Below are 71,445 nucleotides of genomic sequence, written 5' to 3' on the forward strand. Positions count from 1 at the left end.
GATTGCTTAATTAGAAAATAATCAGTTCTTTCTGACAAGAATTGTAAGCTTTTTCCATTCCTGTTGCGCAATAGAAATTCACTGAGATATTTACTGAACAAACTTAACGTAAACGTGAAGCCATACTATCTCAAGCAATAGGCGAAAGCAGTTTATTAATTGAACTCGTCATTTCGAAAAGGACACAAGTCCGTTTATTAAAACTTTTCAGGATCAACAAAAAATATGTTTCTTATCAAAAAAAGTCTACGGTGCTTATAAAACTAAATATAGGAGTAGATAAATAAAAAACATATAGAGTTTTTGTGAACTTTATTTATTAAAAAAAATAAAAAAATAAATAAAATGGCTCAAAAAAGTGAAATTCGAAAAAAGTGTGATTTGTGCCCTTTTCGAAATGACGGGTTCAATTGTGCGCTTAATCATAATCATGAACGATGAAAATTTGAAGGATTTTGAATTAGATTTTAGTATAGGAATTATTACATTTCTCTTAAATCTAATAAAATAGAAAAAAAAGTCAAATGACCCTGATTTTTTTCTTTCATAATTGCTAATGTTGCCCCTTTGTAATTGAAGATTAAAGTTTCTCTCTGATGAGGTTTTGTAGGAACTGGTATATACTCTTAAGAGATAGAGTTTAAAAAACCTTTCGATTAATAAAGGTTGTACAAAACCTAACGGTTTATATATAGAACGGGCCGTTTGTAAAGACTGTACCTTATGTTTTTAATCTAAATTGAATTTTGCATTATTTAACGTATATGAGCTAGTTATCAAAATTCACGAATATTGCTAAGAAAGTATTACAACTTTTTATAAAAGGTTGTTTGGAAATACTTTCAAATATATTTTGACAGTTTCGAATAGATTTTACCAATGATTTCTCATACCACAATTTTTTCAATAGTTGTGAGATAAAAAAGTCAGTGCGCATGTCATGTCTTTTACGCTAAGGTTTCCCTAGAAAAAACGCATTCTATTTTAATAAAAAATATTTACAGAAATTCTTAATCCTGAATATTCTAGTTTGTTTACTTTTTCATGTCGAGCTTTATGGCAGTTATGCATCATCAACTTGAATGTGTCATAACTCAGCTTGAGATGGCGAGGACTCAGATGCCATTCTAATAAATTTAGGAAGAAATTATCCTCGACCAAACAACTTCTGTGTAGCTGAGTTGACACTAAACGGAACATAAATTTAAAAAAATATACTCATTACTTGTCATACCTAAGCCACCTGTCAAAGGCAATAATGATATCCAAAGAGCTAAGTCGAGTGTCCAAGTAAGGAGGCCGCAGTCAGGAAGAAGTGGTAAATCTGATGACCAAAATCGACAATATTCTTTATTTATGAGATCAGAATTTTTTTTTTATACATCAAAAGATTTACATACACGCAAGATAATTTGAAAAAGAAAAAAAAAAAAAGCATTAAACAATAAGGTTTGGGCAACTTAATACTTGTACTAGTTTGCCCAATCGCTCAAAAAAATTTATTATTATCCCTAACCTTAAAAATCATAATTAAAGTGGTGGATCTGGTTATTCAGCTGTGAGAATACAGGCGTGGTATGACAAGAATAAGAATTAACAAAAAAAAAAAACTTTTACCAGATTTAGTAGTAAAAATCGACTAAAATGTAAATGTTGAAATAGATAAGAAGTACAGGTGATTTTAAATATTTATTGTCTTGTGAGTGTAACTAAAATATTTTACATAAATATTGTCCGTAAGTGATTTATAATAAGGCACCGATGCTTAATCTAACTCTAGTTTCCTCTTACATCGAGGAGTACAGTTTGATTTCAAGTTAATTTATCACACTGGTAATCGAATATATTATAGACATATTAAAACGATGAATCGATGTCAGGGCTTCAATTATATCATGTGTTGCATGCGGAATTTCTTCAATAATGCCTCGCACACGTTCAAAATTTTCAGCTGTTTACGTGGTTTGAGGGTGCCCTGAGCGAGGATCATCTTCGAGACTCTCTCTACCATCTTTAAATAAAGTAGCCCACTTGGCAACTGTACTATATTTTGGAGCTTGGTCACTATGAACTAAAACCAACTCATCGGTTATGGCTTTTGCTGAAACTCCAAGTAGAGCACGGGTTTTAATATATGCTCGATATTCAAATTTTTCCATTTTTAAATTTTTTCTTTTAAACGTATATAATAAAATTTAAATAACTTTTTTTAATAAACATTCAAAATATTTCAATAAGTAAGGTAAGTATGGGTATTAAGGCCCACCTTTGTCGAATGCGCGGTAAAGAAATGCTGATTTTTTTTTGCTGCCAGTGATAAAACCAGATAACTCTAATATTTTAATGTCGAAAAAAAGTTTCACAATTTATTTTTTCCCTAACTTTGGATTAGTGGGCCTTATTACCCGCCGGGCCTTAATACCCATACTTACCTTACTTAAAATGTTCATAGTTAAACACAGTTTAAAATGATATATAAATATCTAATTATTTCCTGTCTCATTGTACCTTTATAAATGAAGTTCTATGAACTTTCCTAACGACCTAAGTACATTGCTTTATTATGCATTAAAATATTTTGTTTGACATTTACTTTATTTTGTTGTGTTGGAATTTGTTATGAACTGATTAGTAGACTTTTTTTTGCATAGCCCTATATAAATATATAGTCTAATTGTTTAAAAAATTACATAACCGTTTGTATTACATATCTAACTAGAATTTATGATATCGTGTTATTTGAGAAGGTAATGGTATAATGGAATTTATCTTTTTTTAAGTCGCCATCTTGCCCCGTATGCGGGGCAAGATGATGATATGCGGTAACTTTGGTTAATGAGTTTTTTCCAGGCTATTTTTAATTTTTACATGGGTTTTTTTTATACATACGTGATGCATAATAATTTGTTTTCCACTTTTTGATAATGTTTTACTTATTGAAACAGTAATTAAATAAGATATAAGTGCTTTTCAAAACGTTCGTCATCTTGCCCTATGTTCCCCTATATTCCTTTTTATATTTTCTTCACAAAGATAACAAAACCGGCTTTCACTATGAAGAGATGTATTTGCATGCTTTAACTTTTTTACACCATTTCTGCCCTGTTCTATCTTTTTAGTTGATATTGGTAAAACTGAACTAGAGAATGCATAAATCACATTTAAATTCGTCTTCATCAGCCCCTGCACATTCTGTGTGGGCCCATTATCTGCAAGTTTGGTACATGACCTCTCCTTGGCCGTCTTCCGAGAATAAACCAGTACAGTATATGCATGGAGTCATTGTTGCGCCTGTTTGTTTTGACTTTTTATTTTCGGCTGAAAAAAGTTTTTTTTTCAATTTTTATTTTCCTTTTGTCTTTTCATTTTTTTCAGGCTTCTCACTAAGCGATTGTTTGTAAAGGGAACTTGTCAGCACGGCAGTAAATCCCTTACGCCTTCTGGTTCTGTTCACCCTTTCTTTGGCTACGGGGTAAGGACTTATGTCACTAGCCAACATGGGTGTATCACTAGAGGTGCTGGCCACTGGCAGATGTTGCGATTGAATTGTTATCTCACTTTCAGGGGCAGGCATTTCTATTGTTTCGGCCGCTTTAAACTCCTACTCCTCAAATACATTCCTATTCACTGGCCAAATTCCAGTCTTTTCATATCCATTAACTGCTGTTGCGAGGCTGGCAGTGCGCAGATATAGAAGGCCTTCGCAAATATAGAAGTTATTTGAAATTCTGTGACGATTCTCCCAGGATGTGAGCGGAGCCACATCTGAATCTCGGAGTCATAATAAGTAGTTGACGGCTTCATTAATGCAACATCAAGAGGTTGCATTCTATGAGTGCAGTGCGGTGGGAGACAGATAGCTGTTATAAAACCTTGTCTAGCCAAATTGATGGCCTCCAAATTCTTGGTATGTGAGGCATGACCATCTAATATCAGTAAAGCAGGGCTTTCCTGACTCGGCTTTATGCATTCAATGAAATGTCTGAGCCATTGGGTAAACAATTCAAGTTGAATCCAGCCAATCAAGTCTTATGACAGGCATAAGTAGATCCTGCTGGTGCGCCGTCCATTAACTGCATTTTCATGCGCTGCCGAGGAAAAATAAACATAGGTAGGATATATATCCCAGATGCACTCATGCAAAGTATTGTAGTAACCAACCTTCCTCTTTCAGCTAAAGAAAGGATGCCAACTTGTTTTTTCCCTTTCAGTGCTATTATTTTTGCATTATTGGACTGGATAGTGGTAATGCCCTTTTCATCCACATTAACAATTTGATGAGGTTTAAATTTCTTCTCATCGATTTCCCTTTCACATTTACTTTGTTAAATACTGTAGCTCTTGCAATGGAAGTGGATTCTGGGGTTCTTATAGATAAGTCGTCTTAAAAACGATGCTAGCCAGTATTTTCCAGCCTTTCGTTTGCAGCGTTAAAACGGTTGGGAATACCGTTAATTTTTGCAAGCTGAAAGGCCAGTCTACGGACATCTAAGCTGGTAAGACCAAAAAACCTGGGTTCCATTTCTACTATGTAATCAGCCAGATCTGATTCAAATTTGGAAGAGAAAATGGGTTTTCGTCCAAGTGGGAGACTGGTCAATTCTTGTACTGGATGATCGTTGCATTTTACCTTGAGTTCCAGAGTTGACCGAGGGACATTGAAGACTTTGCTAGCTTTTAGATAGCCCATTTCTTTTTTTCTAACGGCATTAATAGCTGCTGTCATAGCTTCTACTGACCACTGTTGCCTCACTTTTTTTTTTTTCAAATGTTCTCGGCATCTAAAAAAATGACCAAAAAAAAAAGAGTGAGAACTTTTATACGTTTTATTTTCTAGAATTTTAAACCTCTTAAGGGTTTGTAAAATAAAAACATAAAAATGTAGTTTTTAAAAAAGAGTTGAACACATAAGAGTCTATTTTCAATGTGCTATTCCTGAATGCGACCCCAATCAAAGATATATGAAAGAAAAAATATTTAAAAATGATAAAGCTTTTTTAGCGTAAAAAGAAATTTTAAAAATTAACGCATTTATCATTTTGACTAATAATATGACTTGAGGAAGTTGTTATTGTCTATTTAATTAATTTCATTAATTTAATTATTTAATTAATTCACTTTAAAGTTCTGAACATTTTTACAGAACTGTTGGATCTTAAGGTTGTTTATACTAATGAAAAACTGTTGTTGGGTTTTTAGCTTTTTTTTATCATGAATAACAAAATTGGTTATAAATTGTTTATTTTTTAATCTCAAGTTAATACTTAACACACCCAGACTAATAATTAATGTTAATGAAACTCCTGGCTAGCTCAATTCTGACAATACAATAAAAGCAGAATTAGCATTGAAAAATATAATGAGATGAAAAGAAAATAATGGAATAGCGTGGGTTATATGGGATGGTATCCCATATTACCCCCATTTAGGTATCTCATATTACCCCACTATATAGCACACATCTAATTTTGTTTTTTTTATGAACCACGTGGAATGGACAACCCTTAAAAGGTATTTTTGATAATTGGTCGGTTACTAATTAAATTCTGAATATAGTAAGATAGTTTACCTCTTTAGACTATTTTGGCCTCCTGTAACGAAGTCGATGTTATGTAAGGTTCACTGGTGAAAACTTGCAAGACTTTTTTCAGACGCAAATAATTCGAAAGAGAACAACTTATACTTGCGGAAGTAACCTCCTGACATTAGCCTCGTTTCCAATTCAACAAATATTTTATAGCACTGACCTATAAGTAGATAATAGGGGTATCCCATATTACCCACTATCCCATATTACCCGACTTTCCCCTACGCTTAGCCATAAATCCCTAAAAAAAGAAATCTCCAATAACAAACCAACAAGAGCTTACTCTGGGCTTAATGCAGTCGGATGACAAAAAAAAAAACAGTAGACTACTTAATTTCATTCAGCAAAGATAAAAAATTGATTAAAAAATTTGTTGTGGGTTGTAAAAATAACGAGTTATGTTAAAAGTACAATATAGCCATCGGTATAATATTAGCAACCTTACCCTAATAGAAATAAAGCAGTTAAATAGATTAGTTGAAACAATTAACTTCAAAGATGAGAAGTTAAGTAAAAAATATCAGTCTCTACATTTTTGAGTATAAAAGAACTCATCGCTAAGCGTATATTTTTGGTTAGCATGCAAAACACACCCAGCTTTAACATTTTAATTTTATGAGGACGCTTAGAACCATGTTTGCAGAAATTTGTTTGATTACCTTTGTCACCATTGAAGCCAATTTCGTCAAAATTTCAGACATTGGCGCAGAGTATTCATTTAAGCTTGCTTCAAGATATTGAGTCTTGTATGTATTGAAACATTTATTTATATTGTCTTCAGTACAAGAAGTTGCTCTGAGTGTTGCAACTTTACCTGCAGTTCTTTCGCTTAATTTATGTTTTTAATACTTGATGAAAGATAGTATCATGCTTTGCCTAGTTTACCGCTCGTAAATAAATAAGTTGGTTTCATATGTTGTAAGTAACTAGCAACAAGTTCAAGTACTAATTTGTGGGTTCTATCAAAACTCCCATCGGCTTAATAAGCATTTCAACTAATGTTAATTCAGTAAAAGTACTTAAAATGGTGACTGTGCTATTACTAAAAAAGCTTGCAGGGTTCTTTATCCTGAACGATAAAGTTGCCTTTGGAATTCCATACATAAATGATGCTTTACAAAATGATAAGTCGCAAAATTTAATTTGTGCAATTGCAGTATTGAGTTGCTCGTCAGTGTAATTCTTTCTTTTTGTTTGTTATTATGTGCATCTTTCTTTATTGACCGAAGTGGAGTAACTAATTATTTATAAAAACCAAATAGTTTTGTACAGTATAATAAAGTGAAAAATTCTATACAATAATCTAAAAAAAAAAACAATTTTCAAATGTTTTTCCCTTTAAAAGATAAAAATGCAAAAGTTGTTCAATTTTACATGCCGTTTAATTAAAGCCGCTTTTATTCTATAAATTATTGTAATTTTAGTCGTTAAAACTTGATCAAAATATTGCAGTTTGGGTGGAGGAATCCAAATTTTGAATTAAAAAAAAAAAAACTTTTGCGGAGCAAATGACCCTGAATGGGCATTTTCGTGTCATTAAAATGGGCGTGACAGTTTAACTAAAAAAAATTTGAATTCTTTACACAAAAAGCATTTATTTTGATGTGTAATTGACATAAAAACACATTTTAATGTTTAATTTTTTTTTTCTTCTATTATTTAATCTGGTGGTTAATAAATTCTGTCGTTATTTTTTTTTAATCGTTTTGATGCTGTGCGTGTCGGAGTGGTAGGAGAAGGAGAGCGGTTCATACTTTTAAGTCCGGGTGCTTATGCTTCACATCACACTCCAGATAAATAGAAAATCAGTTCAAATTAACTTTGTGCGTTTTCCTAGAAAAAATCTTTTCTAGGAAAGATTTACATAACTGAAAGTTGTCACAAAAGCATTATTTACAGTGTTTAAAATAAGCATGATTTGACCGCATAGCATGGTACGAAAGCTTAAAGATGTGGTCATGAAAATTGTCAGAGTGATAAAATTTTTTTTTTCGTTTAATTCTGCTTCCATCAAAGTTCTTATAATTTAAGAAATAAACTTTATAATCGCTTTTGACGTTGGTGTTTTTAAGTGTAATAGTTTTGTAAATAATAACAGACATGTATAACTGATAGCTATAAATAGATATATTATATTTATTAACATACTTGTTGATATATCCATTAGTCGGGTCGTTCAGTAGTATATTTTGATAAACCGGTAATTGATTCTGTACAAAGGTTTGAGTTGTGATTATTGTAGAAGATATATTTGGCATCGTATATGCAAAAATCTAGAGTAATCAACCTTGGGCAACCCGTTGAAAAGTGCATTTAGAGTCACTGAACGATAATATGCCATTTGCATATTGCGCATTCTTGTTAATGTTAATGTTTATGATTAAACTGTTGCTTATAGACTGGTTTTAGAATTATGAATACCTATTCGATTGTTTATTGGTTTAAAATATGACTTTTATTTGAGAGTTTGTTACAATAAATCGTTGTATTACAGGCTGTATGTATTGCTTTGCGTATTTCAGGAGTTACATTTTGCGGCATTCATTCTTCAGATTAATTGCGTGTTTAATTGTCTGGTGGTACATTTTTATCTGTGTGGAATAGCTTTTTGGTGAGTATGTTTGTTTGTTTCTCGGTATTTCGTTTGCATTTTTTATTGTTGTATATGATGCATATGATGAATATGATAAAAGTAGTTGTTTACAGATAAATTGATGTTTTGAACTGCTTGATGTTTGCGTGTAGAATTGTTCAATTAAGTTTACTGTCATCTGTGATCCTGGCAAGTGTTTATCGAGCTTCTGGTTACTTTGCTACCAACAAATATTTGCTGCTTGTGTGCATCCCATTAAGAATTGTGCTTCACCAAATGTCTGCCATTTTCAGCGAATCTGTTTGTGTCATATGTCGATCACAATTTGATATTCAATATGAAGAAAAGATTGTTTGTGTGGGCAAAAAAGGCTTGGAATCATTGATGACATGTTGCCTGTCATATAATGATTATGAATTGAACAATTATTTGTTATCTGGCCCACCAGTAGTCAAAGTACATGCTGACTGTCGCAAGAAGTACATAAACAGTCATAGCATTAGTCGAGCATCAAAAAGAATGATTGCCAAAAAAAATGGAACTAACACTCTTGCATGTAAAATACTAAGGTCATCTTCAACGCCATTTGAATGGAAGTCTCATTGTTTTTTGTGCACACAACTATGCATACAGGGTATCAAACATCCTGATAGATGTGATTATAGGCGTGTTCGGACACTTGAACTTAGAGATATGGTTCTAGAAACTTGTGCGAAGCGTTTATTAATGGCAGGACAAACTGATACACAGGCTATTGAAGTGCAAGTTCGTCTGAACTCATGTTATTGTCTAGTTGCAGAAGAGGCAGTTCCAGTTGATAGTAACAAAGATGCGTCCAGTTGATAGTAACAAAGATGCGGCACTTGAAAAACTATGTGCGTGGTTAGAGATGTCTTACAATGAATTGTTCACATTAGCTGAGTTAACTGAAAAAGCTAGATCACTTGCAGGTAGCAACCAAGTTTATTCTCAAGCCTGGCTTAAAGTTAAATTAATTGATCGATTGCTTGTTATCATGAGCAGAAGTACAGACATTTCTAAATATTTCAATTATGAGTTAACCAGTATGCCTGCGTCGTTGTTCAAAAATCAGTTTATGAGAAAACCTGTAAAAGCACAACTGAAGACTGAGCTTGTTAAGTCAATAGATGCTACCTTCAAGCCGTTGTCAGAGTCAGTTTTCATATTGGATGGTGGTTCTCTCCTACATAGAGTTAAGTGGGTGAAAGGTTTACTTTTCAATGACATTGGAAAGCAGTATGTTCGCTATGTTGAGACAAATTACAACAGTAGCACTATCATAGTTTTTGATGGATATTGTAATGGTCCTAACATTAAGGATCATGAGCATCAACGACGTGCAGGCAAGTGTTCACCAGACATTCTGCTCGATGGCAACAGATCTCCTAATGTAAATCAGACATCATTTCTGTCTAATGAAAGAAATAAAAAGAAGTTTGTTGAATTCTTAGTAGCGTTTCTAACGAAAGCACAGTTTACTGTAAAACAGGCTGTAGATGATGCTGATACACTTATTGTCAGAACAGCTGTTGATGTAGCCAAGAACAGTAAAAAGGTAACAGTGGTTGCCAATGATACAGACATTCTAGTGCTGCTATTATATCACTGTAATTTGGAATTAGGCCATCAGTTCTATGAAGTGTTCATGGAATATGAGGTTCCGCAAAAAAAAACTAATCAAAAGCAATTGATTTCTATATGTGAGATATGTCAAAATCTAGGACGAAATACGTTGATGGCACTACCAACCATTCACGCAATTAGTGGTTGTGATTCAACGTCCGCATTGTATGGGCATGGTAAAACAGGTGTGTTTAAAACACTAACTAGGTCGGCTGAATTACTAGCTACCTCATGTATTCTGGGGTCAAGCAATAAAACTCCACAACAGGTGTTGTCAGCTGGCATGAAACTTCTTCTTGCCATATATGGCGCCAAACAAGGTGACAGTTTGAATAGTTTGAGGTATGCTAGGTACTGCCATCTTACGTCAACCAGCACACATACTGTAATGCCTGAAGATCTTCCACCTACTGACAACGCAGCTAAATTTCACACTTACCGTACACATCTGCAAGTTTTTTAATGGAAGACGTTCATGACATCCAGAGAAAAACCTGAAGATTGGGGATGGAACTTGGTTGATGGACACTATGTCCCAGTTACAACTGACATAGTCATTGCACCTAATGATATACTTAATGTTGTCAGATGTCAGTGCCGTAATTCATCTACTCGCCATTGTGCAGCATATTCTCAATCCTCATGTAGAAGACATGGTTTAGAATATGTGGCTGCCTGTAAGCATTGTCGTGGAATGTCTTGTGAGAATGCTGCGACTGTCAACTCAGAAAACCTGCTTATGACTGACAATAATGAGTTGCCAAGTGAAGGCGTAGATGAGAACCTCGAGTATTTCATCCCATGGGTTAATGAGGAAACTATACATGCATAGGTGTGTTAGTATGAAATTTATTATTGTTTAATAATACAAGTTACCTGGTTACTAACATTTTGTTGTTTTGTTATTTGTTTCTTTCCGATGTAACTTACAAATTGCGTTGCGTTGCTGACAATTCATAAGCATCTGTTAACATTTCATAAATTTTTTTATAATATTTTTCCAAATTTTAAATTTTTATTTTCCAATTCCCCTTTATGAAAATTTCCAGTGAACTTATATTTGTTTTATATTGTTGATTTTGTTGTCTTTACATTCAGTTACAACTCACGTTTACTCGTTCATTAACCCGTGTATCACTTTTCTCAATCAAATGATGGTTGAAAGATCGGACTACTTATACCTTTTTCACATGTGTCACTATTTGAATATTTCCCTTTAAGTTTTTTGCATGTTTTGACCTCATTTTTCAGCATATCGTAACTTTTTTTCCCCAAGCTTGATTTTTCTAGATTTTGTAGGATTCACTGTTTTTATGATGAAGTTGTAAAATATGCTTTGATTTAAATCATATTATGTTAATATTAAATACTTAGTTATTCTTGCGGTTTGTCATAAATTGGCTTTGCTAAATTCTTTAAAACTGTGACAATTTTTTTCTTTATTGTATTTACATTCATTTTATGTATAAGTTATTTATCCTTAACTTTATATATTTCTGTTGTTAAACACAAAAATAGAAAATTCTTTAATATTCATAAACTGGAAGTCTACAGCAATATAATAGACGGAGTAGTTCCCTGGACATGAAACCATTGTGCTCTAGGTAGCTACAAAGCTAGTTGATATTTTATAAATGTACTAAAGTAGCTAAGTAAGTGATCTCAATTTCTATATCATATTCAGCGTTATTTCTTAAAATATTAAGAATGTCTATCTATATAAAATTAAGCTTAAAGCTTGGTTCTATTGCTGTTATCTTTATCTAATGTATAAATCTTATCTTAACTAAAAGGAAGCTGATGTGAATGGTTAGGCGAGACCAAAAATTTTCGACGAATCCGACAGACCTTAATATAATTTAATTTCTATTGTTTAGAACAAAAAGTAACAATTAAAATTAAACAATTTGTAACAATGCGCAACAAGCATGGTTCACAAAAAAAAAAAAAAGTAACGTTGTATCTCCATCTCTTTATATTCAAATGGTTAGGACTGACCATTCCCATCATCTTTTGCAAAAAAACAAAACATAATCTTAAATCAGATATATCAGGCTACAAAAATAACCCTTATGGTATTTTTGAAATATTTGTAAGGGACCCTCCCCCCACCATATGTACAAAAATTAGAATTTTTTGTATTTTCAGACTGCTGGGACCAACCATAGGAGTACCTATAAAAAAAAGGTTATATATTTTGACTGGAGGCACCATCAAAACCTCTTTTAACGTAAAGTATACTTTCTCTCGGCGAACTCTCAGTTGATATTCTCAAAGAGTCTTGACATTCAATAAAAGTTAGTACCCTTGTCAGAGTATGATTAAACATGCCCTGTAGAGGAGTTGAAGCAGATGTCACTGTCATAACTACACACTCAAGATAACATTTCTGTCTTTCATTTTAAATTTTATGAAGTGAAGGATAAATATCCATATTCTATATCAATTTGTATTCTATATGAGTTTATGATAACTTGATACTGTTTAACATAAAAAGATCACACTAAATTTTTAAACTCAAGGCATCTTCAATTTTCATTTTTATCGGAAAACTAACCTCCATGTTTTTTTATTTGCCAGGATTTGTAGCATTTTTCATGACAGCAACAAAACCTTCCTTGGTAGGATCTCAAGAGGTTTTTCTTATTGAAGCTATTGCTAATGCTACAACAAATGTTCAGCCAATTCGGCAGCCTTAAACAAAATAATATTTAAGTAAGTAAACTGCTTTTTGAATTGGTTTGAATTCAATTGATTTATTACTACCTTAGATTTTTTGCTTCTCACAACTTCTATTAAAATTTATTTCCTTATTCAACCAGGTTCGCTCATAATCCAGAAGTCTTGAGAAGTTTCTTGAATGTTTCAGCAATTTAGATTTGAATTTACATTTAAGTGTTGATAGAGTTTTCTTGAGATTTATCATTTAAGGTTCATATTCTACTAAATCTACTAAACTCAAGTTGAAGGGCGTCAAATAAATTATCATATATACCTATCACTTGAAAAAATTTTAAAACTACCATGGAATCTTGTGGAGTCTCGTAATTTATCAACCGAACTCAGGGTTAAACAAGATCTTAGTAATGACTGAAATCTAAAATCAAAATGCAATGTCAAAATATTGTTTATAGTTACCAAATATCTTAAGCATATGCCTTCAAATTGAATTTAGAACTGTTTTTATCCATAATAACCTTAAAAGAGTGACTCTAAAAGCATTTTGTGCGCGAGTTTCACAATAAAAAAATTAAAATAGATAATAACTCTCAGGAAAAGTTGCAAAAGTTGGTGAATCCCTAAAATTTAACCAAAAAGCAATTAATTCAAGTCTTCTGGGTTATTAGTCACATTACCACTCATATATTTGTAGGGGTTTTTTGCTAGTTTTTTAGATTTTGACTCACTGTGCGCAAAACGCGTTGTTAAAAAACATTTTTCTAAAAATAGAAAAATAAGCATAAAAAGTATCTCCATGGCAATTGTTAAAACGTTGCTTTTTAAATTTTTATTTCTAAAGGTGAGTTTCCACTCATCCGTTTTAGCTACGAGAAAGGGAAAGGGATGGGAAAATTAATCACGTTACCATGCGTAATGATTCATTTTTTTAAATTAAATTACAAACTGCGCATGCTCACGTGATTAATTTTCTCATCCCTTTCCCTTTCCCGTAGCTAAAACAGATGAGTGGAAACTCGCCTTAATAGAGAAGAGACTTTGAGATTAACCGAAGTAGCGTCAGTTTAATCGCGAACGTGGAAAATTTTGATATTCCGAAAATCGATTAAATTAATTGTATTTTTCGTAATAAACGTCATTACTTGATTCGTAACTTACGTTCACATTTTAATTTTTATCTTACGTCAGTTACGAAACTTCCGTTAAAAATTTGCGTTAAAGTTCGTAAATATCGATATGGGTTTTTTTATAAATGGTGTTTTTTATGTAATTTTATTTGTTTACAAAATTGTGCTCCACACACTAGATCAGTTTTCATTTTAAAAAAAGAGTTTTTAAAATCTTATTTTTGCTGGTAATTTTACTTGTATCGTTAGGTTTACTGAATTTATTGAGATATTAATAATGAAATTCATTTTTTGTTATTTGTATTTTAATGGTTATTTACGATTCGTAAACGTAATATTCGCCAGTTACGAAATTTACCTACATATTTTTCAACTAAATTTCTACAGTCATGGTGTCATTAACATGTCAAATATCACCTTATGGCGATGGTTTGGTAAGGTCAGCGAAGGTGGTCAGGTTCCAACTGATGATTCCTAAGAGAAAGAAAACACTGAGGTCTTGGATTCAGAGGAAGAGATAGATGATCAAAGTATAAATGGAACAATTGCAACTCAAAATACCTTTCAGCCTCAGTACTCAGCAACAAAGGAGCATGTCAGAACACCAGCCAGGAAAAAAAAAGAGAAGATACGATTTACCCAAGGCAGTCAAATTACAAGTTGTGATTGTTATTAGAAGATATATGTGTAAACAAGTTTAACATTTTTTGCATAGTTTAAAATTCTAAATATTCTTATGACAACTTCAATAAAAGTGAAACTGTTCTAATGTATGTGTATAACATTCTTTAATAGTACTTTAGTAACGAATGAGTTTGTAGAAAAATCTTCGATTGTTGTAAGAATATTCAGTTTCGAAATTTTATGACAATTTAACGGGAAAGGATCGTAATAAACTAAATGATGGCTCTCATAGCTTTTAACGGAAATTTCGAGCAATATAATTGATTTACGTAAGTTATGACGAACCTTTCGAGCAAATTACTTGTAGTTGCGAATTAATTAAATCAGTTACTCGTCGGAATTTCAATATTACAATTTCATTTTATACCTTTAATCGTTGCGTTCGGTTAATTTTACGAACGCACGTAATTTTATTCTTTAATCGTTACGCTCGGAAAAACTTCGTAAGTCTTTCCTCTAATTTCTAAAATAATCTTTCAAAGTTAAACATCCGGTTGATTGCTCTACCGTCATATTTAGTTTATTATTTTCGCTTTTAATAGAACTGTACTTTTTTGTTGTTGGTAAACATTGGTTTCAGCTACAACTGTCTTTATTCGTCTACTAGTATTCTCAACAAATACTTGACATAAACGTTGCTTGTCTTGATTGGTTTGTAAGTTTTACTTTAGAATACCTGGTAGAATACCCCTAAAATAACACTTTCAAATAAACTCGTTTACTACCCGTGCTCTGCTCTTATTAAGCGCTTGCTCCTGAAATGGAAATCAAAAGTAAGCATCAAAAATTTTTATTATTTATAATTAACTGACCTTCTAATATTTTCTCAAAAAATTTTAAAAAAAGAAAATCTTCTGAAAAAGTTGTTTTATACAAAATAGCTTCACATGTGTCTTAAAAGACCCATTAATTTCGTTTAGCGCAAAAATTTTCCTAAAATTTCTAAAGAAGAGTGGCAAACGGAAAACTGCATCAATGACTAGCTTCCAGAGGCTTACCAGAGAAACTTGCCCGAGCCTTACTGATCCTCTCAAAAAGCCTGGTTCAGTCTATGAACAAAGCAATGAGACAAGTTTTACAGAGCATTCAATTTTTGATTTCTATACCAGGTAATAACTATTGCAATACTTTTGGTTTGTTTAAATCTATGTACAAGTGCCACATTGAGGTTGTTGAACGTACAGAAGCTACAGCTATGCTTGGCTAAGATTACTTTGAATTTGGTTTAAAATTATTCATTGAGTTTGGATAAAAGTACTGATAAATTAATACAGTTTCCTCTCACTACTTGGGTTTCAGCGTTAGTGCCACCAAAGTTACACAAGGAGGAAGATGTTCAATTAATGAAGTTTAGAATAAATTCATTTGAGTTCATCAATTTAAAAGGTATTTGTCAACCTATACCTTGGCTACCAAAGCGCTCAAAAAGGATTCTAAAATGTCAACATCCGAAAACTAATCCTAAGTATAGGAAGAGTAGGAGGTTGATTCCAGAATCACATAAAAATTACATAAAACAAAGAGAAACGAAATATACCGTAATAAAAGAAAAAAAACAACTTACTTTTAGCAAATACGTTTTAAAAACAATACACTTTATATGTTGAAATAATATACTACTCAATTTTTTTTCTCATGACTAAAAACTAAAAAAAATGTTGTTTTATTCGTCAGTAAGGTAACCCATAAATGTGCGTTACTTGTCCATATAAGCGAAAAGGAACAAATCGAGGAAGCTTTAACGTGTACTTTTAGCCTTAACAAAAGGGACAGCTTTAAAGTTTTACATTTGAGCAATGAGGGAACAAAAATTTTTTATGCTTAAATTCTAAACTTAAAATGCAAGTATTATACTTCTTTATTTAGGTAAATCAATCATTTCTTAAAATTTCCTAAGTGTGCGGTCATTCACTTGATAAGCACACTTTGCTGAAACTTTAGAAAGATTGATATTTCCAGGACCACACTCCTCAGGAAAAAAAGTTTAGGTTTGAAAAAAAAACCACAAAATATATTATTGGAAATCTCTTGACTATTTCGAAAATCCAGAATAAAGAGTAAGTTTAGGGCTTCTTCTGATGTATCTTCACTATAGAATCATAGATCTTAATCAGAAAAGAAGAACATCTCAGCATAATTAAAAATGATTTTAATTACAAGATTTTTGCACGTAGTTATGAATTAAAGACATCTTATTTAAATCTTTTATTTCGATTGATAAGAATTAATGACATCTTATTTAAAATTTCGATTGATAAGAATTAATGACGTCTTTAGATCTTTTACAATATTAACTAAAAAAAAAAAAGAAACCCTTAAAAAACACTGTGAACTTTTATTAGAGATCTGTTTGTCTGTTTTTGTATGCCTTTACTTAAAATTGGAAGCATAAAGAAAATCCCTTCAGGTTGACAGTATCAGCTGTTTTTATCAACAATAACAAATTAATACCAAAGAATTTAGTGAAAAATGAAAAATGACAATTTCATAATTGCTATTATATAAAGTTGCTTATAAATTGATATAACTCAGTTATATATTTTTTACAATAAAGCATTTGTAAATGGGCAAAAAAGTAGATACCAATGTTTTTGTTAGAGGAAAAATGGTATGGAATAGAAGATACTCTCAAGTACAATTTGCTTTAGTCTCAAAATATCCAGAAGTGCTGTTCTGCGATATCTTTTGCCAAATGACGTGGCTTGACACAGCAAGTATGGAGCAATTTGGAAACAACTTGTCGATAAGATTGTGTCTTTGCTTGTATTGCATGACGCTAGAAATCAACCCATTGACTATAGAACTGTATGACGACGTTTATTGAGCTACTTTAACCTTCTTGCGCAACGTTGGGTTAAAAACTATTCATAACAAAAAAAACTGATTACCACGCATCAAGAACTGCAGTGAAATAATGAAAAGACCAGCCAATCGGGTTTATTTCTTCAATAACTTCCAGCCCCGTTGAGAGGGGTGGGGGCTGGGGATGGGGTTGATAAGCAGCAAAAATTTTGTTCTCTAAAAGTAGATATTTTAATAATAATAATAATAATAATAATAATAATAATAATAATAATAATAATAATAATAATAATAATAATAATAATAATAATAATAATAATAATAATAATAATAATAATAATAATGATAATAGTAATAATAATTTCTTCATCATAATCTATTTATTACAATTATAAATTTTGGAAAACTTGCAGAAGACCATTGAGTTTGTCATCAAGAACCTCTGTATATAAAACTATTGACCTATTATTTAATATTATCAATATCTCGCTCCCAGTTCAATAGGGAAATTAAAGATACGACTTTATGTAAACTTTCTATTTTTTGTACTTATGTTTCTATTGAACTGGAGTGCGATATGTTTTTATTAAATTCACACTTAGAGTTAAACAAGATTTCTTAATTAAATAGAGATAAAAAATAGATGCAAGTGTATATATTAAAAGATAGTCAAGATAAAATTTATTTGATATCATTTTTTCAGATTTTTTTCCAGATGCGAAGCCTGCGATAAGTAATTTCAAGTCCGCGATAAGCAATTTAAAATTTTTTAATTTAGTTTTACATGAAGATTCACTTTAAGGAGCCATTTTTACTCACAATATATTTACAATTAGGCTGTAGTTTACAGAGACCTTGGAAAATAGAATGACTTTGACGAGTTTTGTATAATAAATACGTGCAACTTGCACAATTTAAATATACTTGTGCTTTGGAAAAGAAATTTAGCATGCTCTTTTTGGCCCTTTCTTACTTTTAAAGTTTATCATCCAGCTTTCTCTTCGCGATAGAAAACTTTCAGCTTGCTTTTAATAGTGCTTTTCTACGCGATATTTCCGTAATATTCTACCCAATAGTTCTATAACTTAAAATAATCTTTCATCTTCAAATAATCCATTTTTTGATGCACTGAGCGAATAGCTTTTCCAGGTATTTTTCTCCTTCCTATTCTTTAAAGTATTCCTCGACAACAACTTTCTGAGTTTTTATTTTCTTGTCAGAAGACTTTTGAAGAAGTTTGAGTTTATTATTTAGATTATTATTATTTACAAGCTAAATGCCCTTAAAAGCAAAATATCTTTTAGAAATTGTTAAATAAGTTGCATTAAAAATAAAAGAATCTGCAATTGGTTAATATAATCGGTTTAATATTGTCTTTAAACAAATACAAGTTGTAGGTGATTACATAGTTTACATAAAGAAGTTTTACATTAAAAACAAAATATCTTTATTAATGCATATATTTATAGATTATAATCTTATAAATGTAAACATACGTGTTTGTGTTTAAATTTATAATTTTAAAATTCGAAGAAATATTTGTCATCTTATTTTGGGTTGCGTGTGACCCTAAATTTAGATTGTCATTAATTCTGGTACGTCAAAGCAAATTCTCGTGGCAGCCAAAGCTTTAAAAAATATTGTTAAAAGATACGCAATATACGAAGTTCGTTATAGTTCAAAACGTTAATCAAACATTGTCGACCAACTGGTGACGTCCACTAACGAATGTTGACTTTAGACAGAGAATTTGAAAACAATGAAAAAAAAAAAATTTTATGAATGGACTGGTTTTACAAGTAATGTATAAACTGAAATTGCATATTAAAAGATGCATTTTTATATCTGACTTCCATTGATGTCAGTTATTTGAAAAGATGGGAAAAAAACTTATTTGCAGTATTGAAAAAATTAAGACAGATATTATCACTCATTAAACTATTTTTACAATTGTAATAATTATTATAATAAATATTATTATTATTTTTGATGTTTAAAAAATTACTTAATACTAAACAATAAACACAAAAATAATTTTACTCGCTGAACCTGCTTTTTATGGTGCCTTGAGATATGCAATATAAAAAATACTTTATTTAATCGCAGCAGGCAAACGCAGTTTCGAACAACACTACTGGATATATAAACACAATTTTCAATGTATTGAGACAAAAAGTTCAAACATCGTTAGCTTCTTGAGCTTAAGTAAGAAATGGTTTCAATTTTTTTCGAAGTCATTGAAGCTGTAGGTCATTAAGCGTAATTGTAAAAAATAGAGCCAAACTCTCAAAAAATATGCCATCATGTCAGTTTCTTTGTAAACTACAAATTTGTTTTCTTTTACATGGATTTATACTAGCAGATGTCGTCGTTATTAACAATATTGCGCTTTATAAATCTACGGAATCAGTCTTTATTGATGAAGGAATAATAAATGTAAAACCAAAAGAGAAGTTCAAAATTTTGCTTTTTGGATTGAACATGAATTCAACATTGATATCTTTTACAAGTGCTAAAAAAGCAAGGGGAGAAAACTGTGACGATGACCGGTTTACAAACCCTGTCCGTATATATTCAGACGACGGTAAACTTGCTGTGTTGTCTCAATATTTTGATGTAAGTATCTGTTATCAGCTGTAAGTGTATACGTGTGCTTGTCTCTATGGCGACGGATGATACACTCTCAGTTTTATTTTTTTGTTAGAACGTAATTCAATGAAAAAAATGGCGATAAAAAATTAGTACGCCATGATTGTTCGTTGCGCTGAACGGAGCGCAGAATAAAAAAGAATCAAAAATTATTTATATTATTTTGATTGAATAAATAAATTCATTTTTGAATAAAAATAATATCAATAAAAAAAAAAAAAAAAAAAAAAAAAGAAATTTATAAGATTAACAAAAACATTTTTTAATTTTGATGTAAAAACATTTTTAAAATGTGAATTGTGTTGTCGATTCTTTTGATTAAAATCTACAAATAGTACAGGTAAAGTGCACAATATCAATTTAGGGCATTAACTTGAAGAAATGTATCCATATTAATTAAGTAATAAATTTATGTTAATTTAATATCATATAAGATCTGATTAAGCTGGAGCATATATGCTTAGTTTCACACCCATGAAATCTTTGGTTTTCAAAAACGTCAAACAAGTCAGACTTCCTGGTTCCTAGTTAAAATTTTGGTTAACAATGAAAATTTACTTTAAGCTTTTCCTAAAATGTTAAATTCAATATGTTATTAATGTAATATGCTCCCAAGCGAATTACAATAAGCGAAGCGAATATGTACAATTGATTGATAATCTTTCCATAATTTTCAACAATCAATAATTGAACCTTCTATTATTGATCGCTGTTAAGTATCTGGTCATTTGGAACTTTTACTTAAGAGTTTTTTTTTCTAAGCGATCTGGATTCCGATAAATAGAAAGACATTTTTTATATAATGAACAGCTACCTGGTTTTTTCTTGCACTAACTTATGTTTTAAAACTTTTAAATGCATAAAACCATTTCTTGAATCCAGACTGTTTTCAATATTAATTTCTAAAACTCATTATTTGAAATGTGTTGTTTTGATTAGATGGCTTCTGAAACTACCTTGTACATATGCTTAAAACCCTTCGATACAAAACCGCAGAACAGTTCTGAAGGTGGTTATCAAGTTCGTTGGGTTCATCAGGGTGACGATGACTTTCTGAAAATCAAAGTGTTAAAACCCTCATTAGAGCTACCTTTATGGCTGAAAGCTATTTTACTAACTGTACTCATGTCACTTTCTGCAATGTTCTCAGGGTTAAACTTAGGATTGATGTCATTTGATTTAAATGAGCTGAAGATTATAAGTACAAGCAGTTCAACACAAAATCAAAAGTATGCTAAAAAAATTATACCTGTGCGACGTCATGGAAACTTCTTACTTTGCACGCTACTGCTTGGAAACACCTTAGTTAACTCCACATTTACTATAATATTGGACAGTCTTACAAGTGGTATTGTGGCTGTCGTTGGGTCTACATTAGGTATCGTTCTTTTGGGGGAAATTATCCCACAAAGTATATGTTCTCGATTTGGGCTTGCTGTTGGTGCTTACACTGTCTATTTGACAAAGCTGTTCATGATAATTACATTTCCTGTTTCATTCCCAGTAAGCAAAATTCTTGACTGCATTCTAGGCAAGGAGCTTGGTAATGTATACAACAAGCAGCAATTGCTAGAGATGTTGAAGCTGCAACACGAATACGACGATTTAGAACAAGACGAAGTGGGTATTATTTCTGGTGCTCTAAAATACAGAGAGAAGAAGGTCTGTCAAGTGATGACAGCTTTGGAGGACTGTTTCATGCTGGATGAAGAAGCTGTTTTAGATTTTAAAACAATGTCATCTATAATTCGGTCTGGATACAGTCGCATTCCCATCTTTTCTACTCAGAGATCAAATATTGTAGCTGTTTTGCTTGTAAAGGACCTGGCGTTTGTAGATCCAGATGACTGCATCCCTTTACTGAGTGTTATTAAATTTTATAACCACCCAGTGCACAAAGTGTTTGATGATACAACACTGGACAAAATTCTTGAAGAATTTAAACAAGGAACAACGCATATTTCAATTGTCATGAAAATCAAGGACGATGGAGAACGTGACCCGTATTACGAATGTATAGGAATTGTCACCTTGGAGGATATTATAGAAGAAATTATACAAGATGAAATTGTAGACGAAACTGATATTTACAGTAAGAATCCTTGGTTTATTGTTGCTTTGCTTTACTCTTTTGCAACCTGTGTTACACTTTCTATTATTATTATGCGTTTTAGTTGATAATGTATCTGGGAAAAAAGTGCAACGCAAAAAACACCAGTTAAACCATGATTTCTCCTTGTTTTTGTCTAACCCAAAAGAAACCAAGACTACGATCAGTCCTCAGCTCTCTTTTGCTGTTTACCAATTCTTAAGCACTTGTTTGTTTTTTTGTTTGTTTTTGTTTTGATATTTCTGTTTTTTAAATCGAATAAATTTTATTGTTGTTTTCTTATTTTTTTTTGGTTTAAATATATTTTATGATAGAAAAACTTTTTTTAAAAAAATTTTAGCTGTCGGCGGATTTGGTGAAGACTTAATCTCAAAAAATGTTCTCAAAAAAATAATTCAGTTTCCGGGGGTCATTGAAGACAAAGAAGTTAATTATGAGAACGAGAAACTCTTAGTACACTTGTATGAGAAAGGAAAGCCGTGTGATTACTTTACACTAATACTTCAAGGCCGTGTCGAGGTGACCATTGGCAATGAAAACATTACATTTGAGTCCGGTCCGTTCGCAGTGTTTGGTCAAGCTGCTCTTATATTAGATGAGAATAACGAAAGTTTCGTTCCTGATTATTCGGTTAGAGTTATAAATAGTGTTCAATTTTTTAAAGTAAGTCGTTCTTTATACTTCTCGTGCGTTAAAGCTACTACAATAGAACGAGAAAACAAGCTTAAAGATAGCCTACCAGATTACAATGAGATATTTAGTGCGTCTGTAATCAAATCGCAAACTGAACGAAATATCGATGGCGGCAAAGGTCACATACAAGGAAGTTATACAAACTCAAATGTAACTACTGATGAGTTGGCGGAATCAGAAATGTAGTATGATTAATCAATTTTTAAAGGCTGCAGGAGACTAAACTTTATGGATTGTTATCCTGGAAAATTATTTAAATGGTGATAAATTAACACGATAGCTTTACTAAATTATTGTTAAAAGAATTTTATTTTTAAAACATTTTAACCAGGAGAGAAGTAGCTCAGGTTTTAACTTAAATCATTTTATTGTGTCTGTGCTCAGTGTCTTACAAGATCAACGTTAAAGTGTTCACACCACGCGAGGTTTTTGCAAACGCCATTTGACAAAAATTGAGAAATTGAAAAATAAGATACTGTGTGTCAACAACGATTTTAACTTTTTTCATAAAAAAGTTTTATTATAAACAGTTAAACTTGTTATAAATAAAAAAAAAAATCTTTTAAATAAAAATTAAGAGATAATAACTGTTTTCTGCTCGGCGCAACTCTCGCCACTAAAAAGGAGAATAATATATGGAAACCAGTTTGTAAGGAGAGCACTTCCGTGACGCTAAGTTAACTTTTTCATGACTCTGAACTACAAACTTTATTCGAATATAGAAACCTAAAAGACCTAATTTATTTTCGAGAAATGTCATTGTCTTAAACTAAGTTATCTCACCTAAATAAAGTTATCAAACTTAAGTTATGTAACCTAATAAAAAATGTTATAATTAAAAACTGAAAAAAGGAAAAAAAAAAACTTGGTTTGGTATATTTAATGGATGAATAGTTAGCATTACTATTCAGCCGGTTTGTTAAAGAAAATTACATTTAGAAAAGGTTCGGCGAAACATTTGATTTTTACAAAAAAAAAAAAAAAAAGATAAAAAAATTACACACGTTGAGATGAATAAAGACACCTCAAAATATGGAAGCGACAAAATGATTTCAGCAATCATAAACAAAACTAAAAAAAAAAGAAGCAAAACAACTAATAATGGCAGGTCATTACCAGAAATTCTTTAAAAAAAAAAATTCATTATTGGTACCTGAAGCCCTCGAGCACTTTACAACTTAAAATCTTGAATGAAATTAATACTATCAGTCTTTCAATACGGTCTGGGAAAACAGTTGGCACATTACCAAAAAAATATTCATGGATCGCATCTTCTTCTTAAAACATTTCATATTGGGTGTAAACATTTTATATTGAGTATAAATTTACTACTAAGGTTACTTTTAGTAAATAAATTAATTACAAAATTTTGTTAACCTCCCTGATATAGCAACGTAACTTTATTTAAATAATTAAACTTATGAACTCTTTGAAATCTTGAATGTACACACGTTCTACAGCATACAACCTTTTTCATTTGTACTTCAATTTCTTCGATTATATTTACCTCGGGTTGGCTTTGTCTAACTAAACTATATACTCTATAGTACAGTATACAGTATAAGAGCGCTGGAACTAATGAAAGAAAACCAAGTAACTTGATTATAACCTTACAAAGTTTATTGATATAAAATGTTTGTTTTGATGCTTTTTCAAATTAGAGAAAACATGAAAAGCAGATTAATGATGAAATAATTTTTCAGTATCAATTATTTAATTAATGAAGTCCTACGACATTTTCAGTATTTAATATTTCTGATGTTTTAAATTTGTATCATCAGCCAACTCTTCAAGGCCAGACATAAATTGTTTCAAAGTTTTTAAAACAGAACGAATTTGTGTAATTTTGGTTTATTTAATTCAATTTTAATTTAGATTAGTGTGAACATAAAGTGTAATTTTTGTTTGCTTTTCTTTTACTTTCTATGTGCAAAATTCGTTAGCAGCACCTAATATATCAAAAGCACCTAAAAACAGACTTGAACTTTTAGCAAAAGTTTCAGAACTAAAGATGATAGAGATATATCTGTAGTACTCTCTGAAGCTCTATGGCACTACTTATGATACCTTTAAGACGAGTTGTCGGAATTAGTCCTTATATAAAACAATAAATAATAAAGCTGTTAAGAAGCTACGTCTTACAAGTACGTCTTACAAGTACGTCTTACATGTTTATCTAAATGGTCATAAAATGGAATTCAACTTGATTTCCAGAGGTCTGTGTTTTACACCAAATTACATACATAATTGACAGTCATATGTCCGTAAATTTCTACTTCTGTGTTACAAAACTCAAAAAACGGACAAAATATTTGTAGCTTGGAAAAACTTTTGTAACATGGACAAACATTCGTAACGGCAATTGTGTAAACAATTAAAGTATTCGTAACACGAATATTTCTCTATCATACAAACATTTGTCCGTGCAGCAAGAATTCTATTGTAAAAAAATTCGTAATTACGAATATACCATCGTAGCTACGGAGAAATCTTCGTACATAGTCGCAATTTTATCATTTTTCCTCTAAACTAAACAAAAGACAGAAAGATACTTAACTTTTATAGCCAAATCTCCGTAAGTAAGGAGTGCATATTTCTTTTTAGGTTAATTTTTCAGTCTTTGAAACTATTTTTATAAACTTGTAATAGACTAGAGTTGTTAACCGGAATATTCCGTACAATTTCGGAAAAATAAAATTCTTGCGGAAGGATATTGAGAATCACGAATTTTTTTTTTTCGTACCGAATTTTACGAAACAAAAAACTGTCGATGTTCATTTCGCAAATGCCACTTACGCAAGTTACGCAAATGCCACTTATGCAAATGTCGCCTTTCGCAAGTTGAATTGCGAAATAAAACTATTTCGCAATATATTTAATTATGGAATATAACGGGGCCTAACGCAACTAAAATTTAAAAATTTTAGCTGCGTTAGGCCCCCTTATATTCTGTTTCAGCACCCCCACCCCGTCCTAACTTTCTTAATCTTTCTAGGTCACTGTATATATATATATATATATTTTTTTTAATTTTTTTTTATTTTTTTTTTCAGTTTTACATTTAATTTGTCGTAATATAATAAAGTCTGTGATATATGCTCTCGTAATACAACAAAATCCATGACATATGTTCTCGTAATACATTAAAATCCGAGAACTATTATTTCGTGATGCAATTAAATCCGTGATATATAGACTAATTTAAATAAAAACTTGGTATCTGATAGAAGATCTAATGATCTTGTCGCCAGAACCATAAAAAGTTATAATAGAATATAACTTAAGCCATTAATAGATATAGACAAATAAAAATGACAAAATACAAAAAACAAAAGAGCGTGTTTATACAAATTTCTTAATTTTAAAAGTATTTCAACATATTGTCATTAAAGAGAATGAATTTTTTAAATTTCTTTTTAAAGACTGGGAAGGTAATTGATAAATCAAAATTAGGTAAAACAATTTTGTTCCAGAAATTGGGTGCACGATAAGCTATACAGAACTGATTGAATTTTGTTCGACAAAAGGGTTCAAAGAGTAAGTTATCATTTCGTAGTGTATACTTATTTTTTGTTTTTAAGGTAATAAAATCTTTAAAAACGTGTAAGGACGGATTGATTTTACATTGAAACATAAAGCATAATATTTTATATACATTCACTTCATAAATGTTAAGTACTTTTATATTTTTGAATAAAAACTTTGAATGCGTAAGTCGATTTTCAAAACAAACTAAGCGTATTGCGTGTTTCTGACGACGGTAAAGAGTACGCAACTTACTTTTGCTTGTACTTCCCCAAGCAATATTTGCATAGTTAATATAACTATGTATAAATGAGTAATAGAGTTGGGTTAAAATGGTTTTGTTTAAATAATTTCTTGACTTATAGAGGACTCCTATATTTTTAGAAACCTTTGAACAAATGTAGTCAATATGTGGTTTCCACGTAACATTCTCATCAAGATAAATCCCAAGAAAACTAGTAAAAGTTTCCTTTTTTATTTCTAGGATGAAATAGAATGCATTTTGTTTTATCAAGGTTTAAGGTCAATTTGCTACATTTAAACCACTCAGATACGCATTTAAGTTCTTTGTTCATATCAGAAAACAGCTCATTAATATTAGGGGAGAGTGGGGTATTGGCGAACGCGGGGTAAATCCGAACAAGGTCATTACGGCATGTTCGATTAGGAAACTTGACAAATTTTTTTCCCCCTGGCGAGAATGTGTTTCATGATCAGTTCCAGACGTACAGTAGTGTAGTATAGATGCGCATGTTGTTCACGATAGATCTATTCTAAGTTTTTCTCTTTGTTTCATGTAATTTTTACTTGCGAAACATTTATGTATTGGCTATACTAAGTATATAAAACCTAAACTTTTTTTTATGTAGTTGCAAAGTATCATAATCATGGAGTTTTTTAACACGTATTATATTTAGGGTATATTAATACAACCTCAATATATTCATTTAATTTCATTTGGTTGGGTCGCTGGGAAATAACGAACGATCTTAGTCGGGTAATAACGAACGCTTATGTCACCGCCTACGTCCGTGTGATATCAGAAATGCTCAATGATATATATTAACTTTATATATCTCATTGGATACGCTATATTCTTTTCAAATACTTTGAGAAAACATCGAAGTATTCTAGTGTACACACGGACGTTTCTTAAATAAAGTTATTATAAATTATTTATTTAGTTTATTATTATTCAAAGTTAAAATTACATTTTGAAGCAAGTTAAACATTTACAATATACATATATATATATATATATATATATATATATATATATATATATATATATATATATATATATATATATATATATATATATATATATATATAGTATTTATATGTTATTTAAATTTCTTTTTCATTTTAGATGCCACGAAATTATAATAGAAAAACTGAAATAAAATATAGACTAGAGGATTTAAAAAGGGCCATAAAAGATGTGAACAATAAAACTTTGTCATTAAGTCAAGCCTCTTTAGCTTATTCGGTGCCTAAAACCACTTTATTTGACCACTGCAAGAGAGAATTCATAACACAACCAAGAGGTGGAAGAAAATGTATATTCTCAGATGCACAAGAAAAAGAGTTAAAGGAATATATTGTCAAATGTAGCCAGGTTTTTTATGGGTTAACAATTAAAATGGTGCGACAAATTGCTTTCAAATTTGCTGAACAAAATAACCTGAACCATAAATTTAATAGGACAACCCAATTGGCAGGTAAAGACTAGTATTATTCTTTCATAAAAAGAAATTCAAATATTTCATTGAGAAAACCTGAGCCCACTTCGTTAAACAGAATAAATGGATTTAATGCAACAGAAGTAAAAATGTTTTTTGAAAATCTGGAAACTTTACAAAGAACTTATAACTTCGACACTAATTATATATATAATGTTGACGAGACCGGTATTTCTAATATTCAACGAAACTCCAAAATATTAGCCCCTAAGGGCTAGAAACAAGTTGGGATGGCAACCAGTGGGGAAAGGGGTTCAACAACTACAGTTGTTTGTGCATTCAGTGCTTCAGGAAAGTATATTCCTCCATTTTTTGTATTTAAAAGAAAACGCATGAATGATCAGTTGTTGCGGGGAGGCAATGTCGATATGCTTGCCACGGTCAGTGACTCAGGTTGGATCAATGAAAATTTATTTGTGGACTGGCTTAATCACTTTATGTCATTTGCTAAACCAACCAAAGACGAACCTGTGTTATTAATTCTAGATAACCATGAGAGCCATATTAGTCTTGATTGCTTTCTACTTTGTCGTGGAAATGGAATTGTATTGTTATCCCTTCCACCACACACTTCCCATAGAATGCAACCATTAGATTTAACATACTTTGGTCCACTCAAATCTGCATATAACAGGGAATGTGAAATTTTTATGGCAGCAAACGTAGGCCGAAGAATTACTCAATATGAAATTGTTGAACTATTTACAAAAGCTTTTAATCGTCTCAGCAATATTGAAAAAGCAGTCAATGGATTTCGAGGAGCTGGTATTTATCCGTTAGATCCCACAAAATTCAATGATTTATTTCCAAGAAGTATCGTTACACCTGAAACGTCATTACTTGATAACATTATGAGTTCAGAATCCCAGGTAAATGCAATGAATCAATCAGATACTCAAGCCAAATCATCTGAAGTGTTAGTTAATCTGTCATTGAATCCTTCTAGTGTAAGTCTGTCACCTGATGTGAATGTCTCCCCTGAACTGCTACCAAATAGATCAAATCAGTCAATACCTCTTTTGAATATTGTCTCTGTACCTAATTTGCCAAAAAGGAAAACCAGAGAAAGTCTAAGAAAGAAACATTCGACTATTATCACTAGTTCTCCAATGAGAGATTTTTTAAAGGACAAGGAGCAAAAGAAAGGTATGAAGGAACAAGAAGTAAAAAAGATTTCTGTTAAAAAAAAGAAGGTAGGAAGCAACTTTAATAAGTTTGAGGCTAATAATGAACCAAAGAAGAAAATAATAACCAGAGATGATAAAGAAAATGATTGTTATTGTTTAATTTGTGAAGAAAAGTATCATGATCCACCAACGGAAGACTGGATTATGTGTTACAAATGTAAGTCGTGGTCCCACGAGAAGTGCACAAGTTGTGCAAGCACATCTAGAGGTTTTCTCTGTGATTTTTGCACTTAATAAATGGAAGTAACAATATGTTTGAATAACATTGATAGATATTTGACATTTCATTGATGTAACATTTTATTTTGTTTGAATAAAATTTGTTGATATTTCTTTCTTAACATTTGATTTGTTTAAAATTTTATTCAATAATATTTTAGCGCTTCAATTAAGTTTGATTTGCTTTGATCATCATTTTATCCACTCCAAAAGTGTTTGTTATTACCCCACGGTATGTTCGGAATTACCCCACGTACGTAGGGTAATTCCGAACACCAATGGTTTTGTTTTTGATCGAATTTTCTATTTTTTTATAAGATGTATGAAAATTGCTTTTGAGTGTTTTTAACTGAATAGTTAGACTAAATGATAAGCAATAAATATCATCAATATATAGTTATAGTTGTCTTTAATTCGCATTCCCGCTTAGCTGTTCGCCAATACCCCACTCTCCCCTACTGTTTGATAAGAACAAATTTGTATCATCAGCAAACATAATACTCCGAAGATTAGCTGCTTTGCTAAAATCATTAATATAAATTAAAAAACATAAGAGGACCAAGAATAGAGCCTTGTGGAACACCGCAGGTTATTTCAATATAGTCACTTTGAAGGCCATCATTATAGGTAAGAAATTGCTTTCTATTTGAAAAGTAACTATGAAACCATTTTAGCATGTTGTTTTTGATTCCATAGTATTCGAGCTTTTTAAGCAATATTTCATGGTCAACGGTATCGAAAGCCTTCGAAAGATCAATAAAGACTCCTAGGGTATATTGTTTTTTTTCAAAAGATTCTGAGATTTCCCTAACAAATTGAATAATTGCGTGCTCAGTTGAAACATTTTTTTTAAAGCCAAACTGTTTGGAATATAGTATATTATTTTGGTCAAAATATTTAAATATTCTATTATATATTATTCTTTCCAACAATTTTGAAAAAGTTGAAAGAACCGAAATCGGGCGATAGTTGTTGATATTTGTTTTATCGCCTTGTTTGTAAATTGGTATGACTTTCGCAATTTTCAATTGATCCGGGAAAACTCCTTGTTTTACAGATGCATTAAACACTTTATAAAGAATATCTTTCAGACTTTCATAGCATTCTGCAACTATATTACCACTTACTTCATCAGCACCAATAGCTTTATTTCTTTTTAAAGATTTAAAGGCTATATCGAGCTCGTCGTGGGATAATTCAGAAGAATACTCATTGTTATAATGAGATTTATTTATAGGACACAAGTAGTCTTCAAACGAATTTTCGGTCATAGGAATTTTTTTAGAGAGCTTGGTTCCAATTTCAGTAAAAAATTTATTAAATATGTTTGCAATTTTGCTCGGTTCACATATATTTACATCTTCAAATTTTATAGTTTGTGGTAAAGAACTTAGGTGATTTTTTGATTTTCCTGTTATCTCTTTTATTATCTGCCAGGTGCGCGTTGAGTTGTTTTTAAACTTATTGATCAGATTAGTATAATAATTTTTTTTTAGATTTTTGCGAATTTTTTCAAATAAATATTTATAATTTTTATATATTTTTTCATTTGCAGAAGATTTAGTTTTTAAATATTTAATATACAACTTCTGCTTTATTTTCGAAGATTTTTTTAAGCCTTTTGTAATCCATGGACTATTGAAGGTTTTATGACTTATAACTTTTTTACATACTGGAAAGTTCGCGTCATATACTGAGTAGAATGTTTCAAAGAATTTATTATAAATAGTACTTGCATCTTCATTAGAGTTGATGTGCCCCCAATGAAGTAATGATAGTTGATGTTTAAAATCATTTATTTTTTTGTCGTTGTAAATTCGTTTTTTTACAGTTCTATTTTGTTTAATTTTATTTGATATTGTTGTGTTAAGGGTTAGAAAAATAGGAAAGTGGTCCGATATATCAGTTTTTACGATACCTTTTTGGATGGAGTTATTAAAGATGTCTGTAGTAAAGATATTATCAATGAGAGTAGTAGAATTTTTTGTTACTCTAGTTGGATGATTGATTAAAGGAATTGCGCCAGCTAAAAAAATTTCATCATAGAAACTTCTCACTTTTTTGTCTTTGTTATAAATAAGACAGTCCATATTAAAATCCCCAATTATAAAGTTTTTTTTTCTTTCGTTGTTACCAGCGTGAACTATATTATGTTGCAAAGAAAAGCTAAAATTTTCGCACGCGCCGTCAGGTGGCCTATAGCAGCTGCTTATAAGTATGTTTTTTCCTTTGTTAATAATTAATTCAATGGTTGCGATCTCTTTATCTTTGTCAGAAACGCTCAAATCGCTTCTAACTTTATACGCAACGTTTTCCTTAACGTATATAAGAACTCCTCCACCGCGTTTATTTGTTTGTCTTTCTAATGAGACTAATTCAAAATTCTTGATATGAAAATTAGAATTATTTTCAAGTTCGATAGAAGGGCACCAAGTTTCCGTAACACATATAATATTAAAAATGTTTTCAGTTTCTTCTAGAAAATGTCGAAAGTTTTCATTATTTTTGCTTAAACTCCTTATATTTATGTGGAGGATTCTGATTCTTTCACTGTTTGTATCATTTACATTTTTAAAAAGAAATTCTTTAATGGTGCTAGGGTAATAATATAAACTGTCCGTGTACATATCACTAAAAAAATTTACATCTGGGTCTGCGTTTTCATCTGACATAATGTATTTTTCATAAAAATTATAGGTTAGCGATTGAAAGTCATTCATTTTTGTAATTATTTTTTGAGCACATTTTAAAGAATTTCTTTTTGTTATCGTAATTATTAATCGCGCGTTATAAGTTTATTATATACAACTTTTGCATACTTACCTGAGGATCTTAATTCTTTAGCTTTTGCAAAGAGTATTTTTCTTTTTTCAATCGTTCTTTCGCTATAGTCGTCGTTGAGATATATACGTTCATTCCAAAGCTTTAGTCGTTTATAATGCTGCAATATTTTTTCTTTGTCTTTATAGTTTAGGAACTTTACAACTATTGTTCGTCGCTTTTTATGTCCAGATTCTTTTTTTTTTTCCAGTTCTGTGGGCTCTTTCTATTTGAATGTCGTGTTTTATATTTAATTTTTCTTTAATAAAATATTTTACTTTCGACTCGCTTTCTTCCCATGATTCGTTTTCTTTTTCTTCAAAACCTTCAAACCTCAAGTTGTTTCTCCTGCTGCGATCTTCTAATTCAGCAATTTTGTCTATAAAAATTTCGCTTGAAGTTCTTTTATTATTTTCTTTGATTTGATTTTTTAGTTCTTCATTAAGTTCGTTTGTTTCCTTTATGGTTTTTTCGTAGTATTCGTTTTGGAAGTTCATCCCGTTGTTTATTGCAGCAATTTCATTTTTTAGTAATATGTTTTCGTTTTTTAATTGCTCTATTTTCACTTCAAGTTTGTCAATTTTCTCTCCAAAGATTTTTAACAAATAATTTTTTCGAGCCTATTCCGTAAGCGCACATTCCGAAACGCTCCTTCTGTAAGGAACTGTTTCGCAAGTATTCTTTCGAAATGATTTGTTTCGCAAGTTTCTTTTTGTAAAAAGTTATTACGGAATTATTATTTATTATTTTCGTATAACGCATTACGGAAGGTGAATTTGCGCAAGAACAACTTCCGCAATAGCAACTTGAAATACGGAAGATAAAAATACGAAATTTTCGTAAGTTTTTGTTTACGGCGAACAACCTTATTAAGGTCTGAAGTTCCCGAAAAACGGTTTTTCGGTTCTTCGGTTCTTCGGTATTTTTCGGGGAATCGAAAGGAATAGAAGGTTTCGGTTCTTTATCAGAATCGGAATCGAAATTTACCGAAATTTCGAATCTTGCCTAAAATAAGGAATCGAAAAGAACCGAAGTTATCGGTTCCTTATCAAATTAGGAACCGAAATTTACCGAAGGAACCGTTTTTCGGTAATTCCAGTCTCTGAAATGAATCACAGTCTCAAAGTCTACTACAAAGAGCTAAAAAAAGGAAACTTGTACTTGAATCACCAATGAAAAAATCACCAATGAAAAAAAACCCTATATATGATGCATCTAAAGATTTATTTAATACTGAACCTAGTGATAGTTCTACTAGCGTAGCTTATAGCAGTGCTAGTAGTAGTCGTAAGGGCAGCAAGGACAGTGTCACTGATCTCACTGATAGTGATTTAGAATAACTGTATTTTTCAACTGTATTTCAACTGTATTTTTGAAAATAAAAATTAAAAAAATTCAAGTTTTTCAATTCTTAGTAACAATTTCGATTCTTTGTAGCAATTTTGATTTTTTGCGATATTTCCCGCTAAGAACCGAAATTGGAACCAAAATTCCAATTTCGGTTCTTAGCGGTTCTTAGCAATTCCAAAATTATCGGTTCTTTATCAGAATCGGAATCGAAATTTACCGTAATTTCGATTCTTTCTTAAAATAAGGAATCGAAATTTACCGAAATTTCGAATCTTGCCTAAAATAAGGAATCGAAAAGAACCGAAGTTATCGGTTCCTTATCAAATTAGGAACCGAAATTTACCGAAGGAACCGTTTTTCGGTAATTCCAGTCTCTGAACCTTATAATTGGCTAACTTTTATAGTTATCAATTGCTTAATATCTGCCCCAAAGTGATCAAATTAATTGTCTTCTATAGCATATAAGTTAACTTAAAGACACATGGTATACTCACGTCAATCTATTGCTACTTGCATAAAAACATCAATTCATTATTACTTGCATAAAAACAGAGCTTTTAGAAAATTTTAATTTCAACTTAATATTTCTCTCACAGTTTAATTGTTTAACTGCTTAAATGTTTCAAATTTCATTTTACTTAAAGTTTTAGGTTAAGGGTCCCGTATACTGAAGTGTTAACACTTTTATTGTCTTTTAGCTGGTTATAAACAAGCTTGAGAAGATATTTTTAGCCTTCATTACAATTTTTCTACCAGCATAAGCCCACAAGTCTTTCCATGCTTGTTTCCAACAAGTTAAAGGGTATATATATATATATATATATATATATATATATATATATATATATATATATATATATATATATACGTTTAACTTGTTGGAAACAAGCATGGAAAGACTTGTGGGCTTATGCTGGTAGAAAAATATATATTATATATATATATATTACGTATATATATTACGTTAATCATTCCTTTTTTTTTTTAAAAAAAAAAAAAAAAAAAAAAAAGGAATAATAAACGTAAGGTCCAAGTTTAGTTTTGGGTCCTGCTTAGAAAACCTTTGTAATACTGACGCTAGGCCTTTGTCTTCTTTGCACTGGAGGTACCAGCGACAGTCTTTTCAATTTCTTTTTCCATCTTTGGCTGCTTTCATTTCTTTCTTTGTAAGCTTAGGAAACAGGTCAGGGAGGATGCTTTTCAAGTTAGACCTCATAACAGTTGTGTTTCATGTGGATGTAAAACCTTTTTGAAACATTGATTGCAAGAAGCAAACCTGCCGTTTGATAAAAACGTTTGCATCAATTTAAGTAATAATTTTATATCGATTTCTCAAATATAATTTGAATGGGTGTAACTATTTTCATAGGGAGTTTGAAAACTTCCAAAATTTTTCATTTTGTTTCTAACGTCATTGTCTCTTGCGTAGATCTTATTCTAATTCCAAAACCTTCTTTAATTTGTCCTCAATATCAAATCCTTCGTAAGTTCATAATTCTGACTTTTTTTTTTAGTAATTCCTCAGCTTCTAAAAGGTATCAAAAAAAGCCCAATAATTTTGAGAAAACTTCATGCAGTTTTAGTTTTATAGGAAAAGAAGTCTTCGTTTTGAATTTACAACACATGAATTTTTTAATAGCGTTAGTGAAATTGCTGAATTTAAACCTAGATTTATTGTTAGTGCCTCAAAAAAAAAAAAAAAAAAAAAAAAAAAAATTTAATTACGAATGTTTTTAAAACTCTTTCATATTTTCAATAAATAAAACTAAAAAACAAAACGTGGAATAAATAATTAACAAAATAATAGTTTAAAAACGTTTCTAATACGCTAACTTGCTTTTGAAACTCCATTTGTTATTTCTTTTGGACTAACTCAGAGGAAAAAAAATTAATTTAGCCAATAAGTAACAAAAATTTACAACAAGTAACCAGAATTTATACTGTTGTATTTTCGAGTGACGGAAATTACGAAAACATCTTGATCCCATCTAATATATATTATTTCACAAAAATGAAAAAAAAAAAAAAAAAAAAAAAAATCAAAAGCGAAGCAGAAAATTTTTTCGCATCTGAGTTTTATAAAAACTAAACACGATAATATAATAATTTGATACACAGCTTGACGCCTAAAAATCTAAACGTTATAAATAATTTTTTTCTTTTTTTTCCGAAAAATATCTAAAAATAACCGCTATCATCATTAGGCACTTCAAAGTAATTGATATTAAGTAAAAATTTTACCATGCAATGCATTAACCTACAAAAGACATTAAAAATCTACAAGAACTAATAGCTTTTAAAGTTTGGATTCGCAAAAATTTTCCACATCACTAAGCAATGGGGTTTTTACATGTGAAAAATCAAGATTTATTGTTTCATCATCGATTGCTTCCTTTTTTGTTGGGATATCCTGGTTATTTTCAGAATCATTTAATATTTTAGGGACACTCGAACTATGAATCTCTTCATACTCCAGAAGGATATCTGATACTCGGTTTTCCCGTTCTAACTTAGTTGCTTTAAGAGACGATCTGTATAGCAAACTATTAACTTTAAGAAACTGAACATTACCAACAACTCTTACAGAATAGTCAGGTATGAACTGTTGGTTACTTTCACATGTGAGAGCTTTAACTCCGAATACTGTAAACGGACCCCCTTCAAACACTATGTTTTCATCACCAACAGTCACTTCAACTCGACCTTGGAGTATGAGAGAAAAATAATCACACGGCTTTCCTTTTTGGTACAAATAAACATCAATTTTTTCTTTTTCATATTCAACAACTTTCTCTTCAATGACACCAGGAAGCTGAATAATTTTCTTAAGCACATTTTTCGACACCAGATCTTGGCCAAACACGTTAACAGCTAAAAATGATAAAAAATTTAAGTAATTCATGAAGGCGTATAATTGAAAAATCTAAAATTTATAAAAGTTAAATTATGAAATAAAAAACGAACATGTGCTTAAATATTGATAAATAGCAAAAGCAAGCTGTGGACTGATCTTAGTCTTGGTTTCTCCTGGGTTAGGTAAGAACAACGAGAAATCGTGGTTTAACTGGTGTTTTTTGCGTTGAACTTTTTTCCCGGATACATTGTCAACTAAAAATAGAATTGTATATAAAACTAAAGTTAAATAAATTTTTAAATGTGTGGTATTATAAATATAGATTGGAATTATAATACATGATTTTATAAATATTCCGTGTAAACGCCATTCCATTTGTAATGAAGCTTGAACACCGCTCATCAAAAATCGCGATTTATCGTTTTTATCAATATTTTCTGCTTTAGCCGGAATATATTATGAGTATGAACTGTTCTCTATTTTGAAATATTTCAGAACTTTTCCAAACTTAATAACAAAAACTCTCTCTTATTTTTCTTTGTACATTTTAAAGTTAAATTTCTGAGACTTATTTAATAAAAAAAAGTCTTTATCTGCATAAAAATTTTTGACTTAAAAATAACTTTTATAAAATAAACGTTCTCTATTTTTAGGACGCCATGAACAAAGTACTCTGAACAAAAAACTACTTTGCTATATTCTTCCTTACAACCTTCTAATGAAGGGGAATTTCACAAAACCTGTCTTGATTCACTCATAATTTCACACTAGTGCCTATGAACATACTTTGATCGAAATTTTAAAATAAACCTTTGCATAACACATTATTACTCTTATAGTAGTGCACATGTAAGGCTCTTGAGATTGATTTTATAACTATATTTTATTATTACCTTAAGTCAAAGAATTTCCTTTTTCTAACGGAACGTTCTATGTTTTCTTTAGATATCTTTTTTTTGATGAAGAGTAAAAATCTTTTTAAAATTGATTTAACAGCTTGATTGTTTCTTCGGAAATCATATATTGGTATGGAACTTTTTCCAAATAACTATCTTTCTTTGCTGAGTGAATTGATAAGTTTATAGTTCTACATGCTTGTTTGCTGCTTTAACACTTCTACTAGGTTGTTTGCTGTTTTTATACCTCTGTTTATTTGTTTGTGGTAATGCTTTTTTAAACCTTCACTAACATTTTTCTTTTTGACTGCTTACTTACAAATAGGTGGTCATCTGACTCTTCACTTAAAAAGCTGTTGCTGCATGTTTTTTCACATTTTCTGAGTTTCTTTGTTCGTTTTGTTTCTCAGCAATTTAGATTTCTATTTTTCTATACTATCTTTCAGCACTTGTCTTTGGGGTGATTACAGATGAGAAACAAGTAAAACTAGAAAATTTTAAATACTTTAATGACAATTAAAAAATTTAAATAAAAAAACAGTAGTTAAAACTTTTAAGAACTGTTATTTTGGATATTATGTGAGCAAATATTGATCATAAAAGACAACAGTTAATCTGCAAAATTCTGGATATAAAACTTTAAAGGTGTGTTTAAATCTATTTATCTGTATTTGTAAACCATATATCTGCTGCTTGATGCTAAAAGGATCAATGTCCATGTGAGATGCAAATTGAAAACAAAAAAATCAATTTAATAGATCATTTTTCTGCTGTTGAGTAATGTGATTATGAAAAACAGACAAAATCTTTCTTTGGTTCTTTCACTTCAAACTCACAGATCTATTCTTATAAGAAACAATCATAAATCTAAATAAATTTTGATGTAGAACAAAACATTTACAAGTCATAGAGTAAATTGGGGTAAGAGTAAAAGAAAACTTGTGCTTGACTTGTGCGTACATTCATCAAACACAAACAACAACTACACTGAAGAGCAATTACAACACTTTACAGAAAGATTTGAAGACAATTTGAAAAATGTTTTACAATGCCACCATGTTGACACATAAAAAAACCAAGAGTCAACATTCCAAGAGTTAAAACCAGTTTTTTTAAATGCATCTAAGGTGCTTGATAAACTAAAGGAGGATGATGAGGTCAAAAAGTCAAAGCAATGAATAAAATCTAAGGTTGACTTCAGTGAAGCTTCAGATGAAATTCTTCAAGTGCAACATTTAAAAAAAATGACAAATATATCAAGAGGTGCAAATAGTGTTGCAGAGTTTTGGAAGAAAGATTGCCAAATCAAAATAACAAATGGTGCTAATTTACCAACTCAAAATAACACGATGCTAATTGCCAAATCAAAATACCACATGGTGCTAATTGCCAAACCCAAAATAACACAAAATGCTAATTGCTAACTTAAAATAACACATGATGTTAATGCTTCTAGTAGTAAATCTTGGGTTTGTATTTAGAAAAAAGTGTTTAAGAATTTTTTTGCATGAAAAAGTATGGCATATCTGTTTCTAACAATGAAACAACTCAAACGTTGCATTTCTAGTTTAAAAATCTTAAAAATTCCAAATTTTGCCATACACTCTTTTGATTTTTAGAATAGTCAATTTATTAGCTATCATCTGGTCTATATTGTAAAATCTAGTACTCATGAAAAACAATATGATGACTATAATAACTAAAGAATTAAAAAAAAAACCATGTAGTCTAGTTATGCGTAGCACCATCCAATAAAATTGTTATCAAAATTTAATTCGTTCACTTTTCCCCAATGATAAGGGTAAAAATGAATGGTTTTTCAATTCTTTTTTACCCTTATCATTGGGAAAAAGTGAACGAATTAAATTTTGTCAAAATCAATTCTTGAATAAAACTTCATTACTATAGTTTTATAGTATAGGCCATGACTAAGCTGTGATGCTTTTATCACCTGAAACAAAACATCAAATTTAGGTTATTTAATTTTGACTGAAAAAGGAAAGCAAAGAAAGTCTTACAGAATTGCCCATATGTTACATTTAAAAGCAGAAGGCTGAATGTATCAGGCATAGGCAAATTTATTTTTACTTCAATATAATTCCAAATGTGAAAGTTATCCTTAATAAAGTAATCCAAATGGAATAGGGTTCATAAAAAGTCTGACTATACCAAAAATGACAACATTATAGAAAACAATCTATTAATAGAATATAAGAAACATTCTTCAAATTTCATCATTAAATTCTTACAGAATTAAAATTAGTTTGATAACAGAGATATGTTTAAAAGTTGGTTTTTAATTTTATCTTAAACATTATAAAAATAAGATTGAATTGAGTTTAACAGATGAATTATACCAGTATATAGCTGAACGAAGTAAATTACTTTCTGGTGAAATTGGTGTCAGAAAAAAGCTGACAACCAAATGAGGAATCATTATGGAACCCTATGTAAGAAATGTACTCTAGTGTGGATCCACTCTTTGAAAAATAAGCATAAAAGAGATATTATCAAACTATCCACATTGTCAAAAAGAACAATGTTTAACTTCAGAAACCCCAAAACATATGGGACTGAATTGAGAATACATTGGACATTGCATATGCTTTGATTGACATATTACTTTTCTTTTGCTGAAAAATTGTCTGATTTGAAAAGTATATATTTATATAAAAACAAAGTGTAACTTTGTAAAAAGACACGTATACTCAGTGCACAATGCACAAGTTCAAAAAGTTTGTTTTGTCATGGACAGAATTTTAGACCCTATATTTTTGAATTATATAGAATTTTTGAAATATTCCTAATACATGTTTCATCAGAAATTTCTGGGACACTCAGAAAATTGGCAGTATATGCTAAAGAGATGGATTTTAAAGCATTTCAAATGTATCAGTGATATGTTCATTTAAGCTTCCGTCAAATCAACTAATTATACCTTGTTTTTATTTTCTCAACCATTTTCTGAAGCAAACTGATCTTTTTTTTAAGTTATCAAATTTGGCTGAAGCCATTTTAGAAAAGTCAGTGAATCACACAACAGGCATCTTTAATACAACATCCAGTCTTTTCAATGAATTTGTTAGAATTTATATAATTTAAAGTTAAATCCTGAAAGAATGTATTCAATTCGATTAAAGTAAATTCAATTTTATTTAAAGCTAATAACAATAATTAAAGTTTTTACACTTCTGTCATCTGCAGACATCTTGAGCTTTCTCTTGCAGAAACAAAATTTTTTCTTGGTGGAAATAATTTTTTATTGCAAATTTAAACTAAGAATAAAACTATTTTCTACATTGAATACAGAAATTCTGATTACAGGAATGACCCCATACATTTCCTTTAGTATCTTCTCTACAACAAGTTGTTCTCCCAGGTTTGTCAGGACTATCTAAAAGAGTAAAATCTCTGACAAAAAATGGTCTTCTGATCTACATTTTCTACACACCTTGACTTATTGTAAATTTTCTTTTTACAAATTGGCAATATATAATCTTGGAATGCACTTTTCCAAGTTCATGTATATATTGCCAATTTGTAAAAAGAAACATTTTTTTTTGAGAAATTTTTCCTTTTTGGGAAACTTTGGCTTTTACATGATTTTGATCTTGCTATTTCTAATTCTTCCCTATTTAATGAGCATTCTATACTTCCCAATTCCTTTTCTTCAACTAGTTGTTTACAACTTTGCTAAAAAGCTGGATTTTAAAGCTTTTCAAAGCATCATCTATCAACTCAACATTTTATACCTTGATTCTTTAACTTTGCTATTTGTATTTTTGTGTGTCCTTTATCAAATTCAGTCTCTGTGTACATTTCCTGTATCTTTATCCAAAAACAATTATTTTCAGTTTATTTTCATATCTCTACATGCTTGTATTTTAACCATTATTTATTCCTTTCTTTATCATTAAAAAGCTCTCAACATTAACACTATAATAAAAAAAATCATTTTTATAACAAACAGGATGCATAAAAACCAGAGAACTACTGCAGCTAGATACGATAGTAATAAATAGATAAGATAGTAAATAATGATCATGGATAGAGTTTTACAAGCAAATCTTACAATTTTATAACTTTACAAGATTTTCCAGTTTCAGATGGAAAAATGTTTGACAGATTATTATTGCAAAATGACCAATCAGTAATTAGATTTTAATAGCTGAATGAAATTATAGTCAGAAAAATTTGAAAGTTTGAAAAATAAATAAATAAATACTGTCATGAATTGAAACAAATTAAATAAGATAAAAAAACAACCTAAAAGAATTTTTTTTTCAAATTGAAAAGCATTTTTTCAAAAGGAGCTTAAGTCAAATTTTGCTGGAGTTATTGGTTACTTTTAAATTCCATAATGGAAATGGCACAAGTCTAACCATGCCAGCATGCATTAAATCCACTATATTTTCAAAACTAAACTCATGAAGTTTTTACAAGAGGATAAAGTATCAGAAAAAAGTACAACAAAAACACAGGTTAACACTTGCGCAGTAGCTACTTCTGTAACAAACTCACCCTCAAAATGCCTTCTAAACAAATAATAGATTCAGAATTGGAAACATTTTCTTGCTCTTTAACCCCTGGAAAAAGTAAGAAAAGATTGAAAATAGGCAAAATAGAAGAGAAAAAGCACCGGAGATATTTGTCTTTTGGAAAATACCTGTTATCACTTGTAGACACAACAACAGCAGATAAAAACAGGTAATCTTGGCAACCTTAATAATATAGGTGAGCTCAGTTAGAATTACACAAGTTATTTGTTGTTCAGGATTATTAATATCATTAGCTGTGAGTTTCAATCAATCCATTTAAAAATTTTTTTTTTCTTCTAAAGATCAATTAATAGTTCCCAAAATAATATTATGAAACAAAAGTAGAAATATTTGTTTTTTATACCCATCTTTACATACTAAACTTTTTTCAGGTTTTTTTAAGAAGCTTTTCAATGAAGAATTAAAAGTTAAACAGGAAGCTTTCTTCTGAAGTTTGTTAAGTCAACTCAAGCAAAAAAGACAAGTCAAAAAATAAAAAATCATTTTTTATAAAAACATAAAACTATAGTATTGCTGACAGGAGTTGTAAAACAGTTCCAGTTTGTAAAAAAACATTTTTTGCCATTACATGTTGGAATAAAAAGACCGCAAAAAGCTTCTTCAAAAACAGGTCTCTAACATCTGAAAAGTACGGAGGCTTTAGACAAACTGCAGGTGATAAAGAAATCATCAACTTAATAGTGGATTTCATTAATTAATATAAAGAATGTCTTTACATTATGGGAGAGTGCTAGAGTATATCTTCCATCTGAACTAAAAATGTTGTAAAAATGTGAAAAAGCTGGAAGCTTTTTAAAAACAATATGGATACTTCATTTTCTAAATTTAAAAGCGATTTTTTACAATCTTCAATATTGAATTTGGAAACCTGAAAACAGATGTTTGTTCTTTTAGTTCTTTTGTTCTTGAAACACAAAAAAAGTTGATACGAAGAACAATTGACATAAAACTAAAGGCAAAATGAAGATAACCTCTATTTAAACCTGATTGGAAACTCAGAGTGGTAGAGGATCTAATAAAGTGTCTTCTATTTTTCAATTACTTAACTAATTTGAAAACTGTTTAAGAAAAATTAGACATTTATTTACTGACACTTATTCACCCCAGAACAAAAACTCTGTTTTGCGTTGTTTGAAAATTTCTTTCTTCTACACCTGTGTTCTTCTGAATTTTGAGGAAGTAATGCAGGATGAAATTGATGAGTTTAACAAAAATGACATTGACATTTCTGCCAAAAGGGAAAGGGGTATCAGTAAACTAGCTCAAAAGGTAAATAGAGGTAGGGGTAAGGTCTAATTTTGATTTAAGACAATTTACAATTCAATAATTTAATGATTTATATTTTAGACATTTTTTATTGTTTAAAAAATTTTGAGGCAATTTTTCAGTCTAATTAACTTTATTGAGCATTTTTGTGAGCTTAAACTTTTCTCTTAGAGCTGGAAAGCTTTAAGTACAACTTCACTGATGACTGTTGAAATTCAAGCTTTTAAATTTATATTTTTTTAAAATCATGAAATCTTATCAGCAGAACGTTTGAACTGAGGCTGAAAACAATTAAAAATGTCTCTTAACATTTAGAAGAATAATGGCGCCAGCCCAGTCTGCATTGAAACTTAATTCTAACATCAAACAACATTTAGTAGTTTTTACTTTTTTAATTACTTTTTTAATTAACACGCATAATGAACTTTAAATTTTCACAAAAAAATGAAATCCCAGAGGGGGTCTTCACTTATCATCTACCAATGAAAAAATGGTCAAAATATTAGGAGTGCTCTAGGAATTTGTTGATTCTATCCAAATAAATTTATCAACAAATATTAAGTCATTTGAAATACAGTATCGTCACAAAATTATTTTTTCTCTAAAAAAAATTTGGACTCCTTTTGAAAAATCTCTCACATTTTAGACTGTTATAAGTATACTTAAAAAAGAATAATTAAATTTTGATATTAAATTGGTTTTATTAAATAACCGATAGGAACCTAAATAAATTTTATCGGACCCCGATTACCTGAACAGGTGTTAACCGATAACGCCGATAAGATCGGGTAGTTGAGATTTTTCATACCCGACCTGACTCGATTCTTCGGTTAACTTAGTTTATCGGTACTCGAAAGTTATAGATCCTATTGGTACCCGAACCCGATTACCCGTTAAAAAAAGGCCGTTGCTACTTGAAGAGCAATGCGCTCTGTGCAGCCATATGCTACTCGGAACGCAATACTTTGTACGCATGCGCTAAATCTTGTTGATGTTAACCCTAACCATAACCCTATCCCTTACCCTAACCCTAACCGCCTATCCAACCAGCTTTATTGTGAAATATAAATCACACTGTTATAATAAAATAATTGCGCATGCGTGTACAATATTGCGGTCTGAGTAGCTTATGGCTATGTAGAGCGAATTGCGCTCTACGAAGACTTTTCGTTAAAAATAAATTACCCGAACGGTTTTGTTGTAGGTTATTTTGTGAAAAAGGTCCATTTTATTTAAAAATAATTGATATTTCTAACAAAATTACCGAGAGAGGAATATTACTACAATAATCGTATTTTCACTTGGCATTTTGGCAGTTAAACAAAATTTTATATATTGCGTCATGCAATTCGTGCAATCTGATAAGCAAAATTACCCTTTATTTGAAATGTTAGACTTTGATTGGTTGCTACGAACAAATCTAAGGTTAACTGAATCCAGTAAAAGCGATTGCAAAGCATCGTGTGTTTTCAGAATTGTTTCCTTTTCCGTTTTTTTGAAATTATGTCAGGTTGTAATTTTAAAATTTTGGTAATCAATGATAATGATGGCCGCTAGCAGTTTTGATAATAAGTGATATTTGCTTCAAATCAGCGATTTGTAGCAAATATCACTTATTATCAAATAGATTGTGTTAGTTACTTAAAATTTCTGTAAATCGATAGGTTACTTAAAAGCTCCAATTATCGCTGTAAATCGCTTAAAGTTACTTAAAATCTCTCAATCTCTCATGAGAGAAGCTCCAGGGTGAGGGGGGAAGGCAGAATACTCACAATAGATTCTCTTTTCAACCAGGATAATATGCGCGAGTTTGATGTGTGCGCGCGTGTGTGTGTGTGTGCATGTGTAGGAGAGAGAGTCTTTCTGCCCATAAAACTCTAACTCTTTTTAAATTCTCCTTTATCTTTTTCAAACTAAGTTCTTGAAAACAAAGTTCAAAGAAACTAAATTCAATCGTCAGAATTAGGTTAAGGTTTTTAAAGAAGCTGTCAAGGAGTTCTTATCAAAATTGTTCGGCAAAAATGAATGGGAAGACGACTCCGAGAATGAACCATTCTCTGTCGACGACAGCCTTTGACACTCACAATTTGGAAAAGGATCTTGCGGGAGATTCTGCATGGATGGGAAAGCCATTGCAGTTATGGTTGGCAAAACGGAACGTCTATCCAATTCTTTCCAAGACTGCCTTTTCCATCCTGAGCATTACTGGAAGTTTAGCATCCTCAGAGCGCTTGTTCAGCGCTGCACGTCACAAAGGGAACAAATTGCATGGATCCTCTGAAGGCTGATAGGTTGCTCTTCACCAAGAGCAGCTTATCAACTTATCAACTCCAAATAAAGAGCCGGATGATGACATCTAGGAAGCACTTGTTGATGCAATTTAAGTTTTGGACATAAATGATATTGAAGAATGCAAAGAATTTATAGAAAATGATTTTTTAAACCTTGGTTCCGATTTCTTTCAATTTAATTCACGCTAAAAAGTTCATGAAAACAAACTCTACATTTCCAAATTTTAAATATTTCGTAATCAGTGGTAGGCAAAAATTCAAAGATGAAAATACTATACTTGCCGGTGTTTTATTTCTATGATGACTAAGGCAACTAATGTGGTTAGAAAGTTAAGTTTTGGTACAAAAACTGCATTAATTTTGACATCTTTTAACTTGTTTCATTTAAGCCAAAAACCGGGTTTGGGTTTTCGGGTATTAAATAATTCAATAAAGGGGTACCCGATAATTTATCGATTTCGATTCCTTAACTGTCTTTGCCCATTAACCAATTCGATCATTGTTTTAGGTGCTCGGGTTATCGTGTAATTAACAGACCTTGCTCAGTTTACATTTAAACATAAAGATAGCATTAAAATCATGCAATATTCTAATGCTACCAAAGATTTACCTGATGAAACCAAAGCAGCAAAGTTAAAGAAAGATTAGTATATTTTTTTCTTTGGTAACATGGCTGGTAGGACAATAAAGATATTTATATATCAACTTACATTAATGATGTATTGATTGCAGTAACAAGACCTGGTAAACTTAAATGTTTTATTAAGTAGTTAGTCATTATATTAAGATTAGAAAAGTGTAGACTATAATCTAATGCTAGCTTAACATGAAGTTAAAAAAAAAGTTAAAAAATTATTAATGAAGCATATTTCTTTGCATAAGAAAGAGTAGCCAACTAACTGCATTAAAAATTGATTTTACAACTAACTGCAACTAACTGCCAATAACTGCTAGTAGCCAACTAACTGCATTAAAAATTGATAACACAATAGACAAAAAAGAGCAATATTAAGTTTGCTAAAAACACATGTAAAGCTATTGCAAGAGGATGATAAATATTTTCTATTGCAAGAAGATGATAAAGATTTGCACCTGCCACAGCAGCTAAATATATTCTTTTACTTTTTGAAATTTTGTTATTTCAGTCAAAAATATTTCCCAAAATTTCTCAGACAAAAAGATTTAAAAATTTGAATACTGTTAAAACGTTATAAGATTTCATTTTAGGGTAAAAAAACTTACGTTATAACATAAAGCACATGAGATTTGATATTCTTGAATATTCTTGAAATTTGATATTCTTAGATATCGAATTTTAAAAAATTTATGGATTTAGTTACTATTGATTAGTAACTAAATCCATAAATTTTTTAAAATGACTTTCTAACTTTTTAAATAAATATTTTTAAATGTACCAAAAAACAAAAGTTTTAACGATAGTAATTAAATTGTTAAATAACTTTAAATATATTTTAAAATATTTGATGGAAAGTGAGCAATCACCAAGTTGACAATTTTTGGTTCATTGATATCCTTTTTTTGTGTGTGTATATTTTCACTATAAAAGTGAACTAATCTTAAAAAAGATCCTTTTTGAATATTAACATTACTTTGGTTAAAAAACTATTGACCAAAAGCAATGTAGCAAGAACAAAAAAGAAAAATGAAACAGTCAACAAAATGAATTTTATATTTATCAGCCTAATGGCTGATAATTTTCTAAGTTATAAATACAAAGACACTTTTTGAAAAGGTTTGAATATAATTCATAACTTTTAAAAGCAATTTTGCATCTAGATAAAATATTTGATAAAACAAAAATTATATCAGGGATTCTTATCTATAATAACAAAACTAATTCTGCTTTAACAATTACAATGAAATCAGATAACTTAACGAGTTTATTGAGTTGTAAAATAACAACATCTGAGTTAAATAGTCAACATTAAAAAGAGATTCTTTAAAAATAGGTTAAAAAAAAAAAAGAATTAAGAAAGCCTAACAGCATTGTGTTGAAAAAAAATAAATTAAAAATAGAACTAAATAACACATATACCTTACCATATACATCAGTTTCATCCACAATTTCTGCTTGTATAATTTCTTCTATAATATCTTCTAAAGTAACAATACCGATGCATTCATAAAATGGATCACCTTCTCCATCATTGTTGACTTTCATAACAATAGAAATATGTGTTGTGCCTTTTTTAAATTCTTCAAGGATAGAGCCAAGTGTTGTATCATCAAACACTTTGTGCACTGGGTGGTTATAAAATTTAATAACACTCAGTAAAGGGATGCAGTCATCTGGATCTACAAACGCCAGATCCTTTACAAGCAAAACAGCTACAATATTTGATCTCTGAGTAGAAAAGATGGGAATGCGACTGTATCCAGACCGAACTATGGATGACATTGTTTTAAAATCTAAAACAGCTTCTTCATCCAGCATGAAACAGTCCTCCAAAGCTGTCATCACTTGACAGACCTTCTTCTCTCTGTATTTTAGAGCACCAGAAATAATACCCACTTCGTCTTGTTCTAAATCGTCGTATTCGTGTTGCAGCTTCAACATCTCTAGCAATTGCTGCTTGTTGTATACATTACCAAGCTCCTTGCCTAGAATGCAGTCAAGAATTTTGCTTACTGGGAATGAAACAGGAAATGTAATTATCATGAACAACTTTGTCAAATATATTGTATAAGCACCAACAGCAAGCCCAAATCGAGAACATATACTTTGTGGGATAATTTCCCCAAAAATGACAATCCCTAATGTAGAGCCAATAACAGCCACAATACCACTTGTAAGACTGTCTAATATTATAGTAAATGTGGAGTTAACTAAGGTGTTTCCAAGCAGTAGCGTGCAAAGTAAGAAGTTTCCATGACGTCGCACAGGTATAATTTTTTTAGCATACTTTTGATTTTGTGTTGAACTGCTTGTACTTATAATCTTCAGCTCATTTATATCAAATGACATCAATCCTAAATTTAATCCTGAGAACATTGCAGAAAGCATCATAAGTACAGTTGATAAAACGATCTTGAACCATAAAGGAAGGTCAAATGAGCTTTTTAATACCTTGATTTTCACATAGTCATCACTACCCTGATGAACCCAACCAATGTGAGTATTGTTCTCTGTTTTTGACTTGTTTTGATTGATATCCGGTTTTACACACGGGTAAAGAATAACATCAGAATATTTCTATAAGAAGACAAAAAAAATAATTACTTGCTCTATACCTAATAAAAATTTTAAAGTATTTAAAAAAAGGGATGATGAGTGGCTTTTCACCAAGGGAATGAAGATTAAAAGGTTTTGATTTCAAAAGCAAATAACCATTTAAAGAAGGTTAAAACCTTTTTAGATGCTGCATTAAATGTCAAATATACACTTATAACTTAGGTTTAAAGTATTAATATTTAAACCAAACATCATTTTTTTTAAAGCTAACTTTTTGATTTCAAAGAATCTTTTACACTTTAATGCTAAAGTATTTTCAAAACTCAGAGTTGCAATTTTACCAAATCATAAGTCTAACAAACATTTTTCAAAAAAATACGTAACTCAAAATAAAAGAAAACAAAATGTCAAAATGATACCATTTTCTAAACCATTTAAATTTCTGTGTTTTAGTAAAATTTTACATATTTACATTTAAATTTTTTTCTTTTTTTATGTCACAGAAGATAGTGAATGTAAAAAACTTGGAATCTTGACAAAACTCCTGACAAGATTATGGTATTTGACAGTTTCATAAGTTACATTTAACCTTATTTAATCTTTATCCTAAACTGTTAGTTCAAAAAAGCAAACTGTTTTTAAACTATAATGCATTACTTAGTGTAAAGTAAATCAAAATTTTACATATATATTTATATACTCTAGTATCTTGTTAAATTCTGCACACTTAACTATTTAATTTAACATTCAACCACATTTTTTCATTCAGTTTACTGCTTTGTTTATTTCATTTCACTATTTATTATATACCAAATACTTTTAGTAGAACTTCTTTCTAAACACTTTTACTGTGTTGAATAACATAACACTTTACTTTTATAAACTAAAGTATACAAGGAACAAATAAGAATATTTATTACAACAAATATAAGATAAATGCATATATAAAATAATACTGAGTAAATATTATTTCAATTAATTAAATTCTTTAAAACTCAATTATTTTTAAACATTTTCTTTTGGTGAAGTCTTATATATAAATTCAACAGTTTTCATAGGTTGAAAGAATGTTTGGAAAACTGCACATGTGAAAAGGGAGAAATAAATTCTATAACTTCACCCATCTTTCTGCAACCAAAACTCCAACACTTGCCTGCTTCACATGCAGAAAAACTTGAACCTTTCTCTTTCACAGTGATTAGGATAATGTTAAGCTGTTTAACTCTTTTCATAGAAAGAACTGAGAGTCAGTTACCTGGGAAAGACAAAGTAAATTAAATAATACTTAAAAAGATAATAGAGCTGAAAAGAAATCATTTGGTCTGATCCATTAATTCATTAGCAACTTGTCAATTTTACAGATGTCAAGAACTTTCTCAAAATAGATTCCTTATAAGAAATGTTATTTTTCTTTGATTTGATCAATAAGTACAATGTAGTTTCTAGATAATACCTATAAAAATTACCGGACAACTGATACATATTTTAAAATATCTTCACAAATCTGCAAACAAGTAATACAGTAAAATGAATATAACAAATTAAACATTTTTAAATAGTTTTATTTTTATTTGAAAAGTATAAACTGCACTAGTTATATAAATGAGTTTACAACTAAACAAATATAAAACTTATAGTAAACCTTTTTCTTAAAGAAACCAATTTATCATACAGCAACACAAAGAATAGAAAAAAATTCTTTAATGAATTGATTTATAAAAAAAAAAAAAAAAAATATTAAATTATATAAACAGTAACAAATTTCTATTGGTTGAAGGCTTAGAATAAATTATCTTTTTATTAAACCATAAATAGTCCAGAGTATGCAAACATATTAGAATAAGTTAATGACTCTCATTAAAAAAAAACAATGTCAGAGTAAAAAACAAAAAAAAAAACAAAAAAACAATTGTATTAGCTTTAACAACAGGTTTAATTATAATAACTAGCTTTAAAAAAACATATCTTTAGAAATCAAAATGTTTTTTTTTTATAAAAGAAAAAAAAAAACTGTACATAAATTGCATGGAAATTAAAAAATAATAATGGAAAATTTAAAACTTTTTTAACAAACAAAAAATAATTGCTAGTTTATTATGAAATAAGTAATTTTGTAAGTAAAAGTATTACAGCTATCTTAAAATCTGTTGATAAACTATTTGTATAAAATACTCTAATTTTTTTTTTTTAAATAACTTTATTGACACATTACAACAATACAAACTTAAGAATAAAAAAATCCAAAATATTTCTCCTGAAATATTTTTATTGATAATAGAAGATTTAAAACTTTCAAAAGACAAATAGGTAAAATTTCTCTATTAGTTAGCAATAAATAGAATTTATTTTGAATAACTTGTGATTGGTAGCCAACAGAAAAATCTTAGTTAGCAATAAGTTACTAGATATATCAAGTTTAATAGACTATACTATAGGTATTCCTTAAATATACTGCTATTTAAAACCATTGAATTTAAAATTAAAATTGTAACAATTTGGTAAAATTTTCCTCCAATTTAATTATAAAATAGAGAGTATGGTTTTATTCCATAAAAATTACAAGTGATTTTCTATATCAATAATTTGCAAAAATATATTAGGCTTATCAGGGTATGAAAATTATGATAATTATATTTAACTAACAAGCACATATTACTAAATACCAAATTTTATCTAAAAGCCTAATTTGATTTTATTGACTTACTCAACAAAATTTAAGCTAGCTGTGTATTTTAGAAGAAATTCATAAGAAAAGATATAAAATAGTAAACTACATACATATAGCTTAACACACTAGGTAGCTAGATACATTCTATACTGACATCCATTAAAAAATTAAATTTGTACTTACATCAAAATTTTGAGAAAATATAGCAGTCTTTCCATCTTTAGAGGAAATCGTAGCAGGTTGAGTAAATCGATCATCGTCACAATTTTCGTTTTTCTTTTTTGTAACATCCGAGAAAGACAAGGAAAATGATTTCAAATCGGTACCAAATATTATTAGTTTGAGAGTTGTCTTTGGATTAACATGAAGAACACCTTGATCAACATAAGCATATTCTGATGATTCATAAAGCGCTATACTATTGATATTAAAGAGATCAGCAAAAGCAAATCCAGAAAATAAAATGAAAAATGAAAATGACAGCACATTATACCGGTTTTTTATTAATATCAGCGCGACCATTTCTACTCTCGATCGCGTCTTTTATAAACTGCTCTCTTTAATAACAAAACTTGAATTTAAATGACGCAAACAAAAGTCCGTGTGGAATGGAAAGTATCGCATGTTTAAACGACATCCGCCGCCTGCAAACTTAGTTAGGCAAAACAATTTACAGTTTTTAACATAAAATGTAAAAAATAAAAAAACAGCAAAAATATATATTCTAGTAATGGAATATTTTAGCACAAATGCTATTATTTTCTAATAAAAAAATTTAGTCACTTTTTGTGAGAAAAGTAGAAAGCATGCGTTTTATATCTCATACGGGAGGTGCACTTGGTATTTCCGACACCAAATTTGTTTTGTTTAACTGTTGCTCTTTGAATAAGTTATTCAAGTGCATTTTAAAGCACAATTGTTAATTCTTGCATTTTTTACTGATCAAAAGCTTGCTTTCAATCCTTGAAACTACTTCTTGTTTTCGAATTTTAATACAAAATAACGATCAAAATTTCGTATTTATGATTTTATTTTTTCGTTTTTACCGCTGTCGGTTTTTGAAAGATTTTAAATAAAGAGGTTTATATTTTTATATATGAAATAATAATTTTCGTCACAGCTGTATTATTCCCAAAAAGGAAAGAAAGCCCCTAATTATTATTAAAAATAACAGCATCAAACGTTTTTCTCCCCAATTTTAAATTTATGGATAATATTGCGTTATTCATGAGTATGGCTTTTTTAAATTGTAAATATTTCATGAGTTCCTTTAATTTTGTTCTAACAGCTTATGTAATCTATCAACTTACTGGAAAATTTACTTGTGTTATAAATTATGTTGCAAGCAATCGTTAAGTAAGGACTGTTTTTTTTGCGTTTGACAAAGGATTTCAAAGCTTGCTTTTGACTGGTGATTTCAACGCAACGGAAGCTTGCTTTTGACCGGTGATTTTAACGCTCGCAATTTAAAGAAGTTTCTACTGCGAAATAATAATAATATCAAAAAAAAACTTTAAAAAATACACAAGTAAATACCAAGTATTTAGACTGTTAATGAAACGAAAACGGACTGAGATGTTTGGATTTTGAAACATAATCAAGCTTTTGAAGTTGTAGATAATAATATCTGAAGTTATATATATTTTTTTATGAATCAAATGTTATTATGATTTGTAGCACTCTTTCAATTTCAACACGGACATCGTCTGCCGACAACGTCGATGTGTTTTCCACGTGATAAATAGCCTTTAAATAGAAAGAGTTGCATGTCACGGGCTAATGTTATAATCATTACCTTCTGGAGTAAAAGCAATGAAACAATCTGCTAAGTGAACACATTTATGAACCAATTCTCGCAACACAATTTCAAAGCTCTCAGATCATTTTCTAAATAATCTAGTTAATCGGATTTATTAAAAATAAATAAAACATAAGCTGCTGTCTTAATCACTTCAAATATGCACCGCATCGTTGATTTCTACTACTGCCAAAGTTGAAAATAATAAATCCATAAATCTAAAAAAAAACAGTTTGGTTGTTAAACTGAATGAAAAAATAAACTATACCCTTTTCTTCAAACAAAAACTTTAGTTGATTAAACTTTAAACCAAACTGTCCAGAAGAAGATAAATTTCAATTATTTCAATTATTTCGCACGCTCTTTATGCACGGATTCTTTACTTTAACGTACAAATCAGTCGTTCAACTTATGAAAAGATTTTAAACGGAGAATGCTTTGGGCGCGATGAGTAAAACATGCCCGAATACTTTTGCAAAGGCTTTACTCAAGAGACAATACTGAATATGCGCCATAGATAAATTTTAAATATTTTTCAAACTTTTAATGGATTCCTGTCGTGATTTTTTTTTTTTCAAATTTTTCTAACTAATTTACATTTCTCTTGTAAACTAATTTTAAATTATTTTTTGCAAATTATTGATGACTTCAAGATGATCGCTGTTCTCTTAGAATTATCGGTGCATATTTTAGTACAACAGCAACCTTTTTTTTTATAAAAAATTTCTCTAACATTTCTATAAATGATGGTTGAGAAATTAAAAAAAGGTTTAAGCTGCTGTGCACACTTATTTATCATCTAATCATACGATGGTCATCATTGTAAAAATAATCATATGTAAAGATAACCATATGTATAGGTGACCATATATATAGACTAATTTTTATTAGTAACTATTATTGTTACTAAGACTAACTATAAATTTACTTCAAAAAAGCGTGTGTTTTTTTTTTAAAAAAAAAAGGCAGAATATCTTTCTTATAAAAATATAGAATGAGCAATTCAAAGTTGATGTTGTTTTTTTTTTGCTTTTTTTTTTTGTTATTTTTGATACATTAACGTTTGTTAAGGATTTCAGCAATTTTTTGTCATAAAATAATTTAAGGTGTTGGGCAACATATCTTTTGAATATTATTTTATGTATTAAGGTTACTATAACTTTAACTCCTGATTTTTTGCATTAAGTCAGTTTATAAAGATTGTCGAGCTGTCAATGACCTTGTTAAATCAGACTGACAACAATGCATACAGGCATCTAATGTATCTGTTTATAGCTCCACTCAATGGCGCTATTTTAACTTTAAGAAGATTTGAGCCAACATCCTAGTTACCTTACCCATATAACAAAAATGCTCAGGCACTGCGCTTACAAATCAGTAAATTAATTGCACGGCACGCAAATACTGTCATCAAAATAATCAAACCTGAATTTTATTATTACCAGTTGAATCTTTAGTCAATAACAATTACTACAATAATTGAAAATGTGGTTGCGCTACATTAAAAAAAAAAATTATAACCCGTGGGACCTTGGCGTATTTCAGAAAATATGAATAAAAAAAACTGAAATGGATACAAATTACGTCAAAATCCGAGGTAGTGTGCAATTACGACCAAAACTTATCAGGCTTTGTTACAAGCGCCCCGTCCACTTAATTACTTAAACGACTCTTTATTCCGGGAAAATATATCTAATGAACGATCAACTATCTCATAAAATAAAACTTATAAAATTTAACTGGATTAAAATGTGTATAAAAAGATTAAACTCGCGCATAATCTATAACAGTACTGTTATGCTTAGAGATAAACAGTTAGCTCTAACTCCGCAATTAGGCGTGCAAATAAATCTAGCGACTGACCTAATTAAAAAAAATCATTTTAGAAGAAGTTCTAATGGCTTTTTTTTAAAAAAAATCATAAGTGAACTTTTTAAGAACAATTTTTTATGTCATTTTCATAACTTTATTTTTCTTTTCTTCCTCAACTGTAAATAAACTTCAGTCAAATAAAAATCTTTAAGCACAAAACAAGTGGTTGTAGGGTGTAAAATAAAAATACGGCTGTAATGTAAAGAAGCTAGAGGAGCAAAGGATTGGGGGAAAGGCATAGCGGAGGTATGAGGATGAACTGAGAGATGAAAATGAGCAAGAAATTTAAAACTTGTTAAACTGCCCAAAACATCTTTTCTTCTCCATATTAAGAGTAAGCAAAAATAAAGCTGTAATTAGAAAGCTTTTTTATGTTGTTGCTCGCTTTATTATTACAAAGTTGTAAGCAAATAATTACATTTTATGTTTTTGTCAATTTTTCAAAATGTTCGATCAATATGAAACTGTTTTTCAAATTTTCATCAAGAGACCTCTATAAAAGTTTTCATCTTTTTCGTTAGCTCAAACTGCTACAGCAGTTAACGCCGTTCAAACGATAACTTTTTTTGTGTCATTTCTTTTTCATAATTGCGTAGTTCTGAATACTTAAAATACGCGCGCATCTAAGTCGTTGTTTCTTATTTCAAATAATTAAATTCTTTTGAAATGCGATCGCGGTGCTGCGTTATATCATTTTAATTTGTATTACCGAATTTAATTTCATTGCGCATTCATTAACTTTTCATAAATACTCTTTAAGCTTGTGTAGCTGACACTATGTAGGGATTTTGGATAACAGTTAACTAGATTCAATCTAATTGAGGTAGCGTAAAATCGTCCTTAACTCGCATTTTTAATATTTTCTAAAGCTTAGTCGAAAGTTTTATTTTACTAATTACTTATTTACTATTTCTCTTACTGTCACATTTCAGTCGGATTTTTTTTTTTTATGAATAATACTGATTGTATAAAGTAGACCTAAAATGCATAATGAAGATACAAAGCACCTTAGTTCTTAAACTTTTTTAAAGTTATGAAGATCTTTATAACTTTAAAGTTATGAAGACCATTGCCTTTGCAATACCTTTGAAGAACTTTTTTGCTATTTTGATATTTGTGTGAACAAACAACGAAATGCAATCGGAATAACGCTTACGAAAGAAAAACAAAATAAAAATACTATTAGTTGTTAATGGGTTTATGCTGCACGAGTTCTTGGATTTCCGGAGATAAAATTTGTCAAAAAAATGCGTACTATCTGAAAAAATTGAGTCGTGTTAATTTTTTTGTTGATGATGTTGTTCATTTTATTGTTGTAATATTTTCGAAATAATTAAAATCAACGTCCAAATTTTAAAACACGATGTATTACTGTAACCAGGTCTAATTTAACCGATAAAGCCGCCCTCAAAATTTTATAAAAAAAAGCAACACGGCTTGTAACCAGGATGGTGGTTTTTTAATTTAGGCAAATTACAACATGCAATTAAAATTAATTTAAAAAATGATCCAGAAAGCCAATATAAGTACGCATGCGCAACGAGATTTTCTTTTGTTCACAAAGAATTTGCGTCGATATTCATTGATTGGTATAAATTGTGCGAAAACATTCCTTTGCAACATTATATTTATAAGCAGGAATTAGACATCTACATTAATATATATTTTTTATTATCGTATAACCATTTTATTGCTTAATATTGGCTTAAAACTTATCACAATCATTTGACTTAATTTATTATCTAACATGCAACAATACGAACCGACAAGAACCGCTTATCGCTTGTTCAATGAAAGTACCAACGTGCATCGTCCAGAAATTCGTTACGCAGACAGCGCATTAGATTCAACCATTTCTTTAACGAAATCTTACTTGACGTCGTCAGAATCATCAGAAACAAGTTCTATAACATCACCCTACGAAACTATTCCCTCCTACTTTCCAAACTCGTCTCTTACTCCGATAACACAATCAGGTAATCTTTCTGGGTACTACAATCCATCTTTATCAGTTGGTGGACCTCACCTGGACTACAATCAATGGGCTTACGGACAATCTACTCAAACTTTGCCCAGCTATATTTATGGATACGGAGGATTAAATTCTGGATATACTTATGCTGGCATAGGTCAATCTTCTGTAAACGGTAACAAAGTTGATTACTTTAGCATTTTCATATCTTTATATAAGATATATAATTTCTTATTCTTTAATGAAATGGTCATAACTTTTCTTTTTTTTTTCTAACAAATTGGATGATATGCGTAAAGCTCAGCGTCGTAATTTGTTTAAAGCTGAGGTAGAATACACGGGGTTTGGAAAAAATGATATTTATTTTGAACTTTTAATGTTTAAAGTTTGACTTAACCTAACCTAGTAATTAAACTAATCCTAGTACCTGAAAACTTCAATTTAAAGCGATTTGAAGTAACTTTACCATAGTCTCAATGTTTATGTATTTCAAAAGATCGCACATTTAAAATACGCCTTGTTAACTTAACATTTACCAAATATTTTTGGAAACAATTCAGTTTTGATAAGTAGGAAGTTGGAAAAGAAAACTAATGGTCACCACATAAAGGGAAAGTAGTTTTATTCTCATCCTGACCGCACTGAACAACACAATGTTGTGGTGATGTAACTTTCTGATTTTACTGTTCTGTTTTTTTTTTTAGCCGTTCCGTGGCTTTGTCGAGAAATTGATACGAAACGAAAGCGAATGACATACTCCCGACACCAACTTGTTGAACTGGAAAAGGACTTTCATTTCAACCATTTTCTCAAAAAAGAACGTCGTACAGAGTTAGCAAAGCAACTCAATTTGTCTGAAAGACAAATAAAGATTTGGTTTCAAAACAGACGCATGAAATTTAAGAAAGAAGCGAAAAGAGAAAAAACTGGTGAATCTTCTCATGAAGATGCTGAAACTTTACAATTTGACGAAATTTTAAGATCAGATATCGACAGTTACAGTAAAGCTGATATTTGATTTTTATTTAATTGGACAAAGCAATAGAATTATTTGAAAACTACAGTTTTTGTTCTAAGTGTGGAACACTTAGTACAAAAACTGTTGTTTTCCTATAGTGTGGAACACTTAGAACAAAAACTGTAGTTTTTTTATACTTCTATGGCTTTGTCCAATTAAATAAAAATTAATTACCAGCTTTACTGTAACTCTGTAACTTTGTAACTTACTGTAACTTTACTGTAAATGTTAGCCACACTTAGAACAAAAACTGTAGTTTTCTTATACTTCTATTGCTTTGTCCAATTAAATGAAAATCAAATATCAGCTTTACTGTAACTTTCGATATCTGATCTTAGCGTTAGCCGCACTTAGAGCAAAAACTATAGTTTTCTTATACTTCTATCGCTTTGTCCAGTTAATATAAAAATCATATATCAGACGAACTTTTGTTTACCGTTAGCAATTTTTTTTGCTGTTAAATTTTTTTTTTTTGTATTTATTTAAAAATTTTTGTTTTATTCTTTTGTTTTAACTAACATGAAAGCATCTGGTATGCTTTTTGTAAATACTCTATTATTAATAATAAATTAATTGAAAACAGTTTGATGCTTTGTTGATGAGTGAGTAAACAGTCCCAGAAACTGCAACCGTAAAAATCCCATAACAATACATCCTTTAATCATAGTTTTGTCACTTTCTAAGATTTCTGTGATGTATTTATTACATTAATATCGTTTTATTTTGCCAACTAACGCCCATTCAAGCCTACGTTTTATGTCTACGCTGAAAATAAAAATTACAGCGTGCAGATGCCAAAAATATCTAATTTGAATTGTTTTTAGCGATTTCAACATAGAAATTCGAACAACCCACGACTACTTGGTTAGTGCTTTTCCACGCACTAGTTTTAGTTTCTTATTTAGATTTAACGTTTTAGGGCCTGGTAATTAAGTTACAAATCTATTTTTATCCGTTTTAAAATAAATGCGATGTCATCATTGTCGCACGCATTCACAACTACGAAATGCGCTCCAAGTTGCTAATTAACATAGTTTTGGGCAGTAAACCAACTTTTTTTGGGTTTAGCAAAACTTGCTTTGTTGTGAATTTGTTTTTGAGAAGCAAAATTTATAATTTGAATATATTTCATTTGGTTAAAAAACAAATGAACTTGAATATTCAATCTTTGTTATAAAAAAACACATTTAATAGATATTCATTTAAGTCTTGCTAAAACCTAAATGAAAGAAAATTTCATTTCTCTTAAATACGTTTGCTGAATATCAAGAATAAGGAAGTTTATTTGTAAATTTATTTTTCCGATAAAAATTCAGATAAAAAATGAATTTACTTTTTTTCCAAAATTCTTAGAGAGGGATTGTATTTAAGACATTTAAAGAAAACATGTATTTAAAGAAACTCAAAAAGAATGAGTGCAACCATGGTTTAAACATGTAAATGTAATAAATGTAAGATAAAACTTTTTAAAAACATCTCAATGCACATTAATATAAACTATAAAGTTGATTTTTGGGAAAAAAGGAGCCAGGGTCCAGGGTGCTTTTCAAGGACTTGACTCAGCATTTGCGTTGAAACAAACGTTCGGCATTTATAAAAAGTTAAAACTTTTAAACGATGACATTATTTTCTCTGAGTTTTGCTGTTTATAATAATTTTTGTGAACACTTCTCTTCATAAAGCCCAATTTTTTGTAGAAACAAAAACAGAGATATATGCTGATAAATTTTTTATAGAAAGATCTCTTTTTACAATTATCTCCACGCGATGGATATGCTATGGATATATTTTTTGACTTAAAATCTTTATTTAAACAGTCCTTTTCAAAATCATTTATGAGCAGTGATGTAACATGATCATTAAAATTTTGTGCTCTAAATGAAAAGTTCACATCTGAAATTCTGAAACACTGCACAAAAAGGTTCTTGCAACTGTAATAAACGTTACTTATCCTTATAGATTTCGACTGATTTCATATTTCCTTAACATTTTGTTCTAGCGCGTCAGGATTAAAAGTTACCCCCTGGTAAAAAGTTGCTTGCATGCAGTAATTGTTAGAATTTTATTTGTCGTTTTGTTGTATTGATTTTATTGATTTCGCTTTTTTGCAAACGCATAAAGAGTTTTGTTTTAATAAACAGAACTTTTTATACGTTTAGAACACTTAAAGTTTCTATTAAAGATAAATTCTTTTTCTGAAAAATCAATCTATCTTTAAACAGTAATATAAAAATTTGTACTTAATTCGTTATTAGTTATTACCTCTACGTTATTAATGTATTAAACCAAACACCACACTACACATCGCACTTAATAAGAAAGGAAATAGGGTAACAATTGACTTTTTAAGAAGATGTTAATTACGAGGTTTTTAAAAACACGGTTTTTTAAAATAACGTTTTCATTCTGAAATAATTGCCGACTTACCTGAATTATTCCGATTTTTAATCAAAAATAACAAATCAACAATCTTTGATATTTAAAATCTAAGTTTTTATATCTATTATATGAGTTTGTCTCAAATTACAAAGAGATGGAATCATAAAGTTGGACCGTAAACCCTAGGTGCATGCAACGATAAATTTGGACCATATAACAGAGCCCTGGGTGCAGTAGGAGGATTGTATTTAAATCTCTTAAAACGTGTGTGTGAGTGTGTGTGTGTGTGTGTGTGTGTGTGTGTGTGTGAGTGTGCAGCACATATATTATATAATATGCAGCACATATGTTATTTAAACAATTTTCTTTATTACCTAATACCTAAAGAGTGGATTTTTCATACTTATCATTCGAAACCTTTTATCAACTTAAAAAGCCAGATTTAACCAGCATTATGGGCAATTAACTAAAACTTCAAAAACTTGATTTAATAATTTTTGCTTTAAAAAAATGTCTTAGCGAAAAAAAACAAAACAAGTGGGTTAAAAGCAGATGAAAAGTGAAAGTAATCATTTTTGAAATTTATGAAAACAGTTGAAAGTTTAAAGTGAGGCTCAAATGAAAACATAAATGAGAGTCTAAGACTGAGTCTTCACAAGCACCGAATCATATTTTTTAAAACTACGGAGTTTCCTACCACAACACAGAACTTAGCCTATTTTTGAACTAAACTCACAATAGTAAAAAGGATTTTAAAGCAGATGGTCACAGAGGTCCTACGAACCTTATTGTAAGGACTGAAAGTCAGTATTGTACTGGCTGTATTTAAATTAAAAGAAAAGTAAGCGACCTCTGCGGTCACATGCCCAAATCAATGTCTATTCAAGGGGAAAAAAAATTACAAATAAAAACTCTGCAAAAACCTTTTCTTTTTTTTCTCTAGTTTTTCCTTCAGTTAAATGGCTTTTTTCAAGCATAAAATTAATGTTGAAACTATTTACCATTACTTTTTATTTATACTTTTAAAGGATTATACGCGATTATATTTAAATTATATTCAAGTTTTTTAAACCCTGACAAATCACTTTAAATATCAAAACATAGATTGAATTAAAAATGATTCTTTCTCTCTTTTCGTTTTTTAAATAGTGAATTAAAAACTGAATGCAAAAAAAAAATTGTTAAAATATAAAAAATCAATCAAGTATGTCTAAAGTCCAATTAACGTTATCCTGTATTAGCTACCAACATACAATATCTACAACATATAAGTCTAGTAACCTTGTTAATATCTAATCTACACTTTATTGTTCACGACATCATGATTTCTGCTCGTGTTTTAATATTTACATGTTGTTTTACTTTCTGTTACTAACTTTTCTTTAATAATCATTAATTGCAATTAATTGCTTTGTAAAGAAATTTTCTATTAGAAACTTTCTATTTATAGTTATTAATTACTATTAAATGCTTTGTGAAGAAATGAAATGAGTTATAATAAATTTAGAATTAAAAAAGTCACAAGATTGACATTTTTAGCTGCAAATTTATTACAACACAAGTTTATGATATGAAATCAATTTTATAACTAACTTGTTGCAAAGATCAGATATGTCCAGGACTTATTTTCGCCGCAAACAAAAATTTTAAGAATTAAATACAAAGTTTATGTTAGGAATGATATTTTTACTCTAAACAAGTGGGCATCGAAATAGGGGAAAAATAGGGGGAAAAATAGGTAGAAAAACGCGATCAGATTTCTGCACTAACTTAAATTCTTTAGTAGCTTGACTTCGTTGTTATTTAAGTTTTTTTGAATATGCTGCTTGTTTACAAAACATATTGGATGTTATCAACACATTTTTCATGTTTCTGAATATCAAACTCTGAACACAATGGCATGTACAATCAGATGATGAAATAAGCACATGTTGCGTTTACAACGCAGACTTACAGATAATTAATAAAACCCTTCAATTTATATTTGAAGGCTTATCGCACGTGTATTTATTGGAATTAAAACTTACGCTCTCTTTAGCTGTTTTTAACCAATTCTTGTGGAGTATTGGTCATGCAAAACTCAAAAAAAAAAATAATAATAATAATTTTGTGTTTTCTAGGCGCTGCAAATTTAAAGGTGTTTTCGTAATAAAAATCTAAGAGTTTCCATTCAGAAGTCTTGTTTCATAGAATTTATGACCTTTATTTGTCAAAGTGATTTTAAGATCAGTTTTGTTCATGTTGCATTCTGAAACATCTTAGTATTTCAGCAAATATTGCCGACAATATTCATAAACGCGTTAATATTGCTGACTAACAAGGGATTACCGATATTAGATGTGAAAGTTAAATTTAGCTACAATGATGGCAAATACACTGAAAACACAGGCCATTTTTCTAGCCGTAAAAAAAGCACGAAACAGCGTATTATTTCAGACTGCTTTACAAAACACAGGCTGTTTAAATTAGAAATTTTTTTTGGAGTAACTTTTCTTACGAATGAAGCAAAACTAATATTACACAAAACATAGTTAAAACAAAAGGCTGAATGCTTTATTTTATATGGTGTCTGCTTATTAGAGCAAAGAAATCGAAAATAAGTTTATTACAACGATTTAGAGAGAGCTACATTTGATGGCATACTTAACTTTAACGCTTCACTGAAAAACCTAAAAAATAATTTTTCGCAAGGGTTTATTCCCTTTAACGTGCAGAAATAATAATAATTCTCAGAACTTTTATTTAATTTGCTTTTTAATAATAATAATTTTGCTTTTTAATGATAATTTTTTCAAAATGTTTTAAGAAAATCTCACTCACTAGTCTTCCACTTTAATTCCTAGCTAAATTCTTTACTTTACTTTAAATCCATCAATTCATTTTTTTTTTCAAGAAAGTGATTGTACAAATGTTTCAATTGCATTTATAGAACATAGAAAAGTTAAGCGCTGACCATTTTCAGCACTACTTAGTGCCCCTTCATGTTTTTGCCTATTAGTAGCCAATACCTTTTAGAGTCATACAAGAATCATACATACATACATACATACATACATACATACATACATACATACATACATACATACATACATACATACATACATACATACATACATACATACATACATACATACATACATACATACATACATACATACATACATACATACATACATACATACATACATAAATGCATCACTTAAAAAACGATCTTTCATAATCTGTAGTTCTGTAAAAGTGCACTTGGCCCAGGAGTCCATTTCAAGGCAAAGTTTTTAAAGGATTCTCAAAAAATAAATCCCTATATCCTAGTTTTTTTGGGCTTTAGAAAACGTATTAAAAAAGATGCTTTACATTTTTTTAAAATCAGCTTCACTTATAGCTTAAAGCATTTTTGATCAGGCTCTTGAATGAATAATGCAAGTTCTACTGAAGACATTGTCATTTTGTCCTCATTTAACGAACTTTTGTTTTATAAAGATAATTGTAACTATTTCTCAGCAAAAATTACATTTGACGCTGTTGGATTAGTGATAGCGTCATAAGTATATAAACCATTGTTTTAACTTCAATATCAAAATTTAAATTACAAGCAGTCCACAATATGACCAACTTCACATGGCTGGGAATCATATGGGTAAGTAGATTAGACATCTCTTCACTGTTGAAAATGTAAGCGTAGCTTATTTCCGATAAAATGCATTAGGCTCACCAATTTTAATAGCTCCAATGTTATAAAAAACAATCAACATGCGAGAAATATCCTAATAAAATTGCTTCTGCATTTCTCGCCAAAGGCAGCGGTTGGCGTCTTTATACTTCAATGATAACAGAAAATACTCTGGAGAATGTCGCACTTCCAGAGCTTTGCCATGAAGAATATAATGTCGATAATGTGTATCGAGTACAGATTTGAAGGTACCATCCAACTCCGGGCAATGTGACGTAAGGTGCTTTATCCTCTAAGCAGCACTGTTGCATTAATCTCACACAGAGGAACATTCTATAATCATTAAAACAATCACAAATTTGTTATGGTTTTATCATGAAAGGAGCTCGCATCTATTTTGGGGTTGGATGAAAGTGGCTACTGCACTATACCTTCTTTAATTTGTTGGCAGCAACGTTCAAGAAAAGGAACTGTGCCTATTTGTACTGACTTTTTAAAACTGTAGACAAAAAGTTTTTTTGTTGATTTTGTTAACCTTATTGGTTTGTGATCATTGAGTACCTTAACTTGAGCTTTGTTCTGTTCCGCTGCGCTCTCATTTTTTACATAATCTTGTCTGTATAAAATCTATTTTAAAAGTTTGCTAACTCTTTAAAAACAACAATGTGCTATAGAAGGATTACTGACATTTGTGCCATTTAATCATGAAAGTTTAGTAAATATTTTAAAATGCACGACATATCCTATTGGAAAATTTTTTCTAAATTAGAAAAATGTTTGTGAGTCGTATGTGTTTGATGGTTGTTTTGATTGTAAATTTACAAAAATTGGCGTTGAATTTGTCAGGCAGCAATAAGATGTGCGGGTTAAGCTAATTAAACTTTTACAATGTAGCGATGAAAAGCCTATTTCCCTTCAAGAAGAAAATTCAAGCAAAATTTCTAAAGAAAACCTAAAACCATAACTAATCATTGTTATAATTTGTTCAGAGAGAGATTCGGACAAATGTTAACAGCCTACAGCATGAAAGCATGCTAACATTTGAAAAAATGTAAAACTTGCTTTCACGATCACGACTAAAAATATCTTTAAGAACCGTTTGACACTTACATTTTTGTGTGAATATACAGAAGTTGAGAAATCTTATATAACAAACAAAATCTTTGTCCGAACATTCTTTTTCTAATTAAACATTTCCCTGACCTCAGTGGATTCAACTTTAAAATCTTTAGAACTCCCACAATTTTATTTAAATTGCCAAACTGGTTGTTTCCAAATCAATCCCTAATCAAGCTGCAACAATACAATGATCGTTCTTGCGTAAGATTAATCGCTAATTTTTGTGTTTGCAGAAGTTTGTGGAAGTAGCTGTGCTTTTTTTATATATCATTTTTAAATTCAAGCGTATTAGTTTTTACTATCCATTCTCGTGCAGTCAGCTGTTTTAAATGCTCTCTTCTGTTGAATCATATTGTCTTTTCGTTTGTGATCGTGTGAAGTCTTCCAGTGCTTTTTTTGTTTTGTTTTTGTATCAGTTAGTTTCTTTATTTTCTTTAGTTTAATTCTTTATTTATTTTCAGAGTGCATAGCTCTCTTGAAGTCTTACCCAGCCAGCCAAACAAGTCGGGACCCGCACGGGTCCCACGTTAGTTAAAGTATGGGTCCCGCACGGGAATCCCAGTCGGGACCCACAAGGTTTTGTCCAGGGGGCCCGCACGGGAACCGCAAGGCATTATTTTTGGAAGGGGCCCGCATGGGAACTGCTTGGGATGTGACCCACAGAGACCGTTTGTTAAGCTTAACTTGTGCATCTTGGGACCAATCTACGACCTGTATGACCATCACCGCATGGCAATCCTCAAATGTATTTGAAACTTAGTAAACCTCGCATACTTTATACTTTAATTAATAGTCGAATATATATATTGAATTCTAACTATATTTCTGATAATAAAGAATCTGAAGATGTTACAGATACTTTTTTTTTTCGGCTGTCTTGGCCCCGGTCTCGGGCGTTAGCGAACCACCTGCGCAATTCGCCTTCGATCTCCTTTTGGGTTGCATTAGTCGTTAATGCATTTCTTTTAACTGCACCTAAACGCACAAAAGAAGAATTACACACACACACACACACACACACACACACACACACACACACACACACACACACACACAGTATATATATATATATATATATATATATATATATATATATATATATATATATATATATATATATATATATATATATATATATATATACACACACAGACACACACACAGACACACAGACACACACAGACACACACACACACACACACACACACGTTTTGATTTGACCGTTTAGATTAAGTGCTGAAAATTTCCATACCGCAGTTGCTGGTATGAAATTTTTTTAATAAAGTTTGTGTATTAATACACAAACTTTATTAAAAAAATTTCACAAGACAAAACTCACAGAAAAAACATTTTTTAAATTACACGTCTCAAGATTATTATATGAATAGAATAACATACCACAGACAACTTCAAATATTTCCAGTTTGGAAAAACAAACTTTTCCAGATTGCCCGCAAAGATTACACAGTCTTCCAAGGTTATTAGAGAGAATGAATTTCATCATTCTTTTAATGGCATCATTTAGTGAGCTTCCACCAATATTGGATACAATACAAGTCTGAAAAAAGTATCAAGTTGAATTAAATTAGTAAATGATTGAATTATGTATGTACTCTTTTACAGCCAATTACATTTGCTAATGTAACATTTTTCGAAGACTTTGAGGTAACACATATGATTAGGCTTTTAAGTATAGATGAAGTAGTGGTAGAGCATCCACCTTGTAAATACAAGGTTTGTGGTTCAATCCCACCACTCTCCACCTCAGGAAGAACCACACTCATTTTATTTCTCCATGCAGCAATTTTGTGACAAGGCTTGTGTGTCAAAATTAAGAGTTGAGAGACTGTTAATAAAAAATGAGTGGCCCCCATAACTACAGTGGCCCTTCAGCCTAGATTTACAAACTCCTCATTAAAATTGGGGGTTTAACCTCAAAGCTTTCCATCTCCTAGGAGATGGAAAACTTTGATACCTTACCACAGCTAAATTAACTAAGTACCTTACCACAGCTAAAGAACCTCACCTGGGCCAATATAGGATCAGTTTAACACCATGCCCAGGCCATGGGTTAGGTTGTAATTATAAAACATTTAGTTTACACATCACTTATTTATTTCATAAAACATAAAATAAACCATGAAGTTATGAAAAATAATATTGTTAGACATGGAAAATAAAATACTCACCAGTGTTCTCTTTATTGATTGATCTTTTAGATGCTCCTCCAAATCATTAATATCTTTGATATTAGAAAGGGGAAAGTGAATGTCATTTGGCAACTCATTATCATTTTCCAACTGAGGTGTATTTAATTTTCGCATAATAGATTGTAACATTACAGAATGAGTCTTTTGAGTTTCTTTTATTTCTTCAAGAGTTGTTAATAACTTCTGCATAAGAACAGCTAAATCATATTTAAAAATTTGGTTTTATACTCTACAATTTGCTATACAATACAGTCAAAAACTCAATTTCAAAATCTAAGTTATAATCTCACTATTTCAATAATTTGAATTACTTCAATTTTTTTTTTTAAAATTAATAATCATGGAACTCAGCAACTTTAAAAAACAAGCTTACTTGAGTTTATTGAATTTAACACCTGAGCTGATGTTTCCATTACATTTTTTGAATGACTGGGTAACATTTCAGGTTGTATTACATTAGGCTGGTGATCAGAGGTACTGGATTGTGGTAGGTGTTTTAATACAGGCACATTTTGAGACAAAGATGAGTGTGAGCTTGATTGTATTGCCCTTAAGTGTTGAGGTGGTGTTGGTTTTGTAACCATAGAGATGCTTGTATTTCTGAAACAACAAGATAACAAAATAGGTATAAATGTACTAGATTTACCAACTATATTCACATTTAAAACTATTACTACGGCAATCCATCTATTAAAGAACCAAGAACCACACCTGCCATCTATTAAAAAACCTTCATATCTGAAAATTTGAAGTGATAAAAAATAACAAAAACCATTCTATTAATACTATTTTATTTATTTATAATTTTTTGGTGTCTCATGATCTTAGATAAACAATTTAGAACTTTATAGATTTAATTTTTTTACGTAATCAATCTGTTTTCTTGATAAGAGTCTTCAATTTCATCATCAGCAACATCATTTTCATAGTCAAAAGAATGTTTTCTTTTTCTAAACAAAAGTGACAATTATTATTTTTAAATATTGTAAATTAAACTAAAAAATTTTATTAATTGATTTTATTATTGAAACAATAGACAGCAAGCTAAAAATAATTTGAATGAAAAATTCTAAAATGATCTGTAAATCAGAAAACAATTTTTCTACAGTTAAAATTAAATTAAAAAAATTAATATATATTTACATTTATTTTAACTCTGAACATGAGTGAAACAAATTATACTGGAATTCTCTAACCTAATTTTTTGTGTTTCCAAATTTCTACAGTTATTATAATCATCTGTGTCATAGTCAACATTAGATGTGTCTTCAGACTGTTTTGTTTTTTCATTTGCGCTTTTAAGAGTGTCTAGAACAAATTATATTTTGTGTACATTTCATTGATTACATGCAATGTCCGTGAAAAATTTTACACATCAATAGCTAAGTGTTATGCTCTAAACAATTATTTTTTCTTTGCAAACATGAGTGCTCTAAATGTTTTAGAAATGGGAGAAAAGAGTGCTCTCCTTTCTACCATTGCAAAACCATTTTATTAATGACTAAATCAGAGTCCCTTAAGGAGCTCTAAAAATCTTATTAAGAGAGAAAGCCAGATCCTTCATAGAAGGATCTCTAAAAACAACAATAGTACTAACTTGCAGTTCCAAGAATTCGCACTTTGTATAAAAGCCAGTGTTCTTCTGGGTTACTGCATATTTTTTTGGCATTTGACACTTTACTTGCTGCTTTTACTGGCGGATAGTAAAAATTTAATGCAGTTTTATCTTTAATTAAACTTTTAACATTCTGTTTATTTCCATCAACCATCCACTTCATTGGCAAAAAATCAATCTCTTTAGTCTCAACATATTCAACAATTGCATACATTTTAGTATAGTAAAATCAAAACTGCATCAGCTGAAATTTAGTAATCAATATTAATAGTCATGTAGTCATAATACTCACCATTCTTTAAATATTTTCAATCAAATAAAAATATTACAAATTAATATTGCAACTAAATTTATCAAAGTAAAATTTTTTTAATATTTATTTATCTATGGAGTAACAACTTGTACATTCACAAATTCTAAACAAAAAAAATCACTCAAAGCATTACCAAAAGAAAGTGTAATATTAAAGTTGTATAAGTAATAAATTATTTTCTTTTTTAAACTATAGAAATTTTAAATTGACTTGAAAAAAATATTTTAAAAGTTAAGATAAATGCAACTGTGGTAAAGCCACAAATCCTTGTTTAAATGGAAGTAGAAGATACTTTGTCAGCAAACTAGCAACAGGAAAAGTTTGTCTAATTCCAGTAAGCTTGGTCACAAAATATATTGAAAGTGAAATTGAACTAACTGGATCTGAAAAAAATAGTTCAGCATCTTCAAATTCTTCAAACACAACTAAAGCATTATTGGGTTCAGCAAAGGTAGAATTGTGCAAAATATTCTTTACAATTCCTAACTTACTTTTAATCTGAAAGCAATTGTCTCCAATGGATGTGGAGATAAAATACCTAGGTCCATGGTATTGTTTGAACTGAAAATAAGAACGATAATCAACAGGTATAGGACCATCTAAATGAATTCTCTTCAACATTGGCTCTTTCTTATTGGAAGTGTTGTCATTGATGTTGCAGTGCCCTTCAATAATTCGGCGTACTATTTGACCAGTTGGATTTTGAGGCTTATGAACTAATTTTTTTAATCTCCCAAGGTAACTTTCATATTGAAATGCAGATACATTATCAAGAACACCATAATGTTTAGCATCACTGGGCAAATGTATTAAAGAGTGAATATTATACACAAGTTGATTTTCACCATACAACTTAGAAAATGAAAACACAAAGTATTTTAAGAGTTGTTCAGCATAGGCAATATTTTTTGACAATAAATTTGGGCTCAGCAATATCCGTATGGCAACAGACAAATCAAGGAAGTTTGAATATATTGTGTCTTTTAAAATAGTTTTTAAGACAACAGGCCCAGTGTACAAAAAAAATTGTCTTAATTCAGTAGCTTTCCATTTTTTATATTCTAAAAGAGATCGTGGTTTTCTTGAAAACTCTCTGGGGATGTGTTTACGTATAATTGCTAAGTTGTTAGATATCATAGATAATTGTAACTGAGATAGCTTACAATCCCCACGTGGTCCATGAATCCATTGAAATAAAAGCCTGCGCATCACACCTAAACACACAAGATGCATATATTCCAAAGGAAATTCTGTAACCATACCACAACCTAACTGCTCCAATGGTGAAGAACCTACATGATGGTCAGAATAATGACGCTCAGTAAAGGTTAGGTCTGTAATTGGTGGTGCTTCTAAATTGGGCAGTGTTACTTTGTTACACCATTTGCCACGCTGCATGCATCTCTCACATGAGTTATAAGCAGAGTGAAGCCTAATACATTTAATAAAAGCCCTTGCTGGTGCATCACATATTACAGCATCAATCTTCACTATGTAAGTTTTACCATTAAATAGAAAACCATGTTGCTTTAAACTCTTCATTTCTGAAACAAAATCATTCAGATATTCATCAAGAGGTGTAGGTTTTTTCGTACTACTGTAAATTGCAATGGGAAAAGGTCCACTTAATGGACACTCTTTCAGTGAACCAAGAATTGGCCAAAGTGAAACTGAATTGCTATTAAACAGTGGTATACCATCAATATTAATATGAATATGCAAAAGGTCAACTATAGAATCAGGCTGATTTAATTTTAAAATATTAAGCAACCAATACTGCACCCCAAAGTAATAATATTCTCCACCAGCAATATACTTAATATCTACAGTTCGCTGAGTGCTTAAAAGAGTTCTTGAGTCATTAGAAAGATTGAAGTGTAATGGACTCAATATGTGCAATAAACTTTTTAAAGCTGAGTGTGATACACTGTAAGTTATTGCCCAATCTCGCAACTTATTTTTTAGTGTACAGTCATTGCAGTTATAATTATCATTGACATTTTCATCAATTTCATCAGTTTTCGAATCGTCCCTACTATAATCAAAATCAACATCAGATTTATTATCAATACTATCAGAAAACTTTTCTGAAAACTCGCTTTAAGAATTTAACCTATCAAAAATAGTTATAGATTCATTTTGCTTTTCATGAACATTTGCATTCTGATCAAGTTTTTTTCTTGATTTACTAAAACTTATATCATCCACAGTTCTATCTAACATGGAAATACTAGCACAATTCTCATTTTTCATACATAGCTCTGTAAGTATTATTGAAACCTTTGAATTAATTCTTCTTCGTTTTGTTCTATCTGAACACAACTTGAAATCATCATTAGAT

The 71,445-nt window shown here is 30.1% G+C and overlaps 8 protein-coding genes, 1 long non-coding RNA gene and 1 pseudogene across 24 annotated transcripts in view; 6 read left to right on the top strand and 4 right to left on the bottom strand.

The window, feature by feature from the left end:
- Positions 1–8,080: 8,080 nt before the first annotated feature.
- On the top strand, positions 8,081–10,459 carry LOC149891119 (uncharacterized). The gene is made up of 2 exons (XM_090082612.1): positions 8,081–8,198; positions 8,333–10,459. The coding sequence occupies exon 2, from the start codon at positions 9,010–9,012 to the stop codon at positions 10,285–10,287; it is 1,278 nt and encodes a 425-aa protein (XP_089938738.1). The 5' UTR covers positions 8,081–8,198; positions 8,333–9,009; the 3' UTR covers positions 10,288–10,459.
- On the top strand, positions 10,300–11,055 carry LOC149891120 (uncharacterized). The gene is made up of 2 exons (XM_090082039.1): positions 10,300–10,656; positions 10,923–11,055. Exon 1 carries the CDS (start codon positions 10,300–10,302, stop codon positions 10,654–10,656), a length of 357 nt encoding a protein of 118 aa, XP_089938165.1. The 3' UTR covers positions 10,923–11,055.
- A 2,727-nt stretch (positions 11,056–13,782) lies between these two features.
- On the top strand, positions 13,783–19,031 carry LOC149891121 (uncharacterized). Of its 3 annotated transcripts, none has more exons than XR_016450873.1 (3): positions 13,792–15,087; positions 15,235–15,423; positions 18,696–19,031. It is a non-coding gene; the product is annotated as an uncharacterized LOC149891121 (long non-coding RNA). The 3 variants fall into 3 exon arrangements; XR_016450872.1 differs by lacking the exon at positions 18,696–19,031 and adding an exon at positions 15,614–16,152; XR_016450871.1 differs by lacking the exon at positions 18,696–19,031 and having other exon boundaries at positions 13,783–15,087; positions 15,235–16,626.
- A 128-nt stretch (positions 19,032–19,159) lies between these two features.
- LOC145202549 (unextended protein-like) lies at positions 19,160–22,922 on the top strand. The gene is made up of 4 exons (XM_090082367.1): positions 19,160–19,732; positions 20,705–21,857; positions 21,940–22,083; positions 22,216–22,922. The coding sequence occupies exons 1-4, from the start codon at positions 19,412–19,414 to the stop codon at positions 22,752–22,754; spliced, it is 2,157 nt and encodes a 718-aa protein (XP_089938493.1). The 5' UTR covers positions 19,160–19,411; the 3' UTR covers positions 22,755–22,922.
- Positions 22,923–27,460: 4,538 nt separating this feature from the next.
- On the bottom strand, positions 27,461–31,961 carry LOC149891122 (uncharacterized). Its single transcript, XM_090082919.1, has one exon. It carries the CDS (start codon positions 31,959–31,961, stop codon positions 29,772–29,774), a length of 2,190 nt encoding a protein of 729 aa, XP_089939045.1. The 3' UTR covers positions 27,461–29,771.
- On the top strand, positions 28,066–29,635 carry LOC149891123 (uncharacterized). The gene has a single exon (XM_090082920.1). It carries the CDS (start codon positions 28,066–28,068, stop codon positions 29,254–29,256), a length of 1,191 nt encoding a protein of 396 aa, XP_089939046.1. The 3' UTR covers positions 29,257–29,635.
- A 56-nt stretch (positions 31,962–32,017) lies between the features above and the next one.
- On the bottom strand, positions 32,018–35,262 carry LOC149891124 (uncharacterized; annotated as a pseudogene).
- LOC145202054 (metal transporter CNNM2-like) lies at positions 35,142–53,416 on the bottom strand. Of its 10 annotated transcripts, none has more exons than XM_090081268.1 (6): positions 53,205–53,416; positions 51,322–51,512; positions 48,366–48,491; positions 47,339–48,268; positions 36,376–36,519; positions 35,142–36,282 (listed from the first exon to the last, which is right to left on the bottom strand). In XM_090081268.1, the coding sequence occupies exons 4-6, from the start codon at positions 48,261–48,263 to the stop codon at positions 35,708–35,710; spliced, it is 1,644 nt and encodes a 547-aa protein (XP_089937394.1). In that variant the 5' UTR covers positions 48,264–48,268; positions 48,366–48,491; positions 51,322–51,512; positions 53,205–53,416; the 3' UTR covers positions 35,142–35,707. The 10 variants fall into 10 exon arrangements, 7 of the variants coding, with proteins under 7 accessions (XP_089937394.1, XP_089937393.1, XP_089937391.1 ...); XM_090081267.1 differs by lacking the exon at positions 53,205–53,416 and adding an exon at positions 51,632–51,789; XR_016450589.1 differs by lacking the exon at positions 53,205–53,416 and adding an exon at positions 37,159–37,648 and having other exon boundaries at positions 47,339–48,491; positions 51,322–52,654.
- Positions 53,417–55,537: 2,121 nt separating this feature from the next.
- On the top strand, positions 55,538–58,380 carry LOC145202402 (homeobox protein Hox-C6a-like). The gene is made up of 2 exons (XM_080075332.2): positions 55,538–56,955; positions 57,485–58,380. Exons 1-2 carry the CDS (start codon positions 56,556–56,558, stop codon positions 57,796–57,798), a joined length of 714 nt encoding a protein of 237 aa, XP_079931458.2. The 5' UTR covers positions 55,538–56,555; the 3' UTR covers positions 57,799–58,380.
- Positions 58,381–65,768: 7,388 nt separating this feature from the next.
- Positions 65,769–71,445, bottom strand: part of LOC149891125 (uncharacterized) — a 6,812-nt gene continuing 1,135 nt past the window's right edge. The window contains exons 2-8 of one of the 5 annotated variants that reach the window (XM_090082763.1): positions 68,774–69,035; positions 68,373–68,484; positions 68,043–68,126; positions 67,550–67,776; positions 67,156–67,373; positions 66,365–66,524; positions 65,769–65,941 (exon numbers count right to left, since the gene is read on the bottom strand). In XM_090082763.1, coding sequence (XP_089938889.1) covers positions 65,784–65,941; positions 66,365–66,524; positions 67,156–67,373; positions 67,550–67,776; positions 68,043–68,126; positions 68,373–68,484; positions 68,774–69,005 — 1,191 coding nt within the window. In that variant the 5' untranslated portion in view covers positions 69,006–69,035 and the 3' untranslated portion in view covers positions 65,769–65,783. Of the gene's footprint in view, positions 65,942–66,364; positions 66,525–67,155; positions 67,374–67,549; positions 67,777–68,042; positions 68,127–68,372; positions 68,485–68,773 lie in introns of those variants that run through there. The other 4 variants (XM_090082762.1, XM_090082764.1, XM_090082766.1 and 1 more) reach the window with 4 other exon arrangements.

The sequence above is a fragment of the Hydra viridissima genome, unplaced genomic scaffold (genome assembly GCF_058129835.1).
Source record: "Hydra viridissima isolate aposymbiotic clone 2 unplaced genomic scaffold, HvirCarnegie_v1 scaffold_3, whole genome shotgun sequence".
Taxonomy (NCBI): domain Eukaryota; kingdom Metazoa; phylum Cnidaria; class Hydrozoa; order Anthoathecata; family Hydridae; genus Hydra; species Hydra viridissima.

Excerpts from the sequence above, each read along its gene's own strand:
- LOC149891119 (XM_090082612.1), top strand. The coding sequence starts at position 9,010 with ATGCGTCCAGTTGATAGTAACAAAGATGCGGCACTTGAAAAACTATGT.
- LOC149891120 (XM_090082039.1), top strand. The coding sequence starts at position 10,300 with ATGACATCCAGAGAAAAACCTGAAGATTGGGGATGGAACTTGGTTGAT.
- LOC145202549 (XM_090082367.1), top strand. The coding sequence starts at position 19,412 with ATGCCATCATGTCAGTTTCTTTGTAAACTACAAATTTGTTTTCTTTTA. Across the intron at positions 19,733-20,704 it reads TGTTGTCTCAATATTTTGAT|ATGGCTTCTGAAACTACCTT; the intron begins GTAAGTATCTGT and ends TGTTTTGATTAG. Across the intron at positions 21,858-21,939 it reads AGACGAAACTGATATTTACA|TTGATAATGTATCTGGGAAA; the intron begins GTAAGAATCCTT and ends TATGCGTTTTAG.
- LOC149891123 (XM_090082920.1), top strand. The coding sequence starts at position 28,066 with ATGGCAACCAGTGGGGAAAGGGGTTCAACAACTACAGTTGTTTGTGCA.
- LOC149891122 (XM_090082919.1), bottom strand. The coding sequence starts at position 31,961 with ATGAATGACTTTCAATCGCTAACCTATAATTTTTATGAAAAATACATT.
- LOC145202054 (XM_080074934.2), bottom strand. The coding sequence starts at position 51,660 with ATGGTCGCGCTGATATTAATAAAAAACCGGTATAATGTGCTGTCATTT. Across the intron at positions 48,492-51,321 it reads TATTTTCTCAAAATTTTGAT|AAATATTCTGATGTTATTCT; the intron begins GTAAGTACAAAT and ends GTCTTCTTATAG. Across the intron at positions 36,520-47,338 it reads GGATGAAACTGATGTATATG|TTGACAATGTATCCGGGAAA; the intron begins GTAAGGTATATG and ends TTCTATTTTTAG.
- LOC145202402 (XM_080075332.2), top strand. The coding sequence starts at position 56,556 with ATGCAACAATACGAACCGACAAGAACCGCTTATCGCTTGTTCAATGAA. Across the intron at positions 56,956-57,484 it reads AGGTCAATCTTCTGTAAACG|CCGTTCCGTGGCTTTGTCGA; the intron begins GTAACAAAGTTG and ends TTTTTTTTTTAG.